Source organism: Melospiza georgiana, chromosome 1 (genome assembly GCF_028018845.1).
Source record: "Melospiza georgiana isolate bMelGeo1 chromosome 1, bMelGeo1.pri, whole genome shotgun sequence".
Classification (NCBI taxonomy): Eukaryota; Metazoa; Chordata; class Aves; order Passeriformes; family Passerellidae; genus Melospiza; species Melospiza georgiana.
Window position 1 is genome coordinate 1,789,669 of NC_080430.1, and position 72,089 is coordinate 1,861,757.

Consider the following 72,089-nt stretch of genomic DNA (forward strand, 5'->3'; position numbering starts at 1 on the left):
AATTACGGGGGGACAGCCATAAATTTGTGCCACATCATCGCTCCCGTTCCTGCCTGAATCCAATATTCCCTCGGCGAGGCTTCGTTAGGAGGAAATTCATGCCTTAAACACCTTGCAGGCTGCGCTCTTGACAAGTCATCACATTTTTGTGTGCCCTGCTTTATTTTAAAGCCCCTCTCTAATGACATTCCTGAGCTGGGGCTGCTTTGCTGCCTCTGGAGGGGGAGAAGGAGAAATGGGATGTGGAATATTTATTGCGATGCAGGGGGACGACCTGTCGGGAAATTTCAGCTCCTCAGACTGTCCCTGTTTGGCTCAGGACAGAAAGAAAATTCCATATATTCATTCAGGAAATAATCAGGAAAAAAAGGAAATAATCAGACATGAGCAGGGGTCGAAATGTGGATTAAAGCACATGGAAAAATGGGTAAATTGTCTTCAAATTTTCCATTCTACCCTGATTTTTCACTGGAATGCCGTCCCCAGCCACCCAATTTTCCTCATGGGTACCTCAGGTGAATCCCTCGGGTCTGGAAGTCTTCAGGATAACCTGGGAGAGATTTCCATAGCTTATTCTATTTTATTTTATATTTATTTTATTTTAATTTAATTTATTTTAAAAATTTATTTTATATATGTTTTACTTTATATTTATATTTATATTTATATTTATATTTATATTTATATTTATATTTATATTTATATTTATATTTATATTTATATTTATATTTATAGTTATAGTTATAGTTATATTTATAGTTATATTTATAGTTATATTTATATTTATATTTATAAATATATATTTATATTTATATTTATATTTATATTTATTTTTGTGTTTGTTTTATTTTTATTTTTATTTTTATTTTTATTTTTATTTTTATTTTTATTTTTATTTTTATTTTTATTTTTATTTTTATTTTTATTTTTATTTTTATTTTTATTTTTATTTATTTTAAAATTTTACTTTATTCTATACTTAGTTTATTCTATTTTATTCTAATATTTTCTTTAATTTTCTTTATTTTTATTTTTTATTATTTTATTCGCCCAGCTTGGATAACTAAGGGGAGCTGCCCAATTCCATGTATGGATATCAGAAGAAATGATCCTCATGGAAATCCTGAGGCTTTTCCCTCATCACTGGTTTGATAAGAGATAAAAACTGATTTTAGTTTGGCTTTTACCTCTATTAAACTCTCACACCAATAAAAATTAAATAAAGACAAGTCCTGACTCCTAAATATCGATTATCCCCTAAAAATGCCTTTATCAAAGATTCCAGGGAGGAAAATCTCCTTTAACAACCCACATTTTCCTGCATTTCGAAAAGCAGAGAAATCTTCCATGTCCTGAAGGACTGGAGGAGCTGTGGAGCCACTTTTAATGATTTAATTGACCCTTTCCATCCAATTAATTTTGGCCAGAATCACTTACAGTGAGAACCTGATGCGTTTTGTGACTCTAAATTGAAAGAAATTTGATTAAACTGGTTTTATTGGGAATTTCAAATAAATCCAATGGATTTTGGACAGAAAAATCCCAAATGTGCTGACATCACAATAAAATAAATAAAATTATGTAGCTGTGTTGAATTGGGTGGTGAGATGGGACTGGGAATTTCTGGGATGATCCAACTCCCTTTTTCCTGCCAAATTCCTTCTGGAAAAAATCAGTAAATGCCAGGAAAAATGTGGAATTTCAGGAGTTTGGGTGAATCTTCACCTCCAGCCAATCCTCTGACCTTTCTGGGCCGGCGAACCAGGACAACCAGGACACAACCAAGGACGGTTTCTCCTGCAGGATGGACAAGGACAGCGATTCCAGGAAGGTCCCAGAGGGTCCCTTCGTTGTGCATCCACTGAAGGTCCTGCAAAGGGATCTTTATAATTAATTAATTAATTAAGGAATGAATGGAGTTCACAGAGAATTAAAGGGTGAGGTTTTGTGCTCCATGGGGTGGTGTTTAATCCCAAACCCCATGAGTGAAAAATGAGAACCAGGACAACCAGGACACAACCAAGGACGGTTTCTCCTGCAGGATGGACAATTCCAGGAAGGTCCCAGAGGGTCCCTCTGTTGTGCATCCACTGAAGGTCCTGCAAAGGGATCTTTATAATTAATTAATTAATTAAGGAATTAATGGAGTTCACAGAGAATTAAAGGGTGAGGTTTTGTGCTCCATGGTTTAATCCCAAACCCCATGAGTGAAAAATGAGACAGAAACTCCTCAGGGACTCCTGAGGTCAAAGCTCAGCTCTGTCCCACCAAGGCTCAGCTAAGCCAGAGCTCATCCTTCACTGGAGGTGCTGCACATGGGCAGGGACTAAAGCTGAGCTTTTAGCTGTGAACTCATCAAGCCACTGAACTTAATCTCTCCCTGACCAAAGAAAATAAATTTATTGTCATTCTTTATTGGTTTATATCTCCATATATTTGATTTTTCCTATCAAAATAATTTCTGCTGCAATCAATGTCCTGTCTAAATTTCACATTCCATCTTTGTCTGGTGGTTTGTCATCCATTTAATAAATAAAAATTGGGCTGAAATTTTACAGCTGTGCAAGGAAAATTTCACTCTGGAAATGACCTGTTCCCCTTCAAGGTGAATCCTTCAGGATTTGATTTTGCAGCGGGAGAAAGTTTGGGATAAAAACATTTTCTGAGATTATTTGTGATCACTGAAAATCACAAAAGCTGCTGATTGGGAGTTCGGGGATTTCTCTGGTGCTGCCTGTGGAATATCTGCAGGATCCTTTATTTTTGGGGGTCCTGAACAAGGGTAGAAATCATGGAAAAAAAAAATCAACATTTTATTTAGGTTTCCTGAGGGCTAAAAGGGGAGAAAGATTTCTGGGTCTAAATTCAGATTGGAAGCTCACAGGGATCTGTGCAGGGATATTTGAACACCAGGAGCTCCTGGAGGCCAGGGGCAGTGGGGAACTTAAATTGCTTTAAAAACTGCACCAGGAATTGTCCTGTGCCAATGCTTGAAAAAATGCAGTGGTTTCCAGGAGACTGGTTATTAATTATGGATAAAAACAAGGGCAGTAATGAGGAAGAAATCAGCTAAATCGGGAACATGAATATTTTGAAATTGTAGCTTAAAAGCACAAAGAAAGAGGAAAGAAATCCACCTGAAATTTCACCATCCTCACTCTGGGAGGGATTGCAGTAGTCAGTGTCTTCATTTCCATGAAATGCATGGAAAAGATCCCTGCAAGGTGGCTGGGCAGGAGCAGAAGGTGACAAAAGCCACCTCTGCACCTTTTGTCACCTCAACCTGCGCTCACATTGCAGAACCACCTCTCTTCCAATCTTCCCCCACTTCTCCCTGTTTGGAAGTAAATCTTCCAGGAATTGTCCTGTGCCAACGCTTGACAAAATCCAGTGGTTTCCAGGAGACTGGTTATAAATTATGGATAAAAAACAAGAGCAGTAATTAGGAAGAAATCAGCTAAATCGGGAACAGGAGTATCTAGAAATTGCAGCTTTAGAGCACAAAGAAAGAGGAAAGGAATCCACCTGAAATTCCAACATCCTCACTCTGGGAGGGGTTGCAGTAGTCAGTGTCCTCATTTCCATGAAATGCATGGAAAAGATCCCTGCAAGGTGGCTGGGCAGGAGCAGAAGGTGACAAAAGCCACCTCTGCACCTTTTGTCACCTCAAGCTGCGCCCACATTGCAAAACCACCTCTCTTCCAATCCTCCTTCACTTTTCCCTGTTTGGGGGTAAATCTTTAAAGTTGCCTGAAATATTTTCTTTTCCCTTGGAAGGCATTTTCCTGTTTGCTTTCCTTCCACTCCGTGGATTTCCCTCCTCTCTGTCCCCTCGGCCCAGAGGATGGAATAAATTAACGAGCAGCATGTGAAGCCCTGCTCTGCTTTAGTTACACCTAAATACTCCTAAGCCTATTAAGTTTATTCCTGGAACTGTCCTGGGCTCCCACCCCCAATAATTTTCCGTTCAGAGGAGATTTTCATTCCCTTTGTTCTGACTTAATTTCCCTGCAGCCAGGGGCTCCAGTCACAAGCTGGCTGCTAATTACCTGGCACTAACAGCCTCTCGTTAGTCGGGAGGAGGCTTGGGGAATGTTTGCTGGGAGTCACATGGTGGGACAGCCTTTAATCACAGCCATCCTGGATATTTCTGCTTTTCCCTGGATCCTCCTCGGGGTGTCTGAGCTGGATCCATCCCCTGATGGTGGTTTTAGAACAGGTGGAAAAGGAGTAATCACAGCAGCCATCCTGGAGATTTTTGCTTTTCCCTGGATCCTCCTCGGGGTGTCCAAGACGGATCCATCAGGGGTGTTTTTAGAACAGGTGGAAAAGGAGAAGAAGCTCTTTGGTGACACTTTTTTCCCCTGGAGGTGGTTCCTGCTTGGATGTGTCTGGGATGAGGTGAGGTGTGGATGTCCCCACAGAAAAGAAGGAGGAGCAGTTCCCTCCCTCTCTGCTGGGCCAGGAGGTCACTGATGTCTCCCTCATCCTGTTCCCTGCCACCACACATCCCTCAAGGAGAACCCTAATTTGGGGATCACCACTGAGCTCCCCTCTTCTCCCCTGCTCACCATGATTTCCTGAGGGTTGGGGATGGATATTCCAGGTCTGGGTAGGACTATCCACGTCTGGCCCATGGTTTTCCCAATCACCTTCCCACTTGTTGAAGATTGCAATGCAGGATGTTTTCCATTACCATCTGTATGGCAGATTACCTTTGTCAAGTGGGCAGTTTGCCTTATCTCTCTCTTTGAGTGACCACAATCACTCCTCCCTTGGGAGGGGACATTGCTGATAACAGCTACTGAATGTCACTGCATGGCTGATAAGAACTACAGCCTCCCATTGGGAGATGTGAGCCCAGAGGGAGGAGCCAAGCATTCCTACCCAGATATAATCCAGAGGTTTTGAGACACCAGCACGGCTTCTCCACTGGATTCCCCAGAGGAACAGCAGCTGCCTCTCCTTCCCCTGGATCTTCAGAGGAAGAATCCATCCTTCTCTACAGGATCCCTGCTCCAGCAGAACCACCCCTGACACTGCAGGAGGGCTGAGCCACAATTCCAATGGGACACCACAGTGTCAGGTTGGGTTCTGACTCTGTCAGTGTTGTTCTAGTGCACTGCATTGTTTATTTTATCCTTTTATTTTTTTTTCCTTTCCCTATTAAAGAACTGTTATTTCCTGCTCCCATATTTTTGCCTGAGAGCCCCTTAATTTAACATTTATAGCAATTGAGAGGGGTGGGGAGGGTTTACATTCTCCATTTCACGGGAGGCTCCTGCCCTCCTTAGCAGACTCCTGTCTTTCCAGACCAAGACACCACTGTGAGCTGGGGAGTGGGGTCCAGGATGCCATCCCACCCCGTGGTGCGTCTGTAAGATGGATTTTGGGTGTCCAACTCCCAAAACCCAAAGGTTAGAACACAACCAGGAGGCTGGGAAGTGCTTCAAACATCCCAGCTCCTGTCCTGCTTCCCAGCAGATCAGGTGCTGTTTTTCCTGGCAAATGGAGAGGTCTGGTGATGCAGGGAGCCCAGCATCCATCCCCACACCCTCCCCAAAGGCCAAAGATGCAACTTTTGGCACTTGCCGGGCACCAGGTGCCTCTTTTCCATCTGGGCAAAACAGGAAATGAGTCAGGCAGGGGAGCAGACTCACACCAGGAATTGCCCATGGAGAAGGGAAGAGACCGCCCTGGAAGTGTTTGTTATTCCTGGGCAAGGAGGGGACATCTGGACACCATTCCTGGAAGTGCCATGGCTGTGGGCTGGCAGGAGAGGGGGAGGACAGGTGGGAAAAGCTGGGATCTTCTGGCACCTGATTTACTCCAAATTTCCGGCTTGTGAGGATTCCTCCAAATCCCTTTTCCAACAGCCAGAGGTGCTGGAGGTACTCAGCACTTCCTACGGGCCTGAGAGAGGTGCCAGAGCTGCAGCTTATGGAATCTTGGAATGGTTTGGGTTGGAAGAGACCTTAAAGGTCATTCAGTTCCACCCCACCATGGGCAGGGACACCTTCCTCTATCCCAGGTTGCTCCAAGCTTCTTCCAACCTGGATTTTCATGGATCTTCCCCATCCCAGTGCCAGGATCCCTGGGAGGTGCCAGGATCCTTCTGGGAGGCTCCAGTCTCTCTGAGGTCAAAACTTGTCACAAGAGTTTAATAAAATATAACTTAAATCCAGCTTGGAGAAGCTGTGGAAATGTGGCCTAGATTTGTCCCCTTGAGTTGGCAAAGATGCGCTTGCCCAATGCAGGCACCCTAAAAATTTAGGGATAGCAAAGATTTTCATTCCCACTGACTGAAGAATGTCTCCAGTTTTGCTTCTCTCCCTGTATCTGCCATTTTTCCAGGAATTAATGATTTCTTTTGGAAGCCAGTTATATCTAGGACAAATCCCATTCACGGATAACAACTGAAATCATGGATTCACCACGTCCATGGAATGATTCTGTCCCAGCCAAGCACATTCAGCTCAGATCCAGCTCATCCCATCTGAGCCTGGCACCTCCCTGGCACCATGGCCTGCTTTTCCCCTTCTGTTTCTGAGGAAGCAGAAATTCCTGGAGTTGTGGCCATTCCAGCCTGGCAGTGGCCAGGCTTAGATGGGATGAGCTGGATCTGAGCTGAATGTGCTTGGCTGTGACAGAATCATTCCATGGACGTGGTGAATCCATGATTTCAGTTGTTATCCGTGAATGGGATTTGTCCTAGATATAACTGGCTTCCAAAAGAAATCATTAATTCCTGGAAAAATGGCAGATACAGGGAGAGAAGCAAAACTGGAAACATTCTTCAGTCAGTGGGAATGAAAATCTTTGCTATCCCTAAATTTTTAGGGTGCCTGCATTGAGTGTGTGCATCTTTGCCAGCTCAAGGGGACAAATCTAGGCCACATTTCCACAGCTTCTCTTCTGCTAGCTGGATTTAAGTTATATTTTATTAAACTCTTGTGACAAGTTTTGACCTTTCCAAGGATTTCTTGGATATCAGGCTGTGGCTCCGAATTTCCAGGTGGCAGGAGGAAAAGAACCTTTGTTGTTATACAATCATCTCCTACCAAAGAATGGTAAAAAAAATCAGGAATGGACTTCAGTGGTTGTATTTTCTGATTGTATTTGTTCAGTATACTGGAGGTGAAACCCATCCTCAAAATTACTGGACAATGATGGAAAATTTTACTGGAATTTCATTCCAGGTTGCAAATTAAAGGAAAATATTTGACCTCAATGGACCCAAATCACAGGATTGCTTCCACTGAGGAGTCATGTTTGAGTCTGCTGAGAATTCCAATATTTTCCTTGTGTTCCCCAAAATCCCACCTCAGAGGATCCAGATGGGCCTGAAGGTCCGGACATTTGAGCACGGGAAGATGTTTGGCTCCTCGGTTTGAGTGACTGAGTAGATCAGTGACAGCAGGTTCCTTTGGAAAGGACTTCCCACTTGGATTCACACTGAATCCACCAGAAATCACAGAATCACAGAAGTTCAAGACTGGAAGAGACCTATAAGATCATCAAGTCCAGCCCATGTTCTAACTATTCAGCTAGATCATGGCACCAAGTGCCACATCCAGTCTTTTTTTCAATTCTTCAAGGGATGATGACTCCACCACCTCACTGGGTAAATGATTCCAGTATCTGACCACTCTTTCTGTGAAATATTTCCTTCTTAATTCTAACTTACATCTCCCTTGGCGCAGCTTGAGACTGTGTCCTCTTGTTCTATCTGTTGTCACCCGGAGAAAGAGGCTGACCCCAGCTCAGCACAGCCACCCTTCAGGAGAGACCGACCCCAGCTCAGCACAGGCACCCTTCAGGAGAGACCGACCCCAGCTGAGCACAGGCACCCTTCAGGAGAGACTGACCCCAGCTCAGCACAGTCACCCTTCAGGAGAGACCGACCCCAGCTCAGCACAGGCACCCTTCAGGACAGACCGACCCCAGCTCAGCACAGGCACCCTTCAGGACAGACCGACCCCAGCTCAGCACAGCCACCCTTCAGGAGAGACCGACCCCAGCTCAGCATGGCCACCCTTCAGGAGAGACTGACCCCAGCTGAGCACAGGCACCCTTCAGGAGAGACCGACCCCAGCTCAGCACAGGCACCCTTCAGGAGAGACCGACCCCAGCTCAGCACAGGCACCCTTCAGGAAGTTGTAGAGAGCGATGAGGTCGCCCCTGAGTCTCCTTTTCTCCAGGTTGAACAACCCCAGCTCCCTCAGTCGTTCTTCACATGGCTTGTGCTCCAAGCCCCTCACCAGCCTCGTTGCCCTCCTCTGGACACACTCAAGCATCTCAACGTCCCTCCTAAAGTGAGGGGCCCAGAACTGGATGCAATACTCCAGGTGAGGCCTCACCAGTGCCCAGTACAGGGGCAGAGTGACCTCCCTGCTCCTGCTGGCCACTCCATTTCTGACACTGGCCAGGATGGCATTGGCCCTCTTGGCCACCTGGGCACACTGCTGGCTCACATTCAATCGACTGTCACCAGCACCCCCAGGTCCCTTTCCACCTGAGCACTACCCAGCCACACCGTCCCCAGCTTGTATCAGTACAATCCCAGGAGAGACAGGAGGCAGCCTTGGGCTTTCTTTGGAAAACCAATCCTGTCAACAACACTCGGATGCTTTTCCTGAGGTGTGGACGGACGCCAGGACAGAAGTGGGCTCAGCGAATGTGTGTGGGCCAGGGCAATGAATTTCCTTAGGTAAGGAGATCTCCAAGCCCCTGGGATTATCTCGAGGCATTTCCTGCCGTTGTTCAGCCCTTTGCTCGCAGCATTCTCCTGTCCCTCCTACCCTGGGGTTTTCTGGGATCCATCCAGAGGCTGGAGCATCATGGAAGTGGCACCTAGGAGGAATCACGTCACGCTGTCCTGTCACCAGATCTCTCCTTCAAACACGTCATAAAAACCTTGGCTGTGGCTTCCAGGGAATTATTTTTGTTGTTTTTCCAAGAATTTGGTATCTTGTCCCTTTCCTTTTCCGTGCTCATGAGGCCTCACAGCACTTTGACATTTCTTAGCCATGGGAAGAACATTTTGGAGGAATCATTTCATCCTTCCTGACCCTTTTCCCTTCCTCCCCGGGGGAAAATCTTGCACATCTCCTGGCTTTGGTTGTTTGGAGTCGTGCTAAACTCCTGCCCAGGTTCCACTCCTGGCTCAGCTCAGCTCTGATCCAAAGAGGACCTGGTTTGTAAAATCCTCTCACCAGGCAGTCAAAGCACTACAAAACAGTTAAGAGAGTCCACGAGCTGAAAAATTCCATATTCAACCAGCATAAAGATGGTTTTCACAATTTACGAATCTGTTGAGGAAAAATAATAATATATATATAAAAAAAAATAATCTCTTCTTTTGAACTGTTTTAAATGTCCACTTAAGAGCAAAAATATCTGTCCCTGTTGATTGTACAGAGCTTGAGATGAGCCTCTCATGGAATCCTGGAATGGTTTGGGTTGGAGGGGACCTTAAAGCTCAATCCAGTGCCACCCCTGCCATGGCAGGGACACCTCCACTGCCCCAGGCTGCTCCAGCCTGGCCTTGGGCACTGCCAGGGATCCAGGGGCAGCCACAGCTGCTCTGGGAAGCTGTCCCAGGGTGTCCCCTCCCAGCCTGGACCTCTGGTACTCAGCTCACCCCAAATCCTGATCCCCAGCTTGTGCCCATCCAGATGAGAGCACTGGGCTGGGATAATTACAGCAGGAAGAGTTCTGGGGGAATCTCCTGTCCAGGAAAGCCCCACAAGTTCACACTCACCCCAGAACTGGGAAAAAAGACAAAATTTAAATTAATGCAATTTTTTTTCCCCTTTTTAAGCCCCTGGGAATGCTGGATGTCAATCTTGGGTATCTCAAAGCTTCACCTAAACAAAGCCCAGCTACAGCTGGGTCCAGACCCTGGTGCAAGATCCCGTCCTAGGTGGGTGTGGGGAGTGGCTCTGATTTAGGGATGATTTGTAGGAGGTTGGTGACAGTGTCCACCTCATTTTGGCAGCTAGAAAGTGTTTCTGGGTCACAAAGTGGCCACAGGAATTTGCCCCAACCAGTGGGAGATAGAAGTTCTCAGAGCTCTTATTTGATGTAATTAAGAGAATCACAGAAACTCAAAATCCACGATCCAGAAAAAGCTGAATTTGGAGAAATAAATAAATAAAATATATAAAATAAATATTTGGAGAAATAAATATCGAGTCCAAGCTTTCCCCAGGAATGCCAAGGACACCTCTTGTCCCCAAGTGCCACATCCACACGGCTTTTAAATCCATGTATACAAGGACAAGGGGTAAACAGGACCCAGACAAATGTTGGATGCAGGAGCAGGGATAAAATTGGATTTGGAGGCAGCTCCCAAGGGTTTGCTGTCCAAAAGGAAGGATGAATTCAGCTGGGACACATTGTCCTCTGTGCTGGTATTCACACTTCCATTCAGGACAGGGGAGGTGGAAAAGGGAAGGATCTGGTCTGGACTTCAGGGTATGTCCCAAACCAGGATTAAAATTCAAATGACCTTGGTACAATGAAGTAAAAAAAAAACAACCAAGTTAAAAAACCACCCTGAATTTGGGATAAACTTTCCCTTCAAATTCCATCGGGGGAAAAGGGAAATATTCCACTGCAAAACCCAAAAATTTAGGGTTCAAAACCCACAAAACAAGGAGGTTTCTTATGAATATGGGGTCACTCTCAATATGGGGTACTGAGGGTGTGGAATTCCCTGATCCTGGGGGTTTTAGACACTGAAAGTTTTCCTGAGTTCATGGGGAAGCTAAAAACAAAATAAATAATAAAAATGAATGACATAAAAAGCCATTAAAATGTGCAGAAATTGTGTCCAATTCAGGAAATCCCAAAAGCAGGAATTGTTATAGACTGTGAGAGGATTTGATGGAAGCATTTCCATACATGCCTTGCTCTCATTTGGGATTTGCAGCTTTAGGAAATGGGATATTGTGTGAGGCAGAGGTTTGGGCCGAGCCATTTTAGGTCTTAAATCCCCCAAAATCCCAGACTTTGCAGAAAGATCTTCCCCCAGCAGTGAACTGAGTCTGGCTCACCTGCAGCTCACATTTATAACCTGACAAGTGTCAAACAGGAATTTTTAACTCCAGAGGGAGGAGTTGCTCAGGTAGGGAGCAGCAAAAAGACAAATTTTGGGAAGAATCTGAATATTTTTCTCCCTCTTTTCCTCTCCCTCAGCACCTTGGCTCCAGCCCAGGGTATTTGATGGGTAGGCTAGACGTCAGATTTATCAGAGATTTGGTGTCAGGTTTATCAGAGATTTAGCATCGGGTTTATCAGAGATTTGGTGTCGTGCTTATCAGAGATTTGGTGTCATGTTTATCAGAGATTTGGCATCAGATTTATCAGAGATTTGGTGTCATGTTTATCAGAGATTTGGTGTCAGGTTTATCAGAGATTTGGTGTCATGCTTATCAGAGATTTGGTGTCAGGTTTGTCAGAGATTTGGTGTCAGGTTTATCAGAGATGTGGTGTTGGATTTGTCAGAGATTTGGTGTCAGGTTTATCAGAGATTTGGCATCAGATTTATCAGAGATTTGGTGTCGTGTTTATCAGAGATTTGGTGTCAGGTTTATCAGAGATTTGGTGTGAGATTTATCAGAGATTTGGTGTCAGGTTTATCAGAGATTTGGCGTCAGATTTATCAGAGATTTGGCATCAGATTTATCAGAGTTTTGGTGTCAGGTTTGTCAGAGATTTGGTGTCAGGTTAATCAGAGATTTGTGCGTTCCTCCACATCCAATTTTGGGGAAACGCCAGATAATTCCCCACCATGGATTCTTGCCACCCCACACCTCCAATTCTTTTCCAGAGGATGATCAAACATTGAGGAATCTCAATCCTGACACTGTTGCCCAGTTAATTTTTTTAGAAGGAGGAAAAAAGCACTTAAAAAAAGGATCACAGCCCCTTTTGCCCCAAATCCTGGAAGTTAATGCTCTGAATCTGGGATTGGACGTTCCTTTCTCTCCTGTCTGCTGCAGGGATGGGAATGGTGGTGCAAACACCATAAACCAGCACAGGAAAACAATCCTGACACTGATTCTCCTCCTCTCCATGGTGAGCTCTCCTTCCAAAGCCAAAATAAAATCACCTTCCCAAAGTCCTTAAGGCCTGAGGATGAGGGAAGGAAGGTTGGGATGGGATTTTGGGAAGGAATTCTTGGCTGTGAGGGTGGTGAGACCCTTGAAATCCTTGATATTCCACTGATATCTATTCAAGGAGATAAGAAAATTTACAAAGGGAAGTGGATCAAGAGAAAAAAAAAATATTTAAAACCTGTTCTCTGAGCATTTCTAGGCCACATGGAAATAAATGAATTGATCTTCACTGATCCATGTGGGATGGAGACCGTGCCCAACAGATCCTGCCTGTTAAGCCTGGTTTAAAGCCCAGAGGGAATTCTTGCTTTGGGAGAGGAGGAATAGGAGCTCCTACCTTGTGCTAGGCTGAGTTCAAGCCTGGTTTAAAGCCCAGATGGAGACTTTGCTTTGGAAGAGGAGGAATAGGAACAACAGGAATTCCTAACCTTGTGCTAGGCTGAACTTTTGGTGCTGTTAGTCCTGGCTGGCCATGACCCTGACTTACTCAAGGTGTAACAGAACACTTGGGAACCAGGACAGCTGAGAGGAGCTGGGTTCAGCCCCTCTGGGGTTGTTTTCCTCTCTCTCCTCAATTTTTAGGAGTTTTGGGAATGATGTGTTGTCGTGTTTTAGCACAGCTAAGCTCGGCTTAGTGGGAATGAGGAACAAATAATGCTGCCAGCTCATGGTAAATCTTTAAGGAAAGGAATCTCTGGGATGAGCCAGGGATGCACTGAGCTTTCAACACACGAAAAAAAAGGATTTTCCTCACCACAGGAGCTGATGTTGTGCATCCCCTCCCTCTTTCTGTTAAACAGTGGCCCGTGGCTCCCTGGACTTGGCCATACATTTCAAGCTGCATCTCCTTCCTAAATATTCTGGGGATGGAAGATCCTGATAAAATTCCATAAATTGAAGCAATAAATACGACTTGCTGTGATTTTCTGTTTAATTTTATCCTGGAGGAGGAGGAGAGAGACGAGTGGTGCTGTTTGTCCAGCAGAAGGAGCTGCAGACTGTCCCAAGGTCATCTCCTGCTCCAGCAGCACTGAACGAGCTCCTCCAGGGGCTGGAATTTCCCATTCCTGCTCCAGCAGCACTGAACGAGCTCCTCCAGGGGCTGAAATTTCCCATTCCTGCTCCCTGGTTAGCTCTGGAACAGCTTTGAGATCCATTGGGTGGTTGCTATCAAAGAGAGACGTTCACTTTTGGGAAAAATGTCTCCGTTGCTCCTTGCTCAGATCCCCAGGTCCTGGCAGGTGGGGATGGAAAGGGAGAAAGTGGCCTGGAAAAAAAAGAGGAAAAGTGGATTGAGGCCAGCAGCTTCCAAGGATGTGAAAAGATTGGGAATTATAGATTCGTGGAATGGTTTGGGTTGGAAGGGACCTTGAAGTTCATCCAGTTCCACCTCACCATGGGCACCTCCCACCATCCCATCCCAGGGTGCTGTCCTCCATGAAGAAAAATGAAAGATTTTGGGATTCCATTTTTAAATTCCTGATTAAAATGCTATTTCTGGTGTGTGACCAGATTTTATTGTTCCTGCTATTCGTCCTGCCCACACTGAGCCCTATTCCTGCAGATAATTTCTCCTCATCGTTTAAAACCATTGTTTTCCCTAATGAAAACATTAAAACAACTAAAAATATAATAATGTTTCCCATCTCCCTAATACTCTACAGGCACGAATTCCCTTAATTTGTTCCCACTGGGATCCTATTCCAGCATCCTTTAAACAAATATTTTGCCTCGGGGTGGGGGTGAGTCGCAAATCTGCCTTTACAAGGCCTCAGCTGCTCCAGCTCCAGTTTTATGGTGCTGAAGTAAAAACTGAAGCCCCAAACATGTGGGTTGGCCATTCCAGCGTTGTAGGAATTACCATTCCCCAAGGAGCAAATACTTCAGCTGAGATTTCTGCCAGAGGGAAATTTCAGGAGCCCTCTCGAGTAAATTGAACGCGAATAAATTCAATTATTGGGTATCCGTGATTTTAGGAGACAAAAGTTGCTTTTCCAGGCTTGGTGTGGAAATAAAGACAGGGAATGAAATTCTGGGACAACTCTCCCAGAAATGTGGCCACCTAAATCTTTGGATGTTCCCATTGTAGCTTCTATAAATTTTGTGAAATCTAAAGGGAAAAATCAGGTGTTTTTTCTGCTTTCTCCAAACTCGGAATGTGAATGAAAAATCTGAATGGAAAAATCTCAAATCATGGTTTGGGAATGGTTTGGGTTGGAGATAAAAATGGAATGGTTTGGGTTGGAGACAAAAATAATCTGACCTATTTCATCCTCCCTGATTTCTGTGGAGTATTGTCAAAGCCAGCTCCAAATTTCAGGATTTGGAACATAATCTGTCCAGCCTCAGAGCATTTCTTGATTTTCTAAGGATTTTTCTAGGAATCCTGGGGGTGTAGGGATGAAAGATCATGGAAGGAGACAGATATATGAGAAAAAAAGCAAATTTTGGATGGCTTTTGCTCATCTGGACTGGATATTGCTGGAAAAGAAGGGCTGATTTAAAGATGATGTCCAGAATATAAAACATGGAATATATTTTCTTATCGCTTTTCTTCCTGTTTTAATAAGAAAGTCTGTTGTTAAATCAATTTGCATAATAATTACTTTTATAATGATAGAAATTAAGCCATTGGTGTTTTATTTCGGATGGACTTTGACAAAATAATTCAATTCTGTGATTATAAAATCTGATGGAATGGGAAAATTTAAAGGAATAGTAAAAATGTATTAAAATTAGTAAAGAAATACTAAAAATTTATTAAAAATATTAATGGAATAATGCTCAGCTGTGGGGGCAGCTGCCTTTCCTAAATAAATGGGGAACTCTCCGTTTTTAATTTGGGAATTGTGGAGCTCCAAACCAAAGCCTGACAGAGCAGAACAGTGGGAATTTTCTCTTTGGAGAAGTGGATCCAGAAGAATTTTCAGAGCTCTCTGACTCGGGAAGAAGTGAAGGAAAACCTGCCCTTCCATCCTTGACCTTGGAGACCTGATGGGAGGAATTTGTCCTGGGAAGAAGGAAGGAGACTTGGAAAAACTCATGATATGGGACAGTCCAAGGTAAAGGATATTCCAGCTCCTCTGCAATTCCTAACAAGGCTGGGGAGGGAGGAGAAAGCACGGCAGGAATCAACACACATAATCCATGGGAAATTCCCCACCCACTGCAAAGATAACACAATTCCCACCATGTGGGAAACAATACCCATTGTTATCCCACGTGTTTCTTTATTTTCCCCTGTGCCCTGAGCCCTCACGCCCTCATCTGTTGTTATTCCAGCAGCGAGGAAAGAAGAACACCGGGAGAGATTCCGGGATAATTTTGGGAAGGTGATGCCTTGTGGAGGCTGACCTAGAACAGAGTTAAAGAATAAAGCAGGGATTTATTCAAAGGATCTCCTCCATGGATGCACCTTGGGCAGCACCAGAGCCCAGCCAGGGCTGCACCCAAGATGAACCAAAATGGCCCCAAAATGCACGAGCGCTGCCGGGGTCTCTCCCTGGGATCAGTTCTGCTCCATTTGCACCTTGCAGTTCATTGTCCCATTCCAGCTTTAGCCCAGGCAGTCCCACCCTGCTTGTTTTTCTCTCTCCAGCCCACGGTGTTTGTGCTCCTGGGCTGAGATTTGGGTCATTTGTCCTTGGTGCCCAGCTGGAGCAGGAATTGTTTTGTCTCCCTGCTCTGTGCACAGAGCTCACCACGCCCTGATGTGGAGCTCAGACCCACACACTAAAGCAGCACAGAATCTGAAAATATAAAACCCAAAACCTGAGGCATCAAAGTTAAGATTCCTCCCCTGCATGGCAGGGTCCTTCTCCAAACAAGGATGTTTGGCCCCCATGGAATTGTTGAGGGGAACAATATTCCATGTTCCCTGAGGACCCCACACTAATCTGGAGTCTCTTCTCCACTGTTTGTACCAAACAACCTACAAGGAAAAAAAAAGTTCATTTTACCATGATTTTCCCCCAATTTTTGCCCAAAGAATAAGAATTTTTGGGGATCATTCCTTTAGACACCTTGGTCTCCAAAGCTCTCCCAATCCAAGGATTTCCTAGCTATGGAGTCAGGATGAGTAAAATTTCTTCTATATGGCTGCATTTCCCAATTTTTACTGCATGAAACAGAGATTCCAGAAGGGGAAAAATTCTCCAGGGAATATGAATTCACAATCTGAAACCTTTCCAGAAGACTGGAACAGAGCAGGACTAAATCCATCTCTCATTTGCACTGGTTTGTTTTTGGAGTCCTGGTATTGCATCCCAGATACTGCAAAACCAAAACTCCTGAGATCCATTTCCTTGGGGAACTTCTTGGGATCCCTTTCCTTGGGGAATGAGTCAAGGAAGGGAATTCGTAACTGCCTTAAAACACATGGAATGATCAACTTGGAGAAAAGAGAAGAAAACCATGAAATAACGGGAAAAGCAAACTGTTTCCAACAGAACATTCCCAAGACCATCTCTAGTTTAATTTAAATTCTAATTAAAACAGGAGAATGGGCAGAGAGATGGGAAGAAAGAATAAATAAAAAAAAAAAACAAAGAGGAACATTGTTGACATCAATTTTCCAGCTTGGTGCTGACCAGGGGAAGAAAAAAATCCCCCACCCAACTCCTTTTCCTGATTAATAAAAATGGGATGGAAATTTCATGTTGTCCCAACTCCTAAACACTTCCCAAGCCACATCTGGCTCCACGAGCTCCTTCCAGCCTGTTTATATTCCCGAGGAGAACATTTTTTCCAGCCCTGTCAACAATTATTGTTCCCCCTCTGAGGAGGGGGAGTTGTCCCTAACTTTTGGGTGATTAAAAAAAGCTTTGGCTTTGAAGTGCCTCTGTTGTTTGTTGGTGCCTGGAATGAGGATAAACATGGAGAAAACCTGGAGCAGAGCACGTGGGAGGAGGTGCTGGATGGAAAAAGGATGGAATCAAGCAAGGGTTGTGATGGAACCCTGGATATTGAGAATTTCAGATTTCTGTGCTGCCAGGCACTGACCCCCAAGAGAACACTGCACTGACCTGAGGCCCTGGAGAAGCTTCCAGAATGGAATGACAGAACTGGGATTGTGGGTGTGGAGTTTGGATAGAAGTGTGTGAGATCACAGGGTGGGAAACTCAGAGTTTAAGGGTTTGGAATACAGTAATGGATATAAAGCAAGATGGGGTGGAGGCTTCTTCTTCTTCTTCTTCTTCTTCTTCTTCTTCTTCTTCTTCTTCTTCTTCTCCTTCTCCTCCACGGCTTTGGGTGGTTTTATGTAATTGGATAAAAAGTCCCCATTGCAGTCATGGGTGGTTGGTTATTGGGTTAAATTAAAAATAATTTCGGTGTCATTTCTTAATTGGACAGTTGATCCTTCAAAGACCTTGCAGAGAGAGATGGGGCTCCATTTTTAGTTTGTTGGAGTGAAGTGCTGCAGAACTCAGGGTTTGTGAGAGTGTGACAGAGATAAGAACTGATAAACATCTGAGTCCCAACAAGAAATTCTGTCTCACACATTTCATCCTGACCTTGGCAAGAAAGAAGCAAAAACTCCACAGGGATGGATGCACATCCCACCTGGAGGGGCCCTGGTGGCTCCTGGAGGGAGCAGCAGGAATAAGTCAGAGCCTTGGATCTGGAGATTTTGGATCCTCTTGGGTTTGTTGAAGCATTTCATGGGCTCTCCTTGAACTTGTCTGAATTCCCAAGGGATGGAGGGAGGGGAGGAACAAATCCCAACCAAGACCTGAGGCCCAAAGGGCAGCTGAATCCTCAGAAATGAGGGAAAATGAGGCACATCCCTTCCCTGGGCAATAAAGGGCAGCTCTAGAGGCACAGCCAGGCCCTGTCCAAGCTCCTCCAGCTCCGTGGGGCAGGAGGCAGCTCCAGGATCTGTTTGTTCCCCCGCTCTGATCTGCCTTCTGTGCATTTTACATCTACACCAAGCATTCAGAAATGGAGATTAAATTTATTCCTTTCTTATCCTTGGTAGTGGCTCCAAGAAATTCTGATTTGCTGCAATTCTCTCCTTCTTTCCCCCCAAATTATCTGTGCACAAACAGTTATTCCCCAGAACAAACCTAAAATCGGTTGCAGGCTATTAAAAAAGTTTCTGTATCCTGCCTCTTGTGTATTTTACATCAACAGCAAGGCAAGGCAACAATTAAAAATCAAGATTAAATTTATTCCTTTCTTATCCTTGGTAGTGGCTCAAAAAAATTTCTGATTTTGTGCAATTTTCTTTTTCTTTCCCCCCAGATTTTCTGTGCACACAGGAATTATTCCCCAGAACAAACGTAAAATCAGTTACAGGTTATTAAAAAATTCTCTATCCTGCCTTTTGTGTATTTTACATCAATAGCAAGACAAGGCAGCATCCAGAAAACAAGATTAAACTTATTACTTTCTTCTCTTTAGTTGTGGCTCAAAAAAAGTCTGATTTTCTGCAGTTTTCTCCTTTGTCCCTAAGTTATCTGTAATCGGTTATTCCTCAGAACAAGCCTAAAACCACATGCAGGTTATTCTGATTTTTAAATGAACACAAAGACAAACCCAGGGCACTGCAAAGCAGACAGGGAGTGTTTATTCAGGTGAAATATCCCAATTTTCACACCAATCCTGGACGGGACGAGCTGTGAGTTCTCAGGGCTTTGCAATATCCTCAAATCCCTGGGTGGGAAGACATTGCCATTTTTATTTTGTGGAAAAGAAGAGGCACCTGTAGCCCAGCAGGATGTTAATGATGAATTTCTATTTTTTGCAGAACATCCAGGCAAGGAGAAGTTCATTAATGCCATCTCCATCCTGTTCCCACCTCGGGGTAGCCAAGCAACCCTGGCATCCATGGTTATATTTAGAGGAGGCAGGAGTGCGGATGTTCTCCATCCGGGAAATGATATTGTGCTGATAACTCTGTGTTTGCTTACCTGCCTCCTGCTCCATCCATCCATCCACCCATCTCCTCTCCACCCCGTGCCTGCCCCACGGTGATTAATGATTTTCCAGGGCTCTGTTTTTAGCTGTTGTTGGCTCTGTTAATTAAACAGGAGCAAGGTTTGGCCCGGAGGCTCAAACTGGCGGCGTTTGCGTCACTCGGCTCTTGGTTCTGAGGCTCCTTTGGGTCGCTTTTGCTTCTGGATTTAAATTGTTTTTTCTCCTGCAAGAGTTTGGTTTGTTTCAAATGCATGGCAGAGAATGAAAGCTTTGGGAAACAGGGAAAGTCTGGAGAGGACAAAGCTCAAAAGGCTCCAGGGAGAGCTCAGAGCCCCTGGCAGGGCCTGGAGGGGCTCCAGGAGAGCTGGAGAGGGACTGGGGACAAGGGATGGAGGGACAGGACACAGGGAATGGCTCCCAGTGCCAGAGGGCAGGGATGGGTGGGAGATTGGGAATTGGGAATTCCTGGCTGGGATGGAATTCCCAGAGCAGCTGTGGCTGCCCCTGGATCCCTGGCAGTGCCCAAGGCCAGGCTGGAGCACCCTGGGACAGTGGGAGATGTCCTTGCCATGGATGGGCTTTAGGATCTTTCCCAACCCAAACCATTCCATGATTCCTTGGCAATTCCATCCTTTAAGGTGCCTCCCTGAGCCACATCCCCAAACCAGGAAGGAGAAGCTCTGAAATTCCAGAGTTCCATGGAAATGTCTGTAAGACCAAAGGTGAACCAAAGCCTGGGGAGCTGCTGGGGCTTTTCTGGGAAGATTCTCTTGATTTGATATATCCAGACAGGGAATTCAAGGCTGGGAGGGTGGGGAGGGACTGGGATGGAACTCCTGGAGAAGCTGTGGCTGCCCCTGGGTTCCTGGAATTGTCCAAGGCCAGGTTGGGCATTGGATTGGGGTTTGGATCCACCCGGGATGGTGAGAGGTGTCCCTGCCCATAACAGGGGTGGAATGGGATGGGCTTTAATACCTCTCCAACCCAGACCATCCCGTGATTTGAAATCAGCATTTTCCTTTAAAACCAGCTCCCTTTGGAAACCTCTTTTAGGTTCCAAACCTCTTTTAGGTCCTCTAAACAGAGAAGACACCTTCTCCCAAACCCCCTGCCTGGACCTGTTGTGATCCATAAGTTTTAGAACCAAAATTCTCTGAAAACCTCTTTTATTTCTGCAGCACAAAATCCTCCTCATTCAGCAGCCACAGGGAAATAAATTGGATTGTTTTTACTCAGCACTGAAGATGTTGAGCTCTGACAGCTCTTGAATTTAAGTGGTTTTAGTGTCTCTAAGCCCCTCTCTCCTCCCTGTGATCTTCTGATCCCTCACAACCCTCTGGGAGCAAACGGTCTCAGGCAAATCCTGGAGCTTTTCCAGCTTTCTTTGCTCCCAGTTTGAGCAGCAGCCAGGCCAGCTGGATCCTGCTTCTCCCCGCGGAGCAGGAGTTGATTCTGCACTTCTGAAGCCAATTCACAGCTTTGGATAAAGAGGAGTTTTTTTATCACTTCTAGGACAGTATAAACTCATCCCTTTATCCTGGGATTGGTCCTGTTTATCCCTGGAGTTTGTGCAAGGAGGGCTTGAAGAGATCAGTGTTTAATCCAAGGTGGAATTGGCTCGGAATAGAGGGAATTCCACACATCTTTCTGTCTAGTTTGTGTGTCAGGTTTTTACACCATCTTCATTTAGCACAGAGCAAAAATGTCCTTGGAAAATCCTATTTTTCCCCCCCAGAGTATATTCCCAGCAGGTGAAACAAAGGAGGAAAATCCTCCTTTACAAACTGAACATCTGGAGGAGTTTGCAGCCGTTTTTATCCCACGTGTGAGGCAGGAAGGAGAAAAAAGGCCTTGGAAAAGAGGACAGATCCCTTTAAAATGGGAGTTTTACCCTTAACCACCTCATTCCTGAAAATCCTTGGCTGCAGCCAGATGAGAAATAAGGGAAGAAACTGCTGGAATTTGCCTTCCTGGGATTTCACAGAACACATCCCTCTAATTGGCAGAGATAGGAACGAAGGCATCATTTAACGAGATCAAATGGACTCGGGTGGATTTTCTGCCTTATCTGGCATGGAATCTTATCCAGGCTGATTTTAGCAAGGAGCAGGAATTAGGGAACATAATGGGATTATCTTGTCTAGACTAAAGATGTCAGAGAGCAGGGAAGATGCACGGGAGGGGAGGAGGACTGGGATAAAGAATCTTCAATATTCCATCATTCAGTATTTGGGAAGGGGTGTGGGGCTTCGGGTAAAAATATCCCCTGGGACAACTCAGAGCCTGTTCCTGACTTTGGAGTCTGGATCCACCGAGGAAAAATGATTCTCATTTTATGTCTTATCCTCTGCTTTTGATTTTGGGGATTGATTTCCTATTTTAGGGATTGATTTCCTATTTTCATTCCTATGTTGTCCCAGAGTTGTTCTCCTGGATTTTCTGGCACCAGAAGGAGTTAAAACAGGGTCTGATTATAGGATTTTGTTTCTCTCCCTATCCCTCTCCCCATCCTATACCTTGGAGTAACATTTCCTTGGAGTAACATTCCCTTGGAGTAACATTCCATTGGAGTAACATTCCCTTGGAATAACATTTCCTTGGAGTAACATTCCCTTGGAGTAACATTCCCTTGGAGTAACATTTCCTTGGAGTAACATTCCCTTGGAGTAACATTCCCTTGGAGTAACATTCCCTTGGAGTAACACTTCCTTGGAGTAACATTTCCTTGGAGTAACATTTCCTTGGAGTAACATTCCCTTGGAGTAACATTCCCTTGGAGTAACACTTCCTTGGAGTAACATTTCCTTGGAGTAACATTTCCTTGGAGTAACATTCCCTTGGAGTAACATTCCCTTGGAGTAACATTTCCTTGGAGTAACACTTCCTTGGAGTAACATTCCCTTGGAATAACATTTCCTTGGAATAACATTTCCTTGGAGTAACATTTCCTTGGAGTAACACTTCCTTGGAGTAACATTTCCTTGGAGTAACACTTCCTTGGAGTAACATTTCCTTGGAGTAACATTTCCTTGGAGTAACAGTCCCTTGGAGTAACAGTCCCTTGGAGTAACAGTCCCTTGGAGTAACACTTCCTTGGAGTAACATTCCCTTGGAATAACATTTCCTTGGAGTAACACTTCCTTGGAGTAACATTTCCTTGGAGTAACATTCCCATGGTGTAATTCCAGTGATGTCACAGCTCTGGGATCATCCAACTCCAAATGAGCCTTTCCCCAGGATTAAATAAGAATAATTTTAATTTTAAGGAAATTCCCTGGAATTTTGAGGGAACTCCCTGACCACCAAGCTCCCCTGAAGGCATCTTCCACAAACGATCCCATCCCCAAACCCAGAATGCTCTTGTCTAATTACCAAAATATTTGGATTTTCCATCCTGTTCCTCTTATCACAACCTCTTCCTCCTTTCCAACTCCTTTTTAGAGGAGATGGATTTTTCCGTTAGATTTTACCATTAGATTTTTCCAGAATTAGTGTAGGACTTTGGTAACCCCTCATGTTCCTTGAAGTTCTACCACAGCATTTTCCCCTGCTGTTTTTCCTTGGCCAGGCTCAATAAACCAAAACACCCTGAGGTTTTTGGATTTTTTAAAAATTTTTTTGGGGGGAGAAACAGAAGCTCTCCAAACCTTTTATTACAGCAGGAGATGTTGTCTCCATGTAACTCATCATTCCTGACTCCAAACTGGTCCATTCCTAAATCATCTGGGTTTTTTTCCAGTTCCAAACCCATAATTTGCCATTGATCCAGAAAGGGAAAGACTCTTCCTGGCAGCCACAGGACTCCTAAAAAATAATGATTTTTCCTGGGCCAAGGACTCATTTCCAGTGGATTCTCCTGGATTGGAGATCAGATGAGTTGGCCAAGGTCACCTTAGGAATCACTGGCAAGGTGATGTTGGTTTTTTGGGATTTTTGAGGGGATGCTTTGGGGTTTTGGGTTTGGTTTTGATTTTGTTTGGTATTTTTCCCCTCCAGTGTCTTACATATTTTTATGGCTCATCAACACTGTGCTCGGAGCCATCCAGAATTTTCAGAAGAAATCAAATTAACCCAGCCTAGGATATTTTCCCTGATAATTAAATTTTGTAGGAAAGAGGGAATAGTCAGAGCCTCACTTGCTCTTCCTTAAGTTTCTGCAAACTTGGTCCTAAATTTCCACAGGGAATAGGGTATAGGGAATACTCAGAGCCCCAGGGGTTGTTCCTTAAGTCTCTCTGCAAACCTGGTCCTGAAATTCCACAGGGAAGAGGGAATTCTCAGAGCCCCAGCTGCTTTTCCTTAAGCGCTCTGCAAAACATTCACCAGATATAAAAACAAGAAAATTGGGATTTTTTCCTTATTTTTTTTTTCCATCACAGACTAAACTTGAGCCTGGCCTCAGAGCAAGGAGTCAAACACAGGTTCCTGTTTTGTTCCTTAATCTGACCCTTTTTATGGAGAAAATTCCCCTTTTCCAGCTGATCCCGAGCTCCCAGCTGACCGCACCTCTCCCTCCTGTACATCTGCACGGAGGGAAATGACAAAATATTCCAATTTCTCCCAAATGTCAACTTAAAAAAACACCCAAATAGGAAACAGCTGCCCCGGGGCAGCTTGGGAGATGTAAATTTAATTCTTGGAGCTGTCTCCACATCCCTCACTGCCACTTCCATGGTCCTGCTTTCACTGGAGAACACCTGGAAGCTGCTGGCACGAGGCCGCTGGGGTGGGTGGTGGGTGGGTGAGTCCCAGTTGAAAACAAGCCATGAAAAATCCTCTTCTATCCCAGGAAAAAAGGTAAACATGGAAGGAGGCACTCCCTGGAGCTGAATCAGACCCTGCCAACTTTATTCCGCTTGGTGCTCGCCCATGGAAGGTCTGAGGCGTTATCTTTGGAAATGGGAGGAGCTCCAAAACATCTCCTGCAGCTCCTGGTGGCTCTGCTGTTCCATATGCCCACTCCAAAACAGGAAGAGCAGATTAGGTCTGGATAAATCCAAGTGTTCTCCTAAAAGAGACTCCCACTTTCCTTCCTGTTGTATTCCATCCTCCGTTTATTTTCTTTCCATTCCTTCCTTTCCCCATTACACATTTCCTCATGGATCAGAGGCAGAACTTGCTGGTGGAAAGAAACTCGAGTTCAGCTCAACTTCTCTGGGGTTTTCATTCCCAAGAATTCAGAGCTGGATAAATTTTTCAATGATTAATGCCCCGGATCAAAATTGAGGACCCTGATAAATTGTCCAAGGCCAGGTTGGATGGGAATTGGAGCAACCTGAGATAGTGGAAGGTGTCCCTGCCCATGGCAGGGGTGGGAATGAGATGAACTTTAAGGAGCCTTCCAGCTCAAACCATTCTGGAATTCTAGGATTCTGGGACATACAACCTGCCCTAAAATTTCTTGAGTAATGGAATTGCTTTGTTTCAATCCTACTGATGGGTTTCAAAGAAGGAAGTGGCACACAATGATATTAAAGACATGAAAACTTGAGGAAATCAAAAATAGGGATGGAAATGAAATCTCAATAGGGTTTGAGATACATAAACAGAGGAGAGGTGCCCAAATCATGGAATCACAGAATCTCAGGATGTTTTGGGTTGGAAGGGACCTGAAACCTGACAGTTCATTAATTTCATCCCCCTCCATCACATTCCACTGTCCCAAGGTGCTCCAAGCCCTGTCCAACCTGGCCTTGGGTTCTTCCAGGGATCCAGGGACAGCCACAGCTGCTCTGGGAATTCCATCCCAGCCCCTCCTCACCCTCCCAACCAGGAATTCCTTCCCAAAATCCCATCTAAACCTTCCCTCTTTCAACTTGAAGCCATTCTCCCTTTTCCTGTCCCTCCATCCCTTGTCCCCAGGCCCTCTCCAGCTTTTTTTGCAGGCACTGATACTCCCTGGACACAGTTCCCATATGTCCAAAATCCCTACATTTCCAGACAACCTTATCTCTCCATCTCCTTCCTTCCCTAACACACACCACACATTTAACCAGAAAAGCTCCAAGACTTGGTCACCAATAATTCCCTCAGAAATCCCACCAGGAGCCAAGAATCCCATGAGGGATAACCCTGGAGATTTATTATTCCCCCGACCTACACTTCTTTCTGGAGAAGCATCTGAAAACCAGGATGCCCTACAGTGTTTCAAATAAATTGAGACACCTTCATTTATTTTCCTAAATTACCAGAAATTGAGGAATAGGAAAGGTTTTAAAAGGAACTCTGAAAAACCTCACCTGAGAGCAAAATTCTTGTGAAGGTTTTGTAGGGAAAAACTCAAGAAAATATTCATGTATCAAGAAACTCCAAGTGACACAATAAATTCTTGGGATGTGAGGAAGCTGGAACTATTTACACCTGTAGGTTGTCCTAAATTCCAGCCCCAAAGGTGGAATTGGATCCCTCTGTCCCTCTTAGGTCTTCAGGTTTCACCTGGTCACCCTTTAACAAGCCCAAGGAGTTTTGTTGGAACACAGAATTTTGTTCCTCAGCAAACAAAATCACTTTTAAAGGGAGGGACAGGAAACTTCAGGCTCTGCACCTATGAGTTAAATAACTCATAGGTGAGTTATTTCATAATTGTGTTAATTAATAGAATTATTTCAGCAGGTAAAATAGGGCTGCTGCATCAGGAGAAGCTGAAATAGCTCTGAAAAAAAGGGGAAATAATTCTGAGACATGGTCCAGGATGTGGTTGTGAGCACCAAGGCTGTGTCTGCTTCCAGGGCTAGGGAATTCTGATGGTTCCTCAAAATGAAGAGATGGAAACCCAAACATCTTCCTCGATTTCACAAAAAACATGGAATGGGATGGAAAGGACCTTATAAAATCATCTCACTCCCACCTTCCACTGTCCCAGGTTGCTCCAAGCCCCATCCAGCCTGGCCTGGGACACTTCCAGGGATGAGGCAGCCACAGCTTCCCTGGGAATTCCATCCCAGCCCCTCCCAGCCAGGAATTCCTTCTCAATATTTCTTCTATCCCTGCCATCCTTCAGCTAAAACCACTCCAGAGGTCTGTGCCATGTTACAACCACACAGTACAGAACATTTTCTCTGCCTTCTAAAGGGAAAAAAGGAGGAAAATTTTTAATTTATAGAGAAAAAAGGTCAAAATGCAACTTCAAGCTGATGAGGTTCACCAAATGTTGTAAGAAACGGAGTCAGGTTCTGGAATTGGAAGGTGATTCTCATGTCCATGTCCTGTGGGAATGCGGAAAAGGACAATCCAGGTCTCCTTCTGACCTCCTCTCTGGTTCCAGCTGCAATTTCTCCACATTCCTGAATCTTTCTCTCCTTTTTCCAAAGTCTGAGCATGTCTTGGATTTTCTGGAGTTAAGTGCTTCCTGCTGTGTCATGTGAGCCATGGGCTTTTCCCAGGATCCTCCCGAAATCCTTTTTAAAATAAATATCATTTAATGACTCGGAATATTAATGATTCTCATTGTTCTCCCCATCATTACTTCTCATTAATTATTCGCCAGGGGAGGTTGAGATTGGATATTAGGAAAAAAAATTCCTGAGGGAAAGGGCTGTCAAGTGTTGGAATGGGCTGGGAAGTGGTGGCGTCACCATCCTTGGAAATGTGTAAAAAACAAAATGTGTGGATGTGGCACTTGAGGACATGATGATGGTGCTGGTTTAGGGTTGGACTCGATGATCTTAAATGTAGAAATAAACATGGAACTGAGGAATTGCTAAGGTTGGAAAAGATCTCCAAGATCATTGAGTCCAACCCTCACCCAGCACCTCCATGTTCACTGAACTCTGTCCTCAAGAGCCACGTCCACACAAATTTTAGAAATTCCACAGATGGAGACTCCAATCCTTCCTAGTGCAACCTCTTCTGAGGCTTTTTTCCACCATTTCCATGAAGAATTTTCCCCTGATATCCAATCTAAGCTTCTCCTGGATGATTCTGCAATTTGAGGCCTACAAGATGCTGAAACTTGAGGCCTACATGAAAACACAGCAATGAATTCAACAAAAATGTGCAAAAATCTTAGATCAGGCCTAAAACCAGACAGCTCCAAGAAGGAATAAAACTCCCATAAATTCCCTCCCAGCTCAATGCAAACAAAATTTGCATAATATTCCCCCTCAAGACAATTTCTTCTTCCACCCACTAGATGGGAGCAAACATTAATTTATGGGATCGTGCCAGCTCTGGATATTGGATGTCTGATGCCAACGTGTGTGGTCTTGTGGCTTGGAGTTCCCTTTTTAGTGCTGTTTAATGAGGGAAATGTAGAACTGGAGCAAATGGATTCTTGGACATCATAAAAAGTGGGGATTGGCTGAGGGCCAAGGGATCACTTCAAAAATTCCCTGCAAAAAAAAAATTAAAAATCGAGGAGTGGAAACCTGGAGTGTGTTTGCCTCCAGACCAAATCAAATATTCCTGTTTGCTCACGGGGTGGTTTATTTTTAAGCCTTGACTAAGCATCTGCAAGGAAAATATTTGGGATTTGGATCTCTCCATGTTCATTCCCTGCCTTCACCTTCTGACCAGCAGGCTGAGAATAAAATTGTGTGTCATGGAAAGCTGAGCTGTGGAGGTTAAACAATTCCTGGAGTTTTATTTAGTGTAGGGATCAGCTTTCCAAGAATTGTCCATTAAGAGCAAGGAATTTTCTGGAGCAGCAGGGAGAGATATGGCTATTCCTATCTGCTGTTTTTAAGGAATTGTTGATAAATAAAAAGTCAACATAGCAACTCCTGAGTATCCAGAAATTGCAAGAAATTCCAGCAGCGCTCCTTGTGGGATTTGTATCCTATGATGTTTGCACAAAGGTTTCTTCCCAAGCCAAATTCCCACTGTGGGGAGGGAATTGAAGGGCAGAGGGAGCTCAAATCCTGGGATATTTTCCTGGAATCCGCCATCCCAGCCAGTCCAGTCCCTTTAGTGGAGGGGATTCCAGGTGAATCCTGAAGGTTTAGCTCTGTGGTGAAGATTTTTAGGTCTGAGTCCCTCAGTTTTTGGGAGTGCACAACAAATTACGACTCTTTTGGCTTTGGATTTTCCTTTGGGAGTGCTGGGAAAATCCCTATGGAACGTTTGCATTCTCCTGCCAGTTATGAGGCAGCCTGAAATGACTAAATTTAGATATAGACATTAAAATATGTAAAATTAGGGGATATCTGTGGCCCTGCTCAGGAAGGAAGGAAGGAAGGAAGGAAGGAAGGAAGGAAGGAAGGAAGGAAGGAAGGAAGGAAGGAAGGAAGGAAGGAAGGAAGGAAGGAAGGAAGGAAGGAAGGAAGGAAGGAAGGAAGGAAGGAAGGAAGGAAGGTGGGTGAGGTGAGGTGTTTTTCTGGCAGTATTTTCAAACTCTCACTACTGGAGATATGACAGATCTTCGTGGACAAAATAATTTCATTATCCATGTTTCCAGGTGGTGGCATCTGGCAGGATGGAAGAACATCAAGGAATGACACTTGAGGCAATTTGATCCCTCTGAAGAAGTTTATAAATGAAACCCCACAGTCCTGGTTTGTGCTCATTGCACAGGAGCTCCTTGTGGATCATCAACACTCAACATTCCCAGCATCCAGCAGGGAATCGTGGAATGGTTTCCTTTGGAGATCCTTAAGGATCATCCAGGAGCAGCCCCCTGACGTGGCAGGGACACCTTCCACTATTCCAGCCTGACCTGAAAAGTTTTTCATCAAATACTGATCCATCCTCATCACCTTCCGTCCTCATTCTCATATCAGCCCCCAATAAATCCTAAAATTCAGGGAGTGGAAAAGGAATATTATTAACATATAAATAACAGGAAGGGATATTATTTTCTGAATATTGTTTCCTGATATATAAATCCTCTGTAAAAATCTCTGTAAAATCTCGATAGTGACACTGAACTCCAGCTGAGTCATCCTCAAAAATATCCCCAAAGAGAAACCCCAATCCCAGATTTCTTTCTTATTTTAATGAGAAGAGCAAAGCAAAGGGCAGCAAACATAAACCAAGGCAGTAAAACCACTTTGTTTTAATTAAAGCTGCACAAAGCCCGGAACAGCTTTGCCCAGGACATGGAAGCGACAGCAGAGAGTGATCATTATTCCTAAGGGAAGAGCTGCCAGGAGAACGCTGAGGGAGCTTTAATTTGTGGTGGAGAAAGCCTGTTAATTACAGCTAATGAGCTTTGAGCAGGGTCTGTATAACAGTGGCCCCTGAGTGAAGAAGCCTCCTCCAGAATTAACCTTGTCATGAGCCCTGACAGAGGCCAGAGCAGCTCTGGGGACTCTCAGGAGGTGACGGGGTCTCGGGGCTGCTCCTTTAATTAGCCCTGGGATAGCTCCAGAGAATTTCCTGCTGCAGTTCCCGGGGGGACGGGGCAAAGGCCTCTGGAGCAGCCCTGCACCGAGGGAGGGATGTTTGTGCACACAGCTGACCCCCAGAATCGCTGCGCTGGCCTCGGCATGGGGGTCAGGAGCCCGAAACGGCCCCTGGTCATTCCTAACTGGGAGTGGGGGTGGGAAAAGGATGGGGAAGCAATGCCAGGAGTGGGGAAATGGGGTCCAGACTATGAGGGAATTTTTTGAGGTCCCTCCCAACACAAACAATTCTGTGATTCCATGAATGTGCCTTCTGCAGGGTGATGCAGGATCCACATTTTCCCCATCGTCCCTTTCCAGGCATTCTTTTCCCCACCATGGAATATCCAGACATTTCTCAACACTTCCAAAGGGGAACGACCTCTTGGTGGGGTTTGGACCAGGGAGAACCACACAGAGATTTTGGGTTGTGTCTGTAAAAGCAGAGAAGAACAAATTTAAACCTAAAGATTTTGATTTCTTTCCCTCTCTATTAATGTTCTCCCCACAAAAATGTTCAGGGGAACCAGGAGGGGATCTCCCTAAATTGCAGAATTCTTGAATCCCAGAATGGTCTTGGACAAAGCATTCTGTGATTCCATGAATGTGCCTTCTGCAGGGTGATGCAGGACCCACATTTTCCCCATCGTCCCTTTCCAGGAATTCTTTTCCCCACCATGGAATATCCAGACATCCCTCAACAATTCCAAAGGAGAACAACCTGTTGGTGGGGTTTGGATTTGGGAGAACCACACAGAGACTTTGGATTGTATCCGTAACAGCAAAGAACAAATTTAAACCTAAAGGTTTTGATTTCTTTCCCTCTCTGTTAATGTTCTCCCCATAACAAATGTTCAGGGGAATCATGAGTGAATCTCTCTAAATTCCAGAACACTTGAATCCCAGAGTGGTTTGGGACAAAGCATTCTGTGATTCCATGAATGTGCCTCTGCAGGGTGATGCAGGACCCACATTTTCCCCACCATCCCTTTCCAGGAATTCTCTGCTGCACCATGGAATATCCAGACATCCCTCAACACTTCCAAAGAGGAACAACCTCTTGGTGGGGTTTGGATTTGGGTTGAGCCTGTAAAAGCAGAGAAGAACAAATTTAAACCTAAAGGTTTTGATTTCTTTCCCTCTCCATTGATGTTCACCCACAAAAATGTTCAGTGGATTCAGGAGTGGATTTCCCTTAATTCCAGAATCATTGAATCCCAGAGTGGTTTGGGTTGGAAGGGACATTAAAAGTTCCCCAGATCCAAACCCTGGGGTGTGTTTAGGTTGGATATTGGGAAAATTTTCTTCATCAAAAGGGTTGAGGGCAGTGATGGAGTCCCCATCCCTGGAAGGATTAAAAGCCAGGTGGTTGAGGCACTTGGAGACATGGGATAGTGGTGGCCTTGGGAATGGTTGGACTCAGTGACCTTGGAGATCTCTGGCTTTAAAAATTCTGTGATTCTATGAATCTCTCACAGATTTATGAAGGTATTTCTTGATAACTTGGCAAAGCAGAGAGGTATTGGTCAATCATCGACTTCTTTATCTCCATGGATCCTCTCAAGTGCTCTCCTGCCAGGTCCACAGGATTCCACATCCAAGGAAAAGATCTGACACTTGGTTGAAATGCACATTTTCCAATAAGGAGCCATTGGATAAAGAATGTACACATTCCAAATTGATAAGGAAACTGATAAGGTCCCTTTTTGTGCTGAAAGATCAACATAGGGAGGAAAGATGATTCTTGATGTGTTCCCTGTCCCTGGAAGTGTCCAAGCACAGGTTGGACTCTTGGGAGTTGTGCCAGCCCTTGGCCACAGATGGCCTTCAAGGTCACTCCCAACCCAACCATTCCAGGACTCCTTGGAGATGAACTCCTCATCCCCTGGGAAGTGGCAGCTCCCTGGAAAAAGGATTTTTATTGATTTGTTTCACATTCCATCTGCACCATCCTGGGAATTCACCCCTTGTGGCATCCCCTCAGACTTCCAGAGTCTCTCACCTGTTTGTGGATGAATTTCTGTGCTCTCCATGCCCACTACCCTGCAGAGATTCCGGATTCTCTTTCCTCCAGAAGCTGAGAAAAGGGACAAAGGTCCTTGTCCTCCTCCTGGACAGGATGCTGGGCTGGAGTGACCTTTTCCCTGATCCAGGGCAGCTGTTCCCACGTGCATTACCAGACCCAGAGGTTTTTAACAGCTGCTGCAGCTGTTCCCAGTTTTAGCTCTGGAGGATTGCAAGAATTCCTTCTGCACCTTGGGATGACGAGGTGGTTGTGATCCCAGCCAGCCTTGGAATGCATTTAAACCCAGTGGCATGGACAAATCCATGACTTTGCAGGAATTATTGCCTCTGCTAAAAATTTAATTGCGTAATGTAAGGTTTGATGCAGATCCCCACATAGGCAGGGTTGGTTTTGGGGTTTTTTTGGCAGATCTTTACCCAAAACACCCCAGCTCCTGGAGCAATGGGATTATAGCAGATAATCTGTGAAGAAAAATGCATTTTAAAAGTTATTCCTACAAAGATTTGATGATGTTCCACTGCTGGAATGTGTATATGCCTGGTCTGACTCCACTGCCCTCACCCACTAAAAATCTCCCCAAATCTGCTCCCTGGGATATCATTCCCAGCTTTCCTGAGCTGTGTGGTCCAACCTCAGCACAAACCAGGACCTTGAGGGAGCAGGAACGACTCTCCCAGCCTCGGAATGCTCACGCTGTGCTGGGATTTTCCCTGGCCACATCCCTGTGATCCTGAGGGATAACACTTTGAGGGGACACCAAATGTAGGGCTGTGACACATTAAAAGAATCCACTTCATTCACTCTTCCGTTTAAAAGCTCAGCTCCCATTTTCATCTCTTTGGGATTCTGTGGTGATCCTGTTGAACTGGGAATTCCCAAGAGCCCTGCTGAAGGCTTTCCTTGCCTCCATAAACCCACAGCTGCTTTGGCTGGAAGTCTCCTGCTCTTGGCACGGGATTCAATTCCCAACATGCCACCTATGGAGTCTGAACATGTCCTGCTTTGAGGTTCCTGCTGCTGGAGTGAGGGATTTCTTTTCCCAGCTGTTTTTTCATGGAGCAGCCCAGCATTCCCTAAACTCTTTTTTAATTCCTTCTTCCCACAAAACCACAACCCCCAGTAACATCCCAAATCCCTTCAGGATTGGCTGTGCTGCTGTTGCCGTGTTGACAAATCCAGAATTCCCTCTCTCAGTTTATTCCAGCAGCTTCCATCATTCCCAACTGGTTTCAAGCTCCAAGTGCTGGGTTATGTCACCAGTAAGGCACACCAGTCATAAAGAAAAAAAATAATTAGCTTATCCAGAGAATCCTGGAGGATCCAGGGACAATCCCTTCAGTATTCCAGAAGGATTTACAAATTCCAGATGTTTTGTCTCTGTAATAATCACAGAAGGTGTTTTCCTGTGAATCTCAAGTTTTCCGGTTTTTGGGGTGTCCAAGATCAATGAGTGAAGATTGGGGGGCTTTCACTGAAATCCAGGAATGACACCGAGGGACGAAGGGTTGGGAGACCTTCAGAATATCTAAACAAAACCTCTCCACACTTCAAATTTTCAGGAATCATGGAATAATTTCAGTTGGAAAAGGGCTCCAAGATCATCCAGTCCAACCATTCCCTCACAGCAAAACTAAATGCCACATCCACACGTTTTGTCCCCAAATGCCACATCCACCCATTTTTTGAATACTTCCAGGTGTGGTGATTCCAACACTTCCCCATTCCAACGCCTGACCACCCTTTCCATGAAAATATTTTCCCTAAATATCCAACCTAAATCTCTCCTGGCACAACCTGAGGCTGTTCCTCTCCCCTTGAATAGGAGCAGAACGCTGAGTGTCTCAGAATTCGCATTCTGAATTCCTCCTGCTGTCATTCCAGGGACAAAATTCCCTGCGCCTGAGAATATAATTCTCAATGCACATCCTTAGTTTTCCCAAATATTTATGTACATGGTTGATTTTATAAACATTTTTAATTTCTTAATTTTTGTGGTGCAGTTTTTTTAACCCATGCTTAAATATTTCTCAATTCCTGGCTGATTATTTCATGTAATGTGCCAGTGATGAGTTAGGAAATCAACCATCATTTCTCAGTTCTGAATCTTTATTCCTGAAAAATTTCTCTGGCTCACCTGAATCCTGATTCAAAAATATTTAAGTGTCTGATTCCAGGAGAAATCATTGATGAGGATGGGTCTGTAAACTTTGGAATTTCATTTGTTTGGACACACATAATTCCATTCAATAAAAAAGGAAGCATTCCTTGATCCATGAATCCCTGGGTTTGGGGTTTTGTTTTGGATGGATATAAAATGTTGCCAATATCCCACAGGGAATTCCAAAGTTCACCTCCAGGTTGTGTGGAGCACTTTGGAAACACTAATTCATTTCCTTGCATTATAGATTTTATTGGAATAAATGCTCATTCCTTGCTCATTTCCTCCTTTAAACTCCTGATTTTATATCCTTTGATCCTCTCCAGCATCAAACCTTTCTCTTCCTTGCTGATTTCCTGGTGTGTCCTTTGTTCTTTGGGAAAACTATTCCATATGTTCAATCCTCATAGGAAACTTTATATCCATTTGCTGCCCCTGATTCTCACTGTAGAGGGAACCACGATTGAAAATAACCCAGGAACTCTTTGGGAAGAGCATGTCCATCCCTCAGGAACCCAAAAATTCCTCTTCTCCCCCTTTTGTCCTTTATTAGGGAATATAAACTCCCTACAAAAAAAACAAATTGTGGCGTTTTTTAGTTTTGTGTTGTTATTGTGGTTCAAACTCAGGGTTCAGACTGAGGGAATGACAGAGTTTTCCAGCAAAAATGATTTTCCAAAGCAAATCCCTTCTGCCAAATCCCATTGTGCTGGCAGGATAATGGCATGGGGCTGTGCCAGAGGGATTTGGGTTGGATATCAGGGAAATGTTCTTCCCTCAGAAGGTGGTTGGGCACTGCCCAGGGAATGGGCACATTCCCAAGGCTGCCAGAGCTTCAGGAACATTGGGACAACTCAGGAACAGATTGGGATTGTTGGGATTATCCAGGGCAGGACCAGGAGCTGGACTGGATGATCCTTGTTGGAATCCTTCAGCTCAGGATTTTCTACGACTTCTACGACTTCCCTATGAATTTCTACGATTTTTCCTACGAATTCTACAATTCCCACTGGAGTATTCCCAGTCCCCTGTGTGTTCCTGAATCCACCAATTAACATGGATTTCTCCTCTGATCCTTCTTCCTTCCTCCCCTTGCTGTGTCCTGGGGATCTCCTCCTGGGCAGGAGAGGATTCCTGCAGGACCAGGTGTCTGAATTCCCAAAGGGTTCAAGGCTGGAGAATGGCAGGTGGAATTCGGGTTGTGGTTTGGAGAGGAGGAGGAAGATGGAAGAAATTCCAGGAGGAGAAAAGAGGGATTTATGGTGTTTGGGTGGAAAAAAAGGAATCACAGCATGGATATCCAGCCTTGGGTGAGCTCAGCATCTTGGGATAACGGCCCTAATTTGGAAGGGGACGTGGAGATTTGTGGGAAGATTCAAAGCTGGAGAATGGCAGGTGGAATTCAGGTTGTGGTTTGGGGAGAAGGAGGAAGATGGAAGAAATTCCAAGAGGGAAAAAGACGGATTTATGATGTTTGGGTGGAGAAAAAGGGATAACAGCATGGATATCCAGCCTTGGGTGGGCTCAGCACTTTGGGACAACAGCTCTAATTTGGAAAGGGATGTGGAGATATGTGGGAAGGTTCAAAGCTGGAGAGCAGCAGGCGGAAGTCAGGTTGTGGTTTGGAGAGGAGGAGAAATATGGAAGAAATCCCAGGAGGGAACAAGAGGGATTTATGGTGGAAAAAAAGGGAACACAGCAAGGATATCCAGCCTTGGGTGAGCTCAGCATCTCGCGATAATGGCCCTAATTTGGAAAGGGATGTGGAGAGGTGGGGGGAGGTGGATTTGGGAGATGGAATGAGTCCAGCAAGAGTTAACGCAGCCCCCAGGGCCTCCTCTCACCCAGTGCCTCCCACACTTCCCAAATCCCAGGCTGTGCCTTCCTTATCAGCCCCCGGTGCTGACACTTTGCCCAGGGATGTTTTCCGAGGGATATCAGTGCTCCTGCTTCCCTTCCCAAGGGCTCCTATCTCTGCCCATGTCTCAGCAGCTCTTCACTAGGGCAAGGCCCAGGTAGCGAGGCTGTGGCTTGGTTTGGAAAACAAAACCTCCATCACAAGGGAAACAGACCCACCCGTTTTTCTGAGCCTGTTTTTTGCAGGAATTGAAGAAAAAAAAGAAAAAAAAAAAAAGAAAAAAAATTAAAAAGAATCCCAGGAATATTTGTGTGCTGTAATTAAAATGGAATCATAAGATAAAATGTGAATGTTTGTACATAAACCAATCAAGACCTGGGCAGGGATGACGGGCACATTGCTAATTTTGCTTTTCTTTGAAATAAATTATGCTAAAACAGGAAAAGAAATGTCTGGGATTGCCAATTCTCCCTGGAATTGGAGTGGTTGGAGGGAACCACCTTGCTCCACCTGCCAAGAGGTGACTTCAGGCCTGGTTGTGACATTTAATGACTCTTGTGCCACCTCCAACGAGTCAAGGCCCCTCCTTGCCCTGCTCAAGGTGTTGGTGACACCATAGAGCTGCAGGGAAGGGACAACTGTGATCCTGAAAGATCCTTGGAAACCAGAATATCCTTCCTAAAAGGATCAACAACAGCAAAAGGAACGTGGAAAAAAAAAATCCCAGACAATCCCTTTGTGCTTTCCTGCTCTTCACAATCCCAGGATTTTGGAAGCCTGAAGGTTTGGATGGTGAATATGGATGAGGGGCGAATGGGAACCTGAAAAATGAGGGATTGTTTCCCACAGTTTTACCCTCTGGAAAAGCTGCATCTCACGTTGGAGGAATTCTCAGGGAGAATCTGAAGCATGGTAGGACATAAGGGAATGGATGGAGCTGTGCTAGGGCAGGTTCCAGTTGGATTTTGGGGAAAGGTTTCAGTTGGATTTCAGGAAAAGGTTCCAGTTGGATTTTAGGGAAAGATTCCGGTTGGATTTTGGGGAAAGCCTTCAGTTGGATTTTAGGAAGAGGTTCCAGTTGGATTTTAGGGAAAGGCTTCATTTGGATTTTGGGGAAAGGTCCTATTTGGATTTTAGGGAAAGGTTCCAGCTGGATTTTGGGGAAAGATTTCATTTGGATTTTGGGGAAAGGTTTCATTTGGATTTCAGGGAAAGGTTCCAGTTGGAATTTAGGGAAAGGTTCCAGTTGGATTTTAGGGAAAGATTTCATTTGGATTTTGGGGAAAGGTTTCATTTGGATTTCAGGGAAAGGTTCCAGTTGGATTTTAGGGAAAGGTTCCAGTTGGAATTTAGGGAAAGATTTCATTTGGATTTTGGGGAAAGGTTTCATTTGGATTTTAGGGAAAGGTTTCTCATCCAGAGGGAGATTGGGCACTGCCCAGGGTTCCCAGGGAATGGTCACATTCCCAAGGCTGCCAGAGGTCCAGGAGCATGTGGAAAATACTCCCAGGGATGCACAGGGTGGGATTGTTGGGGTGTCCGTGCAGGGCCAGGGGTTGGACTGGATGATCCTTGTGGATCTCCTCCAGCTCAGATTATTCTGTGTTTCTCGAATTCCATGGAGTGGGAATGAAATAGGATGTTCAGTTGTGCTTTAATCCTTAGCACTAAAATCTGTCATAGCTCTTGTGTTACTTCAATATAATAATTAATGAAAAAGAAATATTTTAAAATTAAGAAATTAAAAAATAGTTAGTTTCATGACAGACTTTTAGAACTTTTTGGGGATTTTATGGATTTTTTGTTACTTATAAAATTTTCAGTGAATGGAAGATACTAAACAAAAACTCATTGCAGCTTTGACACTTCCAGGATTTACTCTGGAGGTTCTTCCAAAAGCTTTTATCCCTCTTCACTCTGCTTCTCCAACTTCTTGAGGAGTTGGATGTTGGGGGATGAATAAATTTGGCTTTTAGTGCCCCCATTTGTCCCTTGTTGAAATCAGTAACACAAATCCCAATAATTCCAGCAAACCACAGACGGAACTGGAAGCTCTGGTGAAGAATTTTGAAGATTCCTGAAGAATCAAAGCTCAAAACCTTCCAGCAAGTGGTGACAAGGACGAGATGGAAACACAAAGCCACATTTTTGACAAACCCAGTAATTTGCTGAGCTCAAAGCCACAACTCCTGCAGAATGAACGATTTAAAAGCAGGAATAACTCAACTGCTGGGTGTGGCAGCGCATAAAGCTGTTGTAAAATACTCACTGAGTGTGGACAGAGTTCACTGACCACAGCACCCGAGACTGAGCCTCTGATTTTAAAATTAGTGCAAGAGTCAATGGAAATGGAACAATTTTCCTTGATAATTCCGCTGTCACTGACCCGGTTTTTGTGATAATTTGAGTGTCACTCACCCAGTCGTTATCAGAATAAAAATCCAGTTGGCCAAGTCAAGGCCACCAGTACTGGAAATGAAACTGTGAAATTCGGAGGTCAGAAACCTCACCAGGGACAGCACTGACAGCAAAAATATGAGGAATGGTTTAACAGGACCAGGATGGAGTTTGCAGGAGAAATTGGGACTTGACCCTGAAGAATTTGCTCCGCTGAGCTTGGCTGTGGGGTATGGGTGCAATAATGGCCTTGTTTTGCAGCCCCTGCCTCCAAAAATGAGGAAAAAAATAAAGACCCATAGAAAAATAATTTAATTTTCTATTTCTAACCTGATCAAGTAAAAGATTCCCTGCTCATGGCAGGGGGGGTTGGAATTTCATCTTTAGGGTTCCTTCCAACCCAAACCATCTCATGATTCCATGAGTCTGAATCACTGACAGCAACAGCATCCCTTTGATTTGAAGTTTGATTTTAGGGGCTTTAGGGCATCATGTTTTCAAGTCTTTATTTACTCCTGAAAGGAAAAAATAAAATTTTTGAATAAAAACAACGCTCTGAGAGTCAGGTAATTCTTGTAGCTGGGAATTCAGCAAATAAAGGACAAAATAAGGCATCATGTAAAAAGAAAATCCACAAGAGGGATCACAACCCCTGGACTCTCATCTTCATGTCGTTGTGACAGCAGAATATTTTTCTTAAACAGAAAAAAATAAATCAAAATAATCAGAAAATTTTTCTGTCTGAGCAGTTCTGGTTCAACAAAAAGTAGCACTTCAGTTACCCTCTTTTATTCAGAAATCACCTTTATTTCCCTCCTTTGCCTATGAAAAATCCTTTTACTCCTAACCCAAGGGATAAAATATCATTTGCATGAGGCCTTTGCTGTGCAATTTGCAGCAAAACCCTTGGTTGGCTGCCAGGCTCATAATCCCAGCCCCTGCAGAATGAAATGAAGACATTAATATCAGTTTTTATTAAGCTGGTAATAAGGTAGAGTTTGAAGCAAACGCAGGTGGAGGGGATTTGATGCCAAGGTTTTAAACACATGGCGTGAATGTGGCCAATCCCAGCTCCAGGCAAGACAATTGGGAAGGGCAAGAGGAATTCCTTCTTTTAGGCTGGAGGCTGCAGCCCAGAATCCCAGAATTCCAGAGAATTCCAGAATCCCAGGATGGGTCAGGCTGGAAGGAACCGCAGTGGGATCATCCAGAGCAGCTCCCTGCTCCAGCAGGGCACGTGGGAAGTGAAACCATAAAATATCCACGTCTCCCCTACCAGGGGTAATTCAGATATTTTCCAGGGTGTTCCTAAACCCCTCTCTGTCCCCAGGAAAATCCCAAAGCTTTGATTCCCTTTTGAGACCTGTGGTGGTTCCATTTGTGGGTTTCTCTGGGTCTGGACTGAAGGCACTTGAGATGTTGTTTCATGTTCACACTCAGGTGTTTATTATTTCTTATCAGTAAAACAGTCTCACTGCTGGGAGTTCAGCAGCTTTTCATCAGAAGGCACAAAATGGCCAACAATCTCTTGTTCCAAGGCCTTTTCAGACTAAACTATCCCATTAAGAACTGACACCTGGATTATTTTCCCTTTTAACCCAATAACTGATCCCACAGAGCTGCCATGGGGACTTTTCTGCCCAATTACAAAATGCCACCCAAACCCATGGAGAAGGAGGAAGAAGCAGCATGAGGAAGAAACCCAGGATGACACCCTGTGCCCTCCATCTTGCTGCCATCCACAACACACTAAAAACCCCAAACCCTCAATTTCTCACCCAGTGACACACCCACACTGCTCTCTATAATCTGTTGCACACTTTTGTGGATTCTGGTCTATTTTAGAGTTTAGGAAACTTTCTCCATGGATGAGGGTCAGAGTCAGTGCTGCCCTGGGGGTCAGGGCAGCCCAGAGCAGACAGAGGAATATTCTCTGGGTTTGCACAGAGACCCTCCCTCTGGTTTTGGGAGCACAGGGGGTGAGGATGGCCCCATTCCCCTGGAGCTGCCCTGACACGCTGCCCTCTCACTCTGGGTTATCTGCAGGTCATGGGAACCACGAGGGACATTCCAAACTCACCAGGTTTGAATCCCTCAGTCCCTCCGGGGAAGGATTTGGCCGAGGGGAATTGTCACAGCCCCCTAATCTCCACTTATGAGGCAGATTGGAGCTCCTGTTTCCACTGCTCCCGAGGTGCCATTGTCACTGTGGGACCAGGTCATGGGATTTCTGTCACACCCCACACACTTCATGTGTCATGGAAATGGGCTGCGCCATCTCCTCCCAACCCCTCCTTCCTTGGGTTTTATTTTTTCCTTCTTTCCTCCCCCTCCTCCTTCTCCTTCTGCTTTCCCTCAGCTCCTTTTAGCTCAGGTTTTAAATAGAAACACACTCAGCACATCCCCGGGGCAGGAGAAATTGCTTCAGGGGTTGGGGATGGGGCTTTCCAGGTCAAGGGCCATTTTTGGCAGGGAATTGTCCTTTTTTTCCAGGGAATGGCCCCTTTCTTCCAGGGATTGGCCATTTTATCCCAGGAAATTACCATTTTTCCTAGGGAATGACCATTTTTTTTCCAGGAAATTCTTCAGGCCCAAGCAGGACTTTTCTGCCTGGCAGCAGAGTGAGCAGTTTAATTTGGGAAATCCATTCTAGGAAGCAGCTTTGGGAGGAAAGCAGTTGCAAGCATCAAGAAAAGGATGAAGCTTCTCAGGTTGAGGGTTTATGCACCCAGAGCTACTTCTGTCAGCTCAGTACAGCCCATCTGAGCTGGGTGGACAAGAAAATCATGGAATTCTGGAATCACTGAGGTTGGAAAAGGTCTCCAGGATCATTGAGTCCAAGCAGTGCTCGATGCCCACCTTGTCCCCAGCCCAGAGCACTGAGTGCCACCTCCAGGAATTCCTTGGGCATCTCCAGGGATGGGGACTCCAAACCTCCCAAGGAAGAGTGAGAGTGAGCTGGGCACTGGTGTCTCCTCCTGAGATCTGGAAGTAAACGACAAAAGAAGGGGAACATCAATAAAAATGTTCCCTGTTGTGAGTGGGGTTTTTTGACCCCAAATTTACAAAGTTCTGGCTGCAGGTGTAGCACAAAAGCTGCCCCAAACTCTGCAGCACTGGACTTGGACAATTTTGGGGTTGGGTGTTCTGGATAACATCCAAGAAATCTGGATGGAAATGAAATATTCTTGAGTCCTGATGATGTCCTTAGAGTCCTGGAAGGGTTGGGAAAACCATCATGGAAAGCAATGCATGCCCGGAGCAGTTTTGTCTTTAATTCCATCACAGATTCCCAGAATTGGAAGGGACATTGGGGATCATCCAGCTCCAACCCTGTTCCATGGGCAGGGACAGCTTCCACCAGCCCAGGCTGCTCAGAACTCTGTCCTTTATCCATTAAATCTGGGAGCCAAATCCGGAGCAAACCCTCATTTGACATCACCCTGGGCCAGACCAGGGAGCAAACCTGGGGCAACACCAATTTTTGGGGTTCAGTTTCAGTGTCTTCCCTCATTTCACCTCATGGATACATAAATGGGAGCTGGGAATGGGGCTGGCAGTCGGGAATGGGAGCAGCCATTGGAATCAGTTCTCCTGCGGTAAAATCCCAACTTGCAGCAGGTTCTGAAAGCTTCATCCTCCATCCACCAAAGCCAAGCTGGGCTGTCTCTGCAGCCAGGGAATGGTTTATGCACCAAAAAACCAGAAAAAAGTGTGGAGGTTTGTGTGTGTGCTTAAAACCTTTCTCCAAACATCCGGCAGTGGAAAAGTATCCGAGTCCTGCCCACAGCAAAGCAGATTTTCCACAAATCCTTTTGATCCCAAAGATGAGAAACGTATGGGGAGCTGATGCTTCTCTTTTCCTGGGAGGGGGAGAAAACCAGCCCAGAATTCATCTATCAAATAATGAGGATAATTACAAAATAAATACAAAGCAGCCAGTTGGAAAACACGGCCATTCAAGGGATATTTCCCAGTAATAATTCCAGGACCACTGGGATAATGATGTGGATTAACAAGGAACCAAACCACCACAGAGCTCATGTGACCCTCTGTGGCTGTCTCGTTGTAGAGAAAGGCTCCACATTTGCTTTGAATTATTCTGTGCATGGCCTGAAAAATAAAAATTAAAAAAGAGGTTTCTTTTTTCCCTGCCCCCTTTTTTTTTAATGCATTGTTTTCTATGTGTTTCATATTCTTTTATGTTTCTTTCTGGGAATGCTTAATCCGTCTCCATGTTCTCCAGTCCTGTTCCAGCAGGACAGGAATGGGCTGCTGAATTTACCTAAATTCAATTTATAGCCCAGGCAACAAATATTCCTCTCTCCTCTGCTCATGGTAAAGCAGCATTCCTGCAGTAGGGAATTATGGATAAAATCCAGGGTTATTTTATTTGCCTCGCCCTGGCTGCAGAGACTTTTCCTCCTTGACAACTCTCACATCTTCTCATTTCAATTTAATCTTCAAAAATGCAGCAACTTTTGTCATGTATTTTATAGCTACCAATAAAATGTGGGTGTTTTGCAGCCTGAATTTAAATATTCACATAAAGATGCCATTAGTGCTGAATTTCATCTCTTTATATAATTGATTCCTGCACCTCTGGAATGTCCCTGCTGCTCTGCAGGTTTTAAAGGTGATGCAGTTTGGGGAATTCATGGATCTGACTTTCTTTGTACCACTCAGGTCAGTTTGAGGCATAAATATAATTTTTTTTTTATTTTTCCAGCCCCTTTGTCTATCCACTGAACTTCCCTTCTGATTCTTTCCCAGTTAGTCCAAGTGTTAAGAATATAAGGATGGGAATAATTATCCTTTAATTATCCTTCTAACCACAATAAATTATTCCAGGAAAAGTGTCTGGAGAAGAAGGAAATCAGAAAGCTCATCTTTTCCAGAGATCCACTCAGGACATGATCCCACAGGATACGTTCTCCAGTCAATATTCCCTTTTCTATTGGAAACCCTTCTAAAAATTGTGCAAAACCTCAAACCCAAGAAAAGCAAAAATTTGGGATAAAACTCCAAGATTTCCTTCCATCAGTTTGCATGGGTTTATATTTCAGGAATAAAAATGTGGATATTGCTTGTAAATGTGGAAATTGCTTGTATTTGTCCCCTGTCCTGGCTTCTCCCAGGAAACATTTTCCAACCAGGGACAATAATCTGGACTGAAAAGAAACAAACAAACAACAAAAAAAAAGGGGGTTCTATTAATTTATGAAACAATTATATTAATTTTATACTTGCTCCAAGGGAGGTTCAAGTCAGATACAATGGAAAAATTCCTGATTGAAAGGTTAAACATTGGAAGAGGCTTCCCAAGGAGGTGGTGGGTCTCCATGCCTGGAGGTGTTCAGCAAACAGGATTTGTGGCATTTTGTGACCCGTTTTAGTGGCCATCGGAGCGTTGGGTTGAAGGTTGGACTTGATGATCTTGGAGGTCTTTTCCATCCTTAATGATTCCATGATTTTGGATGGCAGCTCCAGAAGGACACAGGACATCAGGGTCTCGGTCTTATCCAAGCACCCTGTAGAGGATTCCAATTGCACCAGACACCCAATCCAGGGAGGAAATCCTGATTTTAGTGATGTCAGCAAACTCGGGGATCATGGGGTCCAGACAATCCATGCTGGGAATTTCGTTGTTCAATCAGGGTGTGATTTCACCTGGAAAAGCTCATCGTAGAAGCAGCTGCTCAGCTGTCCAAGCCAGTTCCAAGGACCTGAGGATAAACATTTTGACTGAGGGTATTCTGTGTGTTTGAATAAAAGAAACTATTCCTAATTGGATTTTTTTATCTCCATCTTTCTTTTGAGACATCACCTAATGCACTTATAGAGGTTTGGGCACAGCAATTAAAATAATTTGTTATGAATTCAGGGGCACAACCTGGATTCAACCTGGATACAACCTCTAATCTCTCACAGGACTTGTTCCAAAGATTTTCCTCAGCTACAAATTAATGCTCAGCCCTTGGAATGGGGTGGCCAATAATGGTGGCCAGAAACTTCAGAAACCTTGACAAGCCTTGAGACCACTTCACATCCCTTCTCCTTTCTAATTCGTCCTGGGAATCAGTCATGGCACGTGGGATTTCATCTGTTTCCACACGAGGAAATCCAAATCTCCAGTTCTATGGGGAAAATCAAGCCAAGGAAATCCAAATCTCCAGTTCTATGGTGAAAATCAAACCATGGAAAGCTGTGAGATGAGTTGGAGAAAGAAACAAACTCTCCAATTTCTTGCACTGTGTTCCAGATTTCTGCCGACCTTTAGGAAGATTAGAAATGTGTTTTTGGGTAGGGCAATTTCAGAGCTATCTAATATTATCAGAACCAACAAATCGTGGAAATTTTATTAGGAAGAGACAAGCAAAGGGCTCAAAATCCCAGGTGGGAGTGGGATTTTGAAAGCTAATTGTGGATCAGGTCAGCCTTGGTTGTGTCTTGCACACCTGGAAGGATGAGTGTTCCAGAGCTTCTCCTGACTAACAGGGACCCTGCTTGAGCCAGATCTCCAGAGCTCCTGATGCCTCAGGTTTGGCTTTTATATTTTCACATTCTGTGCTGCTTTAGTGTGTGGGTCTGAGCTCCACATCAGGGCATGGTGAGCTCTGTGCACAGAGCAGGGAGACAAAACAATTCCTGCTCCAGCTGGGCACCAAGGACAAATGATCCAAATCTCAGCCCAGGAGCACAAACACCGTGGGCTGGAGAGAGAAAAACAAGCAGGGTGGGACTGCCTGGGCTAAAGCTGGAATGGGACAATGAACTGCAAGGTGCAAATGGAGCAGAACTGATCCCAGGGACAGACCCCGGGAGCGCTCGTGCATTTTGGGGCCATTTTGGTTCATCTTGGGTGCAGCCCTGGCTGGGCTCTGGTGCTGCCCAAGGTGCAGCCATGGAGGCCTTTGAATAAATCCCTGCTTTATTCTTTAGCTCTGTCCAGTCTCTGCTCTAGGTCAGCCTTCACAAGGCATCAGTCCCTTCCCTCTTTATCCATGGGTTGTGTGATTTTGCCTGGAATTTGCCACATTTTGGTGTGGTTTGCCTGACTTACAATGGGTGGCCCTCAGGTTTATTCCCATCCTGGGTTCCCCTTGGCACTCACTGTTTTCCCCAATTCCTGCTCCAGGTTTTGCCTTTCCAATCTACACCCGAACTCCAAAATGTTCCTAACTGAATACAAAGTTAAAAGATTGCATTCGTTCGTCTTTCTGTCTTACAAAACCAGAGTTCAGGTGTATTTTGTCCCACCAAATCCCCAAGGATTTCAGTATGGAAAAAAAAAGTCTTCTTCCTTCCCAAATGCTTCAGTCTTTTATGACCAAAGCCTCGCTTAAGCACTTTGGAAAATGTGATCCCAGCTTCGCATAAACCTGAGATCAGTCCTGATATAATTCCGAGGCTGAGGGAATGAGGAAATAACAGGACTTTGCTGTTTGGAGGGAGAAGGGGGATGGGAGAGGAGGACAATTAAATGGGAATTATTTGGCTCTGTGTTGATCCCAAGGGACTGCTCCGATTCCATAATCTTACTTAAATGTTGACCTTTACGTTGTCAGTGTAAAACCCAAACATATTAAACATGGCCTGGGGTTCCTGTACTAGATACTACAAATTGAGGAAGAGAGGGACAGGGGTGGAATATCCTGGAGCCAAAGGAAAGACCTGATTGATAGATGAGGCCCTGGGGAGGGCAGTGTTAAGATTTCCTGTCTTTTCTGAAAACCTTAAAAAAAAAAAAAAAAGAAATAAGGAGATTTCTCATTTATGTGTGGTTGATGCATTCAGGTTTCTCTTTTCCTGATTTTTTTGTTTGGAAAGAGTTGGGGGGGTGGAAAATCCCACTCTTATTTTGATTGGGAATCTTGCCAGGCTTCTGTCATCGCCAGGAAAATGGTTCCTTCGGCAGACACATCTGGGCAACTTCACGCCCGTTCCTGATGGGAGCTGTCAAATCCTGTCCCGGAGAGCAAAGGGAATGGCTCCCCATTCCCAGAGGGAAAAAAAGAGGAAAATTTGCTTTTGTTGAACTGGAAAGTGGGTGGACTGGGAGGAGAACAGATAATTTCTTAGAGACAACACCTTCACTGCTCATCTCTTTGTAGCACTGGGGTGTTTTCCTCATTTTCCCATCTTCTACCACAACTCCCTTTTCCTGTTTGTTCTAAACCTGTAAACACATAAAAAATTTAAAAAATTAATAATTTCTTAACCTCTTAATGTAATTATAGTTTCTGTGTCTAAAATGAGGCACAAGGAGACACAAGGGAAATAAATACAAACTGTGAAATATGTATGGATGTGGAAGCAAACATGCAAATACATCGTGGTGCATAATTTCATCATTTGTGTGTAAATTGTGTGACCAATTCAGAGAGCAGCCCTTGTGGTGCATAATTTCATCATTTGTGCGTAAATTGTGTGGCCAAATCAGAGAGCAGCCCTTGTGGTGCATAATTTCATCATTTGTGCGTAAATTTTGTGACCAAATCAGAGAGCAGCCCTTGGAAGTTGTTGGAAGGACCTGTGGAGATCAGCTGAGGTTGCTCCAGGCAGGCATGGGAAAAGTTTTCCCAATCCTTCTGAAGCAGATGGAAAAGGCCACGGGGAGTTGGCGCCATCTCTTTATGGATACAAATATGGAAGCAGAGATGAACCAAACTTTCCCAAATTTTCTGCAGGTTCGGAGAAATAACTTTGTTTCCTGACTGCAAACAAGGGACAAACAGTGGCGCCAGATCCTTGTTCCCTCCTCTTCCCTATCCTGAAAAATCTCTGGATGAAGCCTAAGGAAAGAGATGAGCCTGTCACTCAAGAATTTCAAATTTAAATTCTTATCTGCCTTTCATCGATCCCTCAAATCCAGAGCAAGAAGAGAAACCTTGGAAAGAGCACAAGTGAGGACCAGGATTATCCACTTCTCCCGAGCCCCAGGGATTCATGGAGCCCTGGATAATTTTGAAGAAGCTTCTGGCAAAATCCGCCGGGAAACTTCCACCTCCCGTCATTTTTATCGCTGCTGCCTCCTTAAATATTAAATTAAATATTAAATTGAGATGAGTTATTGGGGAAAGTTTGAAAGCCCAGGGAAGCCTGTGGGGATCCTTGCCTGGGATTTTTGGGATTGAACCATAATCCTTTCCAGGACAGAGCTTTTCCATGAAGCACCAGCATGGGAATTAAACTGCATTTTTGAAGTGTTTCAGAATATCCCCAATAAAAAGGACAAATTCCAGCAGCACTGCAGATAAACTAAACTTCATCCCAGGCTGCTGGAGCTCCTAAAATTCCTTCTTGGATATTCCATAGCAGCCATAACTGGGATTATTGCCCTTGTAAGTTATTTTTCCCATCATTTATTATGGTGCACTTGGGGTCCATAAAGCCATATTGCAATAAACTATGGAAAAATAAAATCATAAAAATACCTCCCAAAAAATCCTAGGACATAAAATGCACAGGAAGAAGAAAGAGTTCTGCCGTTGGAAAAAAAATGAAATAAGAGATGAATTTTAAAAAGCACTTTATTAGAAAATAGTTCCTTAAACTGGAATATTAATTATTACAATATTCATTAATATTGAAGGAAAAATGGTATCGAAAGTTATCAAAATTGGACAGAAAATAATTGTTGCAGTAATAGTAGTAGTAGTAGTAGTAGTAGTATTAATAACAATAATAATACAATAGAATTATATATACTATTAATAATAATAATAATAATAATAATAATAATAATAATAATAACAACAATAATAATAATAATAATAAATATTAATGTTCAAAGGTACAAGAACCTTTGTAAAAAGTTGAATATTTAAAAAAATAACTTTATGCAAAATAATGTTGTTAATAATTATTAATCCTGCCTGTATTTTCCAGCTATTGAGGGGCCTGCTGGGAAGTTTTAATTCGCTGAATTTCTGTGTTAATTTTTATTTAATTTTATTTTTTCCAATATTTATTGTCTTGCAGTATCACAATATTGGAAGTAGGTGAGAAAACTTCCAAAGTAAATCCCAATTAGCTCCTTGTCTGATGTGGAATCTAAGCCAAGTATTTATTTTTGTTATTCCATAATTAGTAGAACAGATAAGGAATTAATTCCTGGAAAACAGTGGATTGTCCCCCCACACAGGTAGAAGCCCCCAATCAACCAACTCCACAAAAGACAAACCCCTATTTTTGGTATTATTCCAATTTTTCTGTGCAATATTCCATCAAAATGAGGAGATCCTGGAAAAAGTGACAACTTTGGAGAAGCCAGTCTCTCTCAAAGTTCAGGAAAATAATCAACTTTTGTTGTTCCCTCTCAAATTTCCTGGGAAGAAATCAAGAAACCTCTGGCAGACTTCAAGCATTGTCTCCATATTAAAAAATAAAGAACATTTTTTAATATTTTCATAAAGAGCATTTTTGTATTCTCACAAATTTCTCTGGGAATGAGAAAAATGTTCCTAACCTGAGTGTGCACAAATTGATACCGGAATCAGTCAAAGGAAAATTCTTCCCTGAATGGGAAGAACTGGGATTTTCTACTCTGCATAAAGATTTAGAGTGGTCAGGGCAGGAGAGAAGATGATTTTATTATTTCATTATTTATTTACCAATACAGACATGGATTTAATCATCAAAAGCTTGATGATTATTTAATTTCTATTGCAATGATTTCCTCCAAATAGGAATTACCTTTAGGGGGAATCCCTTCACGCCTCGCTGTAGGATTTGTTATCCCACCACCAATCCTTCGTGACCCAGAAGAATTTGTGGAGAAGACAATCCCAAAATTTAACTGGAATAAATTAATTTTGTAAATAAATCCATTTTCCTACCAAGGCTGGTAGGAAAACCTGTGTGTGCCACAGAAATCTCTTTGCACAGCATTGTCCAAAATATTTGGGAGCTGAAACTCAAATCAAAATCCTTTTTTCTTTTGGGATGCACCAGAAGATTTTTAGGATCCCACATTTGTTTCTTTATGAACTCCAGGCTGATGATCATCTGAAATTTTTGGGAGTTCTCAGGTGGTTTAATCTTAAAGTGGTGAAACCTCACATGTAATTTTCTACTCTTAGGAGCCAATATTAAAAACTTTTCAATCTTGTTGAATTTAAACTCAGATAAAATCCTTGCTTTAGCCTCCAATGGCAAAAGCAGATAATTTTATCATAATTCAGATTAAAAGTTGTGAATTTATTTGAATTTGCTGTTTCATTCAGTTGTTGTTATAAAGCCTGGTTCTGACTTACATTGAGACATTTTTCTGCAAAGAAAGGGAATCTTTGAGCAGCACAATTATGGGATTGAGCCTGGAAATCCCTAAATTTAAAAACTGGAGGGTCATGGTTGCCTTCAGCTCTCCTTTGGTTTCATCAGTGTCGCTGTGTCATGGATAATCTTCCCCTTTTTCAACACCGTACAAAATTCCTTTAAGAAAATGCATTTTTGGAGAATGTCCAAATTTAAATACTTACCTGCCTGAGGAATTAAATTCATTTTTCTTCCCCAGGCATGGAGCTTTCTGGGCTGAGCTTTGAAGCCCCTGAGCGAAGCAGGAGCCTCCAGCTCATCCCAGCACCTGCAAATTCCAAACCCAGGGAATCGGAAGCTACGGAACTTTTCCATCATCTCCAAACTCACTCCAACCCTGCCAGTGGAACACTTCGGATTGAGCCAGTGGATTTTCGACCAAAAAAAATGAGCTCTCCTCAGCTGAGAGCCGCTCTGACCCCCAGGTGAACTTCATGCCCTGCTTGAAACCTCTCCACTCGCCACGAGCGTCTGCCCATCCCGGCTTTGCTCAGCCTCCGGCGCGGAATTCCCGCTTCCAAAGGGTCAGGAAGAGAATTTATGTGGTTTTCCAGCTGCTGCCCAGTGCTGGGTCCAACGTCTGAGGGCCCCGTGCTGGAAATTCATCGCCGCTGAATCACACCCATGAGCTCAGCCCCTGCAAGACTTAACAGCTGTGGAATTTCTCAAGGAAATCCTGGAGTCTCCATCGTTTCTTGTCATTTTTCACAGGAGAGGGCATTAGGGCTGTCGTTCCACTGTTGGACAATCCCAGGATCTTCTCCCAAATTCCCTGTGCCACATTTAGGGGCAACTTGGTATTTGCTGCTCTTAAAAATCTACAAAAATATGAATTAAATAAATAAATTTATACTTTCATATTCATTAACCCTTGTTTGCATACATGATTATAATAATTTCCTGAACAATCACTGGCCAATCCAACTAATTAGTCATAAATATCAACAATAATTGCTACAAACAAATCAAAAATATCAACAATAATTGCTAGAAACAATTAGGCATTACTTGCTTAGTTTGGCAATTTTATTTCCAATGAACATTGAATCTCTAATGGAGACATGGAGATTAAATCCTGCAATTTGTTAATATTTTTTTGCTTCACTTTTTCTTCTCTTTTCAGCCATTTCTCCTGTCAAGCCGCATTCCTGCTCAGCTCCTGCAAGACTTAAAAGCTGTGGAATTTCTCAAGGAAATCCTGGAGTCTCCATCATTTCTTGTCATTTTTCACAGGAGAGGGCATTAAGGATGTCATTCCACTGTTGGACAATCCCAGGATCTTCCATGTGCTGCATTTAGGGGCAACTTGGCATTTGCTGCTCTCAAAGAGCTATGAAAATATTAAATAATTAAACAAATGTATACTTCTATATTTATTAACCCTTGTTTCCATAATACATAATTATAATATATACTATAATCCTTTTGATTATAACAGTTTCCTAAGCAATCACTGGCCAATCCAACTAATTAGTCAAAAATATCAGCAATAATTGCTAGAAACAAGTCAAAAAGATCAACAATAATTGCTAGAAACAAGAATTTTCTTTCCAATGGACATTGAATCTCTAATGGAGACATGGAGATTAAACCCCGCAATTTGTTAATATTTTTTTGCTTCACTTTTTCTTCTCTTTTAGGCCATTTCTCCTGTCAAGTTGCATTCCTGGTGCCCGCTGACATTCCTGCAAAACCTAAAATGGAGCTGATCCTAAACACTCTTTATCCAGGTGAATGGCACTGGGAAGAAATCAAAAGGAAGATTCTCTGGAATGGTTCACGTGAGGGAAAACTCTCAGGGTCCCTTTCTTAAAATTTTCTCCTGAGAATTCTTGCAGGTTTGTCCTTCAGTCAGGAGATAAACTCCTCTTCCACTTCTCCTCCTGTGGTCCCACACCTTGTGATCCAAACTGAGCCCCGCATCCCTCTGTGGCCAATTATCATCTAATTATCTCCCTCACTCCCAGTCCTTGGAATTCTGAGGAGCTTTGAACGCAAAGCTTTGAATATTGAAATATTTTGGTGAAGCTCCACTTCAGAAAGGCGCAGGTTTTCCAGAGGTCTTGTGCCATGGGTGGGATCCCTGTGCTGATGTCTCCATTCATCTGGAGTTCCATAAATTTATTTGGAGAACCACAACTTGCCTGAAGTGAGTTCAGTTTCTGCACAGGCCAAAATTCAGGTATCAGCTCACAAATAACAATTTGGGGCTCACCTGTGTTATTCCTCATGGTCCTGGCTACACTGAGTAGTTTGCCAATGATTATAATGGGAATTTCTGTGTCCAGCTCAGAGGAACTCGCCAGCACTGAAAACTGGTCTTAGGGCTCTGAACAAGCCCTTAAATTCCACCCCAAACATTCCCAATTCATTTCTCTCTCTCTCTCTGTGCTACTTCGCACTTGAATCCATATCTCACCCATAAATCCTGAACCTGATCACATCATCCTCTGGATGGACCTGTCTGACTTTACTGGCTCTCAAAAAACCCAGAAAACTGCCTCAAAATTTGACTTTTAGTGGGCTGAGATGACGGAAATTCAATTCCACCTTAAACACGCAGGGATGTTGTGAGCATTAGTTCATATTTTATCAATAACCATCTGCAGCTGAACTCCGGGAGAAATTTACGTGGAAGAGCTTGGAGATTTATGGATATGTGGGTGAAGGGTCATAAAACGCACGTGGGTGTGCGTATTTTAAAAATCTCCCTCTGTGCACATATTTATCTGTACCTGTATATTTATCCAGGCCAAGAGGGATGAATACTTTCCCTATGGTGCATTCCCTGGAATGAGAACTTTTCAGAGCCAGCGGGATTTGTCTGGCCTGGCGTTAAATGCCAGATCAGATGGAGATGCAGGGGCGACACCAGCAAAAAAATATTTCATTTTATATAATATTTTATTTTATTTCACCATTTCTGTCTGCTTGGAGCAGCCGGGGCGATGACGCCTGTGCAGACAGCGGGAGGGGAGGGACGTGATAAATGAGGGATTGAGAGGTGGAGAAGTTTGGCTCCTCACGCTCCCAGTGACTCACCCGGCGTGGAAGAGCCACCCCAGCGGCCAGGCAGGAAGCCCTTCCACGTGGGAATCCGTAAAATGTTGGGAAAGCTGCAAAAGGCAGCTCAGAGACAGCAGAACTGTGATTGGAGCTAAGCAGTAGCCATGAGATTGGTCAGCAGAAAAATTATGTCAGCAGTAAAGTAAGGAAAAATAGAACAATGGTCTGTGTGTTAATGCTCATCTAAAATAACTCCCTAAGTTGCAGAAAAGTTTATCTAGTGAGATATTAGGAAGTTTTAAGCTTAATCATGGAGCGAAATCCATGAAATCAGAGGGTTTTGGGAAAGCTGCAAAAGGCAGGCCTCAGAGACAGCAGAACTGTGACTAGAGCTAAGCAGTAGTCATGAGATTGGTCAGCAGAAAAATTATGTAAGAAGTAGAAAAGTAAGGACAAATAGAACAAAAAACTGATCTGTGTATTAATGTCATCTAGAATAATTCCCTAAGCTGCAGAAAAGTTTATCTAGTGAGATATTAGGAAGTTTTAAGCTTAATCATGGAGCGAAATCCATGAAATCAGAGGGTTTTGGGAAAGCTGCAAAAGACAGCTCAGAGACAGCAGAACTATGATTCGAGCTAAGCAGCAGCCATGAGATTGGTCAGCAGAAAAATTATGTAAGAAGTAGAAAAGTAAAGACAAATAGAACAATGGTGTGTGCATTAACACTTGTCTAGAATACATCCCTAAGCTACAGAAAAGTTTATCTAGTGAGGTATTAGGGAATTTTAAACGTAATAATGGAACTCTGTGCATTGTGTTTTAAGGCCCACAAGCAGGTATTGTATCTGAAATAAGCAAGCATTGTTTAACCAAAGGTACCTGTGCTTATAGTGGTTGGATAGAACTCCTGTCAATGTGCTTTTGCTTTGTGTGATTGGTCAAGAAACTTATAAAGTGAGTTGTAACATTGAGTTCTTTGTCTGCTGCCAGGGATGTGAGCTGCTGGTATCTCCCCATTGTCATAACCATGGAATGGGACTGATGCTGGAAAATAAAACAGCTCAAGGCCCGTTCCACAGCAGTCCTTTCCCGTTTGTGATTTGCACACAGCCCCTGACCAGTGATACTTCCATAAAAACCTGAGCAGCAGCAGAGGCTGGGATCAGCCCAGCACTTTGGGCTGCTGTTTTTTTGGTGCTTCTCGTGCGCTGTCGTTGCTGGATGGTTGGGAATTGGTGCCAGATGTGCCGCATCTGCTCCTTGCAGCAAGGGGAACCTTTTCCAGCGGGTGTTTCTCATTATCCCAACATTAATTTCCCCTGTCCTGTCCACAAACAGTCACACAACTTCATTGAAGCCTGCAGAAGGTCAGTCCAATGTGGAAAACATCTCAAAGGGTCAACCAAGTTCTGCGGCACTGATTTTGTTCAGGAATCCAGAGGTTCAAAGGGAAGGATTAGGAAAGGCAAGGACGTGGACTTCATTCATCCAGAGTGTGGAGACATTCCCCAAACTCAGCCCTTAATCCTGGGCTCATCCCAGCTGTGAGATGCTTCCCAAACTCAGCCCTAAATCCCTGATCCTGGGCTCATCCCATCAGTAAAATAGGATAAAACAAACACCACCTTTCCCTGGTTAAAATGAAAGATGATCAAAGCAGGAGCTCTCTCTTAAATGTCTGTGTGGAGTCACATGTGAGCAGGTGTGTCTGTGAAGTGCTATATTTATAAATATTTATATTTACATTTACATTTATATTTATACTTATTTTCAAATTTATATTCATATTTATTTTTATGTCTATTTATACTTATTTTAATTTTAATTTTATTTTATTTTCTATTTATTTTTATTTTTATTTTTTCATACTTTTATTTTTTTATTTTTACGTGTTTCTACATAATTTTTTTTATTTTCACATATATATGTTTTTGGTTTACATTTTTACATATTTTTATGTATTTTTACGTATTTTTACATACATATAAAGCAATCTGTGTGGAGCCTCTTAGGAAGCAACCTCCCTTCCAAACAAGCATGACTTAGTGACTTTTTACACCACACTGACTTCACTGGGACATCTTCCAACACCTTCAAAAATTCAAAAATTTGGGTTTTTTTTATGATTTCTAGACAGAAAAAGCCGTGTTATACACACAAAAGTTCCTGAACAGCAGGACAGATAATCTGGGAGCTGTGCCTTCTGTCCCAGGGGGGGCTGTTTCTCCTCAGGATATTTGGGATGAGGAGTGACAAGCTGAGGACGCCCCAGGTCACCGTTATCTCCCGACCGTTATCTCTGCGCCTCATCCGTGGGGTCGCGGATCCGGGGCAAGCGGATGGGCAGCCTGATCCCGCTGTCAGGAGCAGGGAGTGAAATCCTGGCCAGCAAAAAGAGGCTTTAAGTAAGCAATAAGCAGATATGTTGCAGTGAAGCTAGGAAATGCAAAGCGGTTAATAAACTATGGGTAGTTTATCACGGATAACAAACGGTTAGGAAGGTTTCTTTGTAGGTGAACTTTTTAGGGAGACGGGCAGGGAAGGGGCAGGGAGCCACCAAGCAGGGACAGGAGGGGAGGGACAAAGGGACAGAGGACACCTGGATGGCCCAATGCCCCCCCAGGGGTAGAGGGCATCCTTTGGATCTGCCCAATCACTTCTGGAATTCCAGGATTGACAGACAGTGCTGGGAGGGGAAAGGAGAGGTGGCTGACACACCTGGGAGGGAATTATCAGGGGAGGAACTCGAGGTTCTGAGGTGAACCCTGAAATCACAATGCAACAATAACCATGTCATGAGGCTGATGCCGGAAAATAAAACAACTTGTGAGAATCCACAAAATCAGAGGGTTTTGGGGAAAGCTGCAAAAGGCAGCTCCCAGAGACAGCAGAACTGTGATTGGAGCTAAGCAGTAGCCATGGGATTGGTCAGCAGAAAAATTATGTGAAAAGTAGAAAATAAATAGAACAATGGTCTGTGTATTGATGCTTGTCTAGAATAACTCCCTAAGCTGCAGAAAAGTTTATCTAGTGAGATATTAGGAAGTTTTAAGCTTAATAATGGAGCTCTGTGTGTTGTGTTTTAAGGCTCACAAGCAGGCATTACATTTGAAATAAGCAGGCATTGTTTAACCAAAGGTACCTGTGCTTATAGTGGTTGGATGGAACTACTGTCAATGTGCTTTTGCTTTGTGTGATTGGTCAAAAAACTTTTAAAGTAAGGTGTAACATTAGGTTCTTGGTCTGCTGCCTGGGATGTGAGCTGCTGGCATCTCCCCATTGCCATAACCATGGAATGAGACTGATGCTGGAAAATAAAACACTCAAGGCCCGTTCCACGGCAGTCCCATCCCGTTGGTGATTTGCACACAGCCCCCAGCCGGTGACACAGCTCAAGGCACATTGCCAGCACTCCCATCCCGTTTGTGATTTGCACACAGCCCCCAGCCAGGGATATTTCCCACCCTCCTGGCATCTCCGGAGCCTCCATCCCAGCACATCCCTGCCTGCTGACAGCCCCCTCCAGGCTTGGCTGGCACCCTCCTGCCCCGAGGCTGCGCTGCTGCTGCGGGCACTGCCAGAGGATGGGGTGGGAGCCTTGGGGCCTCTGGAAAAACACTCAGCCTGGCAAAGTGCTTGGGACAGGGAGTTCCAGCTGCCAGGAGCTCCTGGGCACACTGGGAATCCTCTCAAGGTGCTGAAGATGAAGAAATTTCGACTTGAAAAAAGATTTTCAATCTGAACTGAAACTTCCATCTGAATCTCAGAGCCCAACCCTTTAAAACTTAAATTTTTAATGAAAAGACCAGAATTAAATAGCTACAATTTCCTGGTCACGTCCTCTTTTTTTTTTTTTTTTTTTTTTTTTTTTTTTTTTTTTTTTTCTTTTCTTTCTCCTTGCAAAATAATATTCCAGTTTCATTTTAAAAAATAAGAAGGAAAAAAGGAAATCTTAGCAAGTGGTAAAAAGGGAAAATGGCACACTGCTATTATTTTGCTATAGGGAAGAAATTGCATTTTTCTATATAAAAAATTGTGTAACAAACCACTTTTTTTTGTTAAATCAGTAGGAAAATGTCACAATGAACACAAGGAGTTCCAGCCCTCAGGAGCTCCTGGGCAGATTGGGAATCCTCTCTGAGTGTGCCAAAGGTTTAAAACCTAAATTATGAATTAAAAGTTTAGAATTAAAAAGCTACAATTTCCTGGTCATGTTCCTTTTTTCCCCCCTCTTTTTCTTTGCAAAATAATGTTCCAGTTTCATTCTGAAATATAAGAGAAGAAAAGGGAAATCTTAGCAAGTGGTATAAAGGGAAAACTGCACACTGCTGTTATTTTGCTATAGGAAAAAAATTGTATTTTGCTATCGGAAAAAAATTGTGCTATTATTTTGCTATAATAAAAAATTGCATATTGTTATAAGAAAAAAATTGTGCAATAAACCACTTTCTTTTGTTGTTGTTGTTGTTAAATCAGTAGGAAAATGTCGCAATAAATGCCAAGGCATAGCAGAGATGGAGGAGAGGGGGAGGAAGGTGCCAGCAAGGACAGTGTGACAGTGGGGACGTGATGGCTCGGTGAAGGAGTTGTTTTGGAGCTTCGTGGAACTGCAGGTCAGAGGTGACGATTCCGTGCTCAAGTGGCTCTCCTTGGATAAAATCACCTCTCACATTTCATCAAATTCCCTGTCCGAACCCTAAAATATTCCAGTTATCAGGGCTGGGATTCCAGGGCCTTTGCTGTCCCCGCACAAACAAGGGGGCAGCAGCAGGAGCAGCCCCTGGAGGTGTTTCCTTTTCCCTCCTGGGTGTTGGAAAAGCTGCAGGTGGCTGGAATCCTTATTTGAGCAATTCCAATGGATCCCAGGATCCCAGGCTGGCATGGGTTGGAGGGGACCTTAAAGACCATCCAGTTCCGTGGGCAGGGGACACTTTGTGGGGCAAGAAAATTTAATTGTGGATGTGGCTAAGGAAGAGAAAAATAAAGGAAATAAGGTGGGAGTGGCCCCTTATTTTCCCTTGTCAGAGGGATTTGTCTTTCAGCTCCAGGAAAGGCAGCACCTCACCCATCCCAGAATGAAATCCCCTTTTCCATCCAGGATTATCTCCTACCCATGGACCAGCTTTGTTTGGAAAAGCTCTGCTGATCCAAAATCCAGGACATGCAAAGCTGATGGATGGTTTGGGCTGGAAGGGGACCTTGAAGATCATCCAAGACCACCCCCTGCCATGGGCAGGGACACCTCCCACTGTCCCAGGCTGCTCCAAGCCCCATCCAGCCTGGCCTTGGGCACTTCCAAGGATCCAGGGGCAGCCACAGCTCTGGGAATTCCATCCCACCCCTCCATCACCCTCATAGCCAGGAATTCCTTCCCAAATCCCATCCAAATTCATCATCCTTTATCTTAGTCCTCATTTTTTCCCTCAGGAAACAAAAGAAAATGGCAATATTTACAGTTCTGGTTCAATCCAGACCAGAGTTCATGTGCTCAATGATTTTAACAAAATTCAGCATTTCAGCAATGGTTTTATTCCTGCTGGTTGGTGATGGGTGATGGACGCTGCTGGTAATCCATCCTCATCCAAACCTAAAGGATTTGAGGCTGGAAAAAGGAGAAAATAACGAAGTTAATCAGAAAACAGAGACAAATTGAGAAGGGAAAGGCAACTTGGAGCAAAGTGTGGTTAAACACAACTCAATTCTCTGTCAGGCTGAGAAAATCAACGTTAATGAGCCCTGGGCTTTGCTGGGTTCTAGGGCACATGCTCCTGTCCACGAGCATTCCAAATAAAGTCACAATCCTTGGCTCATTTGCATGGAAAAAAACGTTCCTGACCCTCCAGCTGTTCTCGCCCCGGTGTTTGCAGTTTTATAACTCAAATATCAGCTTTTGTTCGCTGGCCAAGCCCAATGAAAACATAATATTTAAATATAAGCCCCATTTACCTTTCAAGGATTTTTCCTGTCCAAAAAATTCCTGGTAATTTGTGTCGAATCCAGGCCCTGCAGTCATTATTCATCCCTTCCCCGCGCCCGTTCCTGTTCATAGGCGCTAATTCCACCCCTGTGACATCATCACTGTTGCCATGGCGATGGCCTGTGATGTCACAAACACAAGACAATAGCCCCTGGTTAGGAACGAAAAATGGGAAAAATGAGTCAGGAATGAAGGGGAGGTGACTGGAGAAAAAATATCCCTGGGTCCAAAGTTCCCAGCAACGTTTTCAGATGCGTTGCCACCTCAATTTTCTTGGGATTAGGGGCTGGCTGGGAGCGCTGGGTGTGTGTGAGCTGGATTCCTGAGGGATAATGTTGTGTTAGGTGAGGGGGATTGAGTCATGCTGGGATCTGAGGGATGGCTTCTCCCAAAAAATTTGGTGTGTTGGATCTTAGAACTGCAAGAAAAAATTTCCCTGAGGTGAAGATTTCAGCCTGGACCTGTTAAAATAGGAAAAAAAAAAAAAAAGAAAGGAAAAAGGCAGGAATGTCTAACTGGTTGTTTAATCTGCTGTCTTTGGTAATGTAAATAATGTATTGCTATTTATATAAATTAAATATTTAGATAGATTAACTAAGTTGAATATTTAGATAGATTTAGATAGATTTTTGGAAGGAATTCATGCCTGTTATGGGGGGCGGCCCTGGCACAGGTTTCTCAGAGCAGCTGTGGCTGCCCCTGGATCCCTGGCAGTGCCCAAGGCCAGGCTGGAGCAGCCTGGGACAGTGGGAGGTGTCCCTGCCCAGGGGATGAGATGATCCTTAAGGTCCCTCCAACCCCAATCATCCTCTTACGCTGTGAATCCATAAATGTATTTCCTTTGACAGAAAATTCCATCAGGAAGCAGTTAAGAGGGAAGATGTTTTCTTCTCCCTGCCTTCCATGTAGATCGTTACCTGAATTTTCCTTCTTCCTTTCTTTTCCTTAACATTAATCATCCCCATCCCCTGATCATTTCCCCGGAATCTTTGTTTATTTTTTTCCTAAACACTTGTCAGTAAACCCACAAATTTCTTCAGGAACTTGGCTAAAATTTTGGGATTGGAAGTTAAAAATGCAAATTTTAAGTGTGGGATCTTTCTGATGCCTCAGGTTTTGGGTTTTATATTTTCAGATTCTGTGCTGCTTTAGTGTGTGGGTCTGAGCTCCACATCAGGGCATGGTGAGCTCTGTGCACAGAGCAGGGAGACAAAACAATTCCTGCTCCAGCTGGGCACCAAGGACAAATGACCCAAATCTCAGCCCAGGAGCACAAACACCGTGGGCTGGAGAGAGAAAAACAAGCAGGGTGGGACTGCCTGGGCTAAAGCTGGGATGGGACAATGAACTGCAAGGTGCAAATGGAGCAGAACTGATCCCAGGGAGAGACCCCGGGAGCGTTCGTGCATTTTGGGGCCATTTTGGTTCATCTTGGGTGCAGCCCTGGCTGGGCTCTGGTGCTGCCCAAGGTGCATCCATGGAGGAGATCCTTTGAATAAATCCCTGCTTTATTCTTTAGCTCTGTCCAGTCTCTGCTCTAGGGCAGCCTGCACAAGGCATCATTTCCTCCTTAGCTTTTATTCCTTCACTCACGTCTTCTCCACTGCATCCATTTCCAGGTCTCCATCTGTAGATTTTAGGTTGAAGGGCTCCCAGTCCCTGTTCTCAAGTGAGATCTTCGCCATCTGAAACCAATCCTGAAGAACTGCAAAGCAAAAATGTCCCAATCTCCAGGGATTCTTTGCTGTGCATCCCTGAAAATCTGGCTGTGAAATCTACCCCTGGATTATCCCTCCCTCTCCTGTTTCCCACAGAAGAATTTTCACCTCACTGAGGACTTCATGAGGTCTGGAAATAAACAGAGGAACCCTGGGGAGGCTGGGAAACATCAGCTTGTGGTTCCTGTGGACATCCCAGAAAAAAAATCCCAGAATTTCCCAACAAATGGAGTTTTACAACACTCAGACGTGCCAGGAAAAGGGTCAAAGATCATCCTGGCTCCAGGTGGCCAACCGGGCAGGTGAGGACTTCTGTGCCAGCTCCAGCAGCTCAGGAGGGAGGATTTGGCCAGAATTCCGGACACCTGCCCAGAGCTCCGGAGCCCAAATGACTGGATCCCCTCGGCAGCTGAGCCAACAGCACAAGAGCAGGCAAAGCTCAGCTTTACAAGGCTGGGCCTGCACCAAGACGGTTCAAAAGTGGTCCAAAATCAAGGACGTCCAAAGCTGGATTTGGGCTGGGAAGTCACGGGTGGGTGGGCCAGATGTTGGTGAGATCCCTGGAATGCTCCAGAGCTGGTTGATATTCCCAGTGTGTCTCCCTTCCATCCGACTAGGAATGGGTTTTGGTGCTGATATTTGCATTCACGATCCAATACAAAAAATTTTAAAAGGGGAAAAACCACAAATCCCAAAGCAAAATTCAAGATGGGAAAAAGTGGGAATGAGCCCAAACCTGAAAAGGAATTTTAGGATGTTCCACTTGTTTAAGGCAAGTTGTTATTTTTGTGGAATGTTCATGGTTTACTTCAATTTGGTTTGATTTTATTTGGCTATTCTGGAAGGTCTTTCCATGTAATTCATCCTAATTTTTAGTAAGATATGGGATACAATTGGATTGGGAGGGATCTAAATGAAGACAGGGATACAAAGTGGAGTTTTATCCATGTGGAATAACCAATCCTCTTTTCCTCCACGGTTCCTTAAGACCATGGGATCATTTAGTGAAGCCCAGAGCTCATTAATTATTCTAAAATCAAATTTTTCTGCTTTTATGTTTGAAGATTATGAATTGACCAATTTCTCCAGGGACATTTATGCTCCTGAAGCTTAGAATTAGGAAAAAAATAAACAAACCTTCGTCTAAAAAAACGTTATCCGACTTTTGGAAAGTAACTCCTAGAAAGGTGAGATAGATTGCTCAGAAATATTGTGGTTATTCATCACATTCTTTTTAAATCTGGCCAAAATGATCTTAAATCAATTTATTCCAATAAAAAGGAATAGGGAGACGCAACAGCTCAGACCTAAAAGCTTTTTAGGAAGAAACCCTTGGGAGATGCCTAAAGATAAACACAAAAATGGGCATTTCTGCCCCCCATATTCCCTTTGATCTTCCATGGGAATTTCACAAAAACCAGCGCTGCTGGTTTTGGCCATCTTTAATTTCCAATGGCCAGATATTTGTCCAAAACCTCTTTTTTCATGTTTTAAGAACTCATTTTCCATTCTTGAAATCAGAAGTAACAGTGGAGAGGGGCTTTTTAGGGATATCTGCCTTTTAGGAGGAAAAAATATTTGGATGCAGTTTCTGGGTCAATTCTAGGAATTACTGGGGGAAAAAATCTATTTAAGGATGCAGCAAAACTTTTCAGGTTTTTAAACTATATGGGGATGGTTTTAACAGATTTTAAATTTTGGATTAATAACAGGAGTGGCTGCCACTAAATTCCAGGAATTAATTCTGCCTGACAAATTATTTTCAGGATTGATCATGCCAAGTTTTGGGGTTATTTTTCACCAAAATTTGATAAAACTGGGATCAGCTCAGGAAGTTATGTGATGTTTAGAATTTGGGCGAACAACAGAATCCCAGAATTCTGGGATGAGTCCAGCCCCTCTGTGGTCTCTGCCCAGGGCAGAAGTTCTGCCTCATGTCCAGGTGGAACATCCTGGGGTCGGTTCCTGCCCGTTCCTTGTCCCATGGCTGGGCCCCATGGAGCAGAACCTGGTCCATGCTCAGCAGATGTTTCCAAACTTTGATAAGAACCTCAATTTTCTCCCCTTGAGCCCAAACCACCCCCAGGTCGCACATTCTGGTGATGTTCCTGTCCCCTCGTCACTTGTGTCACCCTTCACTTGACTCCACCCAGGAGCTCCACGTCTTTCTTTAGAGAAATTAAATTTTCAGATAATTTCCAACTAAAAAATTATTGAGTAAAAGTCTCATCAAGCACATTTGGAAATTAGGATTGCAGTGGGCTCCTTGGCCGATGGACAGCCCAGGAACAGGCATGGGGCAGATGAGACTTTGGGATGGAATTCCTTCTCCTGGGACATTCTGGGAGTGGTGCCACAAAGCAGGACATTGCTGTTTTTAAATGTTATTTTAGGTGAAATTCCTACTCCAGAAGAAATTAATTCCTGAAGAATTGAAAGGGAATTGAGCTCATAACTTAGATTATAAAATGAATCAAGCAAAGCTGGCAGGGCTCTTCCAGGCCCTTCCTTGGTTTTGTCCCTCAGAGGAAAAATGGAAATAAAAATTCATTTTTATAGAGTTAATAATTTGCTATGAGGAGATGGATCCTTGCTGGAGTCACTTGGATTTTCCATCGTAATTCCAGAATATATTAGAGACAGGACATGATGAATTCCTCATTATAATAATTAATTACACTGAGATGGTGGAAGCTGTCCCTGCCCACGGCAGAGGACTGGGATGAGATGATCCTCAAGGACCCTTCCAACCCAAACCATTCTGGAATTCCATGATAATTTCTGCTGGGAACCAAAGGCTGAAGGGAATCACAGCACTTTTATCAGTTTTCTCATGTGAGGTCTGCACAGAAAACAGATTAATCAGGGCTCTTCTGGGGGAAATTGGTTTTTCAGTGTTTTTGTGGTTTTTCCTCCAAGCTTTGAGCCTGGAGGGAGCAATCCCTGGCTCTATTTAAATTATCTGCTTGTATATTTTATTCCATGAATGCTGATTTGATTTTTCGGAATTCCGTGCTTACATTGCCTCAAAATCCCATTAAAAAGGAGGAGTTTGATGAATTTTTTTTTTCTGTTTTCCTTTTATTTTCTTTTCTTTTATTTTCTTCAATGTAAGACTGTGGTGGGTCTTTGAGGTTCAGATTTGGCTCCAAGAGTTCAACCCCAGTCAGCTCTGATGGACCTGGTTCCTTTGGCCAATGGTTTCTCTTCTGTTGATTCACTTCTGGAAAGGAAAAGAAAAGTGGGGGAAAATGAGAAAAAAAATAGAAAAAAAAAAAGGAAAAATATTGTATGGAGGTTCTAAAGCCCTCCCATGCATCGGATTCCTCACACACAAACACACTGGGAATGGAATCTGTCCACTCTTCAGTATCACGAGTTTGGTTTAAAATGTTGCCTGGATGGGAAAGTTTTATAATCACATTCCCTGGCCTGAAGTTCTGTGGGAAATATCAGGTTAACCTGGCTGGAAGTGGCTGCCAGAAAACACAGAAAATTCCTTGGGAAGCCAAACTTTCTGCTCCAAAGTGCTTCCAAACATGGAATGTGTGTGAGGATGTGTATTTATGCACTGAGAGACACACACATGAATACACCTCTTTTAAAAGGAGACACACCTCCCCTCCCAAAATCCATTCCCACTGGGAATTTCATTGGCATCAAGGTGCTGATATTTGGGACAAATTCAGATTTTTGTCTTAATCAACAGATAAAACGTCTCATGCTGTATTTGAAGTTAAAAAATTGGGTTATTTTACACAAGCATTTTATGTCGGATAAAACACGGACCAAAATTTGGAAGAAGTGGATCCTCATCCCAACAAAACTTTGGTTCCTCTCTCAGCTGACTCAGCTGCTGGGATTTCCTGTTGTCAACAGATGAGTTGGGATGATTCAGAGCAGGAGCCTGGTGGGGTGCTGGGAATGGCGCTCCTCCCCTTCCTCTCCATGGATTGTGGTGGAAGCCCAGGCAGTGAAAAGCTCCTTGGGGAGCATCCAAGGCATGGAAGGTGTCTGATCCCATCCCAAACGGGCAACCAGAGCCAGTGAAAAATGGCCAAGCTGATGTCGTGAACAATTTCAGTATTGGCACCTAATTACCACCTCTGAGTGCTGAAAGTCAATTCCCTTTTTCCAATAAACTATTTCCTAATATCTTTCCTATTAAAATTCTCATTCCCATGTTTTCTTTTTCTTAAAACTGCTGTAATTTTTTTCCTCTTTGCTACTGAAAGCCATTTTTGTACTCCTCAGTATGTAGATTTTAAATAAACCAAAAATTTTGATAACTTCCAAAATTATTTTGAACAGAAAATACTTTATGAGTTGTTTTTTCATTTAAAACCATAATATTTTTATGCGAGTGTAAGAACACAAAGCTCCACAGTGATTACATTTTTTGGCATTTTTCGAGTTAATATTTTATTGAAAAAATGAAAATATTGACTCAAAATAACATTAAAAATTATTAAATATATTATAAAGCAGTAACTCTCCACATTAAAGAGCACAGACCACCAATAATTCATACAGACCATTGTGGTGGTCCACAAAATAAACATTTGGGAAAGAAAGCAGCAGGAGATCCTAAGAGTTTTATGGAAAATGGTCCAAAAAAAGTTTTTTCTGCTATTCAATTCTTCATCAAAAGGAAAATTGCAATGAACCACGGCTTTGGGGGAAATGTTCCAGAGTTTTGGGAAATTTTTGCTTCTGAAAGGATCCCAAAATCTCTGCAGCTGCCTCAGAGCAACAGGACGACTCTCAGGGAATTTTCTGAGGTTTCCATGGGCGTTTTTCAGTCTCTTCTAAGCTGGAAATTTCAACAATTGCCTCAGAATTAATTAATTTTCGATGGGACCATGAAGTGGTCCATTTCAAGAACTTGAAACGAAATTTGATTTTGGCCTTAAAATTTTGACATCTCCTGAGTTCACCAAACATTCCCAGTTCAGTTCTGGGCTCTGTTTAATGGCTTTAAACTGCCAGAGGGCAGGGATGGGTGGGATATTGGGAAGGAATTCCTGGCTGGGAGGGTGAGGAGGTCCTGGAATGGAATTCCCAAGGGAGCTGAGGCTGCCCCTGGATCACTGGAAGTGTCCAAGACCAGGTTGGACAGGGCTTGGAGACACCTAAAATAGTGGAAGGTGTCCCTGCCCATGGCAGGAGGTGGAATGAGATGAACTTGAAGGTTCCTGACCACTTAAACATCCTGGAATTCCAAGATTCTATAAAGACAGAAAGTGTTCTACACACTCATCAATATATTGATCAGAATTAATTGATAATTGACTGTCAGATTATTCAAGAACACCAAAAAACCTAAAAGATGTAACACAGACTGGCAGCAAATAAATGGAGAGAAATAAATTTGAAATTTCTAGAAGAGTGTGGAGCATGGAAGTGGGCGAGTTAATGTTATTGTAGGGGGATAATTCCAATGGATGGGAAGAGACATGGAAAATTTGGAAAATTGGGAATCTTAGGAGAAGTTTCCAACAAGAGCAATGGATCTCCTGGATTCCAAAAGGAGCCTGGATGTTACAGCTGAATTCTTACTGGTGAACTGGGAAATCTCCTGGGATCCCAAAAGAAGACTGAATGTTATAGCTGGATGCTTGGTGGTGAACCGGGAAATCTAGAATCCCAAAAGAATGCTACAGCTTCATTCTTACTGGTGAACTGGGAAATCTCCTGGGATCCTGGAAAGAGCCTGAATGTTAGAGCTGGATCTTGCTGATGAATTGGAAAATCTGAGATCCTGGAAGGAGCCTGGATATTACAGCTGAATTCTTACTGGTGAACTGGGAAATCTGAAATCCTGGAAGGAGCCCGGATGTTACAGCTGGATCCTTGCTGGTGAACTGGGAAATCTCCTGGAATCCCAAAAGGAGCCCGGATGTTACAGCTGGATCCTTGGTAGTGAACTGTGCAATCTCCTGGAATTCCAAAAGTATGTTACAGCTGCATTCTTACTGGCAAATCTTACTGGGCAATCTCTTCGGATCCCAAAAGGAGCCTGGGTATTACAGTTGGATCCTTGTGGTGAACTGGGAAATCTTCTGGAATCCTGGAAGGAGCCTGGATGTTACAGCTGGATCCTTGGTGGTGAATTAGGAAATCTCCTGGAATCCCAAAAGGAGCCCAGATGTTACAGCTGGATCCTTGTGGTGAATTAGGAAATCTCCTGGAATCCCAAAAGGAGCCTGGATGTTACAGCTGGATCCTTGGTCGGGAACTGGGAAATCTCCTGGGATCCCGAAAGGAGCCTGGATGTTACAGCTGGATCCTTGGTGGTGAATTAGGAAATCTCCTGGAATCCCAAAAGGAGCCTGGATGTTACAGCTGGATCCTTGGTGGTGAACTGGGAAATCTCCTGGAATCCCAAGAGGATGTTACTGATGGATCTTTGGTGGTGAACTGGACAAGATCAGGGGCTAAGACAAGAGTCAGAGTTCACGTCCACAGGGTGGGATTTTCTTCCTGCCTGGATCATCCTGCCCTAACACACCCTGGTGGCTGAGAAACAAGAGCCTGGGAGCCCAAACTGATTCCTGCATGCCACGGGAGGCGATGCCAAAGCCAGGGCTTGAAGCCAGGGGTAGATTAACCCTTTTGGTTGGGAAGCTATTTCAGCCGTGCTCAAAAATAGCTGCTGGAGGCCACCTCAATCCCTGTCCCGGCTGGTGGGGCTGTATTCCAGCTCCTGGATCAGGGAGCTTCCTTGGATTTAAGCCGGGCCCTTATCAACGAGTCAATGCGGGGCCGTTTATCTTGGCGCTGTCACTCAGGGCAGAGCTCCTTATCTGGGGACGGGCTGATAACGCCCCTTCGCACCCCGAGGGGGAGGTGATAGCGGGGCTATCTCGGAGCTTTACACCCAGCTCTGGCCTCGGGTGACATCCTTGCCTTGATAGAGGAGACAGGGAAGGGCCAGGCTGGAGCAAAGCCTCTGGAGCTGGGTTTAGGTGGGCAAGGATGAAGGGGAAGATCCAAGGTGGCGATGTCGGGGTGGTTCTCATGGAAAGGGCTGCTTGTGGGAAAAATTGTGGAAGAATGGGAGGAAATGGGGGAAAATGGGGAAGAAATGAGAAAAATGAGCGTAAAATAGAAAAAAGGAAATGGGAAAAATGGGGAAAAAACATTGAAAAAAATGGGGAAATGGAGGAAGTTGGGAAAATGGGGAAAAAGGGGAATAATATTGATTCTATGAAGTGTCTCACTGCCAGAGAAAGATATCCACAGCCAGGTTGCTCCAAGCCCCATCCAACCTGACCTTGGAAAATTCCAGGGATCCAGGGGCAGCCACAGCTGCTCTGGGCACCCTGTGCCAGGGCATCTCCACCCTCCCAGCCAGGAATTCCTTCCCAATATCCCAATATCCCTGCCCTCTGGCAATGGGAAACCATTAAGCAGAGCCCAGAAGTGACCTGGGAATGTTAATCTGCTCCTGGAAAAACACAAGGGAGTGGGAGAGGAAATCAGGTGCAAGGGACAAAGGATAATGTTAAGGAAGGACAAAGTGTGGACTGCCCGATACTGATAAATCTGATAAATCTCATAAATTTCATAAATAGGACACCTTTTATGGCCCAGCTGTGCTGCTCACATCTGGATTGCACCTGCAGAGCCCAGACCGGGCTATTGGTTGGTGTGTGACTGATTTAAGCCATGCCAGGATTCCCAGGAAAAGTTTGGAAAACATCATCTCCTTCAGTGTGATCCAAACCCATCCCATCTCCTCAGCTCTCCCAGTGAGAATTTGGCTCTTTCCTCCTGGCTGGATCCCAAATGTTTTCAATGCAGATATTTGCAGATATTCCAAATGTTGGGAATGCTGGAGCACAATCCACTGGCTCCACATCTGCCTCCCTTCCCCTCCCCTTGATTCCTGCATTAAATCCAGAGGGGAGGGAAGATTTCAGTTGTAGGATCCTCCTAGTGCTCAGTGGAAACCAGGATTTTCTCCCAAACCACATTTATCATATGAAGAACAGTTGGAAAATACACATTTTAATTTTTTCCCAAGGCTCAGTTTTGGAGATGAGAAGAACAATTATTTCCCCGATCTTCTGAAAATCCAACAACTTAAAAATGTCTGAAGCTTGTTGAAATTACTATTTAATTTTTTAAAGTATTTTCATGTTAGTGTTTTTCAAGGAAATTTCCAAAATGTTTATAAGGAAGCAGGATATGAGACAGAAGAAAAAGGAATTTTTAAAAGTAAGGAAATTTTATTATCCTTAGTTGAAATGGTTTCAGAAATGAAATAGAAAATAAAAGAATGAGATTTATTAAAAGAATGTATTGGGATTTTCTTCAGGGTGAGTAGAGGTTCTGAAGCAAAAACGAGAAGCAAAAATGAGGAGAATAAAGACAGAAAGAGTGAGAACCCAAAAAAGAAGAGGCGATTTTGTGTCTGTGTGTGCGTGCAAAACTTTTCCACTAGAGGAGAGCTGGAATTCCAGCCCCAAGGAACACTCCCATAAATTAACTCGGTTTTGTTTTCTCAACCATCCCTCAGCCCCACCACAAGGTCTCGGGGCTGTGCCATTTCCAAACCACTCTGGGACTGTCAGCCATAAATCCTGGGCTGTGGAAGCCGTGGAGCAGAGAGTTATGAGCCGGGCACAAGGTGCAAATTGCTCGGGGTTAGCGCCAGAATCCTCTCTTTCCCCTCCTTTTTTCATTCCCCTCTCTTTTTACCACAAGGATCTTTTATTGTTATTCCCTGTTATTTTGATTCCTTTGTTTCTTGCAGTCTCTTCCCTATTGTCTCTTTTTTTTAATTAATATTTTTCTTTATTTTTAATTTTTTAAAAAAATATTCTTCTTTTTTCCTCTCCCTTTATAATTATTAACTGGAAGAATAAACAAGAAGAAATTAGGGAATAATTTACTGTAAAAAACCCTCTATTGGGATGCTGCTCCCAGGGCATTCACAGAAAACTTCCCCCTTGCCAAGGGAGATTTTTCTTTCTTTCTTTTCCTTCTTTCTTCCCTCCCTTTCCCAGCTTGATGTTCTCTAAGAATGAAGGTGGTCTCAGTCACACAAAACTCACAGCAATTTCAAGAATAATTGAAATTTCCATTTTAATAACAATTATTCCTTCCTGGAACATAGAACTCCAAGAATCCGTGTCACATTGATGCTCCCAGTGGATATTTTTGGTGGAAGAAAGAACTGGATTATCAGAAGAGTTCTCTGTATGAGCAGAAATTTGGGCATTGGACAGCTCAAACCAAAGGCAACAAAACAAGAGAAGCAATGGGTGAAAATAAAACCCATGACTGAATTTGTGCTTTTTTTGTCTCTCCAGGGATGATGCTGGATAATTATGAGGAGTTTTAAGCAGATATTTTTTGGAGGTTAAAGATATATAGTGAAAATTAAAGCTCATAAAGCTTCCAGCAATAATCAATTCCTGACTTCATCTCTGCTGGGTCTCTCTTCCTGTGAAAAATGGGAGAATGTGGGGAAGGAGAAATGAAGATCCTGCTTCTCCTCTATCTGCTGTCACCTTCACTCACTGGCAGCACCCACTGCTGTAATCCAGTCAGCAGATTTTGGATGCCTGAGAAACCAACCCTGAGGTCGTTATTCCAAAGGGGTTGGAATTGGCCATGCTGTGGGCAGCCAACACTTTGTGTGAGAACCTTCACTGGATCCGTGTGAGGATCTTCACTGAGTCTGTGTGAGAACCTTCCCTGGATCCGTGTGAGAACCTTCACTGGGACTGTATGAGAACCTTGACTGGGTTTGTGTGAGAACCTTCCCTGGATCTACATGAGAACCTTCACTAGATCTGTGTGAGAAACCTCACTGAATCCATGTGAGAACCTTCATTGGATCTGTGTGAGAACCTTCACTGGGTCTGTGTGAGAACCTTCACTAGATCTGTGTGAGAACCCTCACTGAATCCATGTGAGAATCTTCACTGGATCTGTGTGAGGATCTTCACTGGGTCTGTGTGAGGATCTTCACTGAGTGTGTGTGAGAACCTTCACTGAATGTGTGTGAGAACCTTCACTGAATGTGTGTTAGAACCTTCCCTGGATCCGTGTGAGAACCTTCACTGGGTCTGTATGAGAACCTTGACTGGGTTTGTGTGAGAAGCTTCCCTGGATCCACATGAGAACCTTCACTAGATCTGTGTGAGAAACCTCACTGAATCCATGTGAGAACCTTCATTGGATCTGTGTGAGAACCTTCACTGGGTCCATGTGAGAACCTTCACTGGGTCTGTGTGAGAACCTTCACTAAGTCTGTGTGAGAACCTTCACTGGATCATCACAAGAACCTTCACTGGGTCTGTGTGAGAACCTTCCCTGGATCCATGTGAGAATCTTCCCTGGATATGGGTGAGAACCTTCCCTGGATCCATGTGGGAATCTTCACTGGATCTGTGTGAGAACCTTCACTAAGTCTGTGTGAAAATCTTCATTCGTTCTGTGTGAGAACTTCCACTAGGTCTGTGTGAGAACCTTCTCTGGATCCACATGAGAATCTTCCCTGGATCCACATTATAACCTTCACTGGATCCATGTAAGAACCTTCACTGGATCTTTGTGAGAACCTTCACCGGGTCCGTGTGAGAACTTCCACTGGATCCATGTGAGAATCTTCACCACCTGCAGATCTGCTGGAATGAATCCAGAGGAGCCCCCAAAGCTGCCCCAAGGTCTGGAGCTCTTCTGGAGCCAGGCTGGGAGAGCTGGGAATGTTCCCCAGGAGAGGAGAAGCTCCAGGGAGAACTCAGAGCCCCTGGCAGGGCCTGGAGGGGCTCCAGGAGAGCTGGAGAGGGACTGGGGACAAGGATGGAGGGACAGGACACAGGGAATGGCTCCCAGTGCCAGAGGGCAGGGATGGATGGGAGATTGGGAATTGGGAATTCCTGGCTGGGATGGAATTCCCAGAGCAGCTGTGGCTGCCCCTGGATCCCTGGCAGTGCCCAAGGCCAGGCTGGAGCACCCTGGGACAGTGGGAGGTGCCCTTGCCCATGGCAGAGGTGGAAAAAGATTATCTCTAAGGTCCCTTCCAACCAAAATCATTCCGTGATTCCATGATCCAGGTGGCCACATGAGCTCCAGTGGATAAACTTCATCACAGTGGGAGGGAGAAAATAAAAAATCTCCGAGCAGGAGCAAATTTTGGCTGTCAAGGGCACACAGAGTGTGTGAGGGGGGCTGCTGTAAAAAGAATCATTGTTGATGGTGTGTGGGGATTTCTCCTCCCAATAAAAGGTGATCCAATAAAACCTGCCGGCCTGTTTGCGTTCCCACTGCAGTGTCCCACGTGGAGAAATGGATCAAGTTGGAACTGCACGGAGCAAAGCATAAACAGCATTCTTCAGGAAGAGGCTCGGCTGCTTTAAGAGCATTTGGAGGTCTCCAAAGGAAAATATAAGGAGGGATTTGAACGTAGCAGATGGAATGTTGGATTTTTCATGGCAGCACTAAAAGTCCCACTTAGAGGAGGGCTGAGCCATGAAATTCAGATCCAGACTATCCATACCTACAAATTCAGGAGCTTGGAGACGGGTGTTTGCCTTGGTCCCTTGCAGAGACATTGGATCCCACTTGAAAATAAAGCCCAGTGTTTTCCTTTGGATCTCCTGTCCTGCTGGGAAAGCTCTGGGGTTTGGCATTAGAACTGTGGGAGGTGCTGCCATGAAAATTCATCCCTTGTGTCCCAAGTCAACAGGACGGGGGAATCTTTGGAAATGCTGTCACTGAAGGTGAAGGTGATCAGAGGGAACAGAGCATCCATGAGGAAAGGCTGGGAGAGATGGGATCGTTCAGCCTGGAGAAAAGAAGGGTCAGGGAGAACTGGCTGTGCCCAAAAGGGGCTCCAGGAGAGTGGAGAGGGACTGGGGACAAGGATGGAGGGACAGGACACAGGGAATGGCTCCCAGTGCCAGAGGGCAGGGATGGATGGGAGATTGGGAATTGGGAATTCCTGGCTGGGATGGAATTCCCAGAGCAGCTGTGGCTGCCCCTGGATCCCTGGCAGTGCCCAAGGCCAGGCTGGAGCACCCTGGGACAGTGGGAGGTGCCCCCATGGCTGGATGATCCTTAAATTCCCTTCCAAACAAAATAATTTTGGAAGTCTCCAAGGAAAAAAGGACAGGACCTGCTATTCCCAGGTCATTGCTGAGAGATATTGGTCCCCACATTCCCAGATGCTCTTTTCCTTTGGCCACAGGCAGAGGAAGTTGCTTTCACTCAGTTATAACCCACCAGAGTGCCCAAAATCTTCCCTGCA